Source organism: Barbatula barbatula (assembly GCF_947034865.1).
Source record: "Barbatula barbatula genome assembly, chromosome: 2".
NCBI classification, from domain to species: Eukaryota; Metazoa; Chordata; class Actinopteri; order Cypriniformes; family Nemacheilidae; genus Barbatula; species Barbatula barbatula.
This window is the reverse complement of record NC_136767.1, coordinates 2320613-2392182: the sequence shown is the minus strand read 5'-3', so window position 1 is coordinate 2392182 and position 71570 is coordinate 2320613. Positions and strand designations below refer to the sequence as shown.

The 71570-nt window shown below is 39.5% G+C and overlaps 4 protein-coding genes across 6 annotated transcripts; 3 read left to right on the top strand and 1 right to left on the bottom strand.

Annotated features, from left to right (window-relative positions):
* Positions 1-14327: 14327 nt before the first annotated feature.
* Positions 14328-24873, top strand: rgmb (repulsive guidance molecule BMP co-receptor b). The gene is made up of 3 exons (XM_079476696.1): positions 14328-14808; positions 19956-20470; positions 22444-24873. Exons 1-3 carry the CDS (start codon positions 14703-14705, stop codon positions 23101-23103), a joined length of 1281 nt encoding a protein of 426 aa, XP_079332822.1. The 5' UTR covers positions 14328-14702; the 3' UTR covers positions 23104-24873.
* A 3628-nt stretch (positions 24874-28501) lies between these two features.
* On the top strand, positions 28502-35731 carry erap2 (endoplasmic reticulum aminopeptidase 2). 2 transcript variants are annotated; one of them, XM_079476682.1, is made up of 19 exons: positions 28502-28560; positions 28909-29468; positions 29546-29684; positions 29777-29911; positions 30492-30612; positions 30703-30857; positions 31213-31326; positions 31428-31559; positions 31637-31768; positions 31856-31924; positions 32056-32231; positions 32320-32399; positions 32915-33098; positions 33248-33404; positions 33958-34142; positions 34354-34515; positions 34813-34953; positions 35063-35144; positions 35223-35731. In XM_079476682.1, the coding sequence occupies exons 2-19, from the start codon at positions 28978-28980 to the stop codon at positions 35367-35369; spliced, it is 2802 nt and encodes a 933-aa protein (XP_079332808.1). In that variant the 5' UTR covers positions 28502-28560; positions 28909-28977; the 3' UTR covers positions 35370-35731. The 2 variants fall into 2 exon arrangements, with proteins under 2 accessions (XP_079332808.1, XP_079332807.1); XM_079476681.1 differs by lacking the exon at positions 28502-28560 and adding an exon at positions 28597-28683.
* A 3993-nt stretch (positions 35732-39724) lies between these two features.
* lnpep (leucyl/cystinyl aminopeptidase) lies at positions 39725-52407 on the top strand. Of its 2 annotated transcripts, none has more exons than XM_079476656.1 (18): positions 39725-40093; positions 42120-42942; positions 43054-43192; positions 45035-45166; positions 45469-45589; positions 45717-45868; positions 46276-46389; positions 46478-46609; positions 46693-46824; positions 46911-47065; positions 47207-47295; positions 47400-47583; positions 48712-48868; positions 48947-49131; positions 49215-49376; positions 49461-49601; positions 49943-50024; positions 50109-52407. In XM_079476656.1, exons 1-18 carry the CDS (start codon positions 40075-40077, stop codon positions 50238-50240), a joined length of 3051 nt encoding a protein of 1016 aa, XP_079332782.1. In that variant the 5' UTR covers positions 39725-40074; the 3' UTR covers positions 50241-52407. The 2 variants fall into 2 exon arrangements, with proteins under 2 accessions (XP_079332782.1, XP_079332781.1); XM_079476655.1 differs by having other exon boundaries at positions 47204-47295.
* Positions 52408-60490: 8083 nt separating this feature from the next.
* slc14a2 (solute carrier family 14 member 2) lies at positions 60491-68108 on the bottom strand. Its single transcript, XM_079451117.1, has 9 exons — positions 68032-68108; positions 67724-67853; positions 66718-66907; positions 66512-66640; positions 65446-65638; positions 64998-65145; positions 64780-64914; positions 64641-64690; positions 60491-61289 (listed from the first exon to the last, which is right to left on the bottom strand). Exons 1-9 carry the CDS (start codon positions 68053-68055, stop codon positions 60957-60959), a joined length of 1332 nt encoding a protein of 443 aa, XP_079307243.1. The 5' UTR covers positions 68056-68108; the 3' UTR covers positions 60491-60956.
* Positions 68109-71570: the final 3462 nt, after the last annotated feature.

The window sequence follows — 71570 nt, the reverse complement described above, 5'->3', positions numbered from 1 at the left end:
ACCCAGGTGTGACCATTCACAGATGTAATTTGGGTAGCTTTGCATCACCGGAAAAGCATTAATATGGCACAAACAAGTGAGAGAAATTCCACTTCAAAGCTCCGAGGGGATGATGTGGATTTATCGTCCTGCTCCAGCGCTGATCCACAATTTAAGCTGTGCTTCTGGAAGAGATCTTCTGGCTTTAGGAAATGAATGCAGATGTATTCAGCTTATTAACTGCTGTGGTCATGTGGTAATGTTTGCACAACAAAAGACCCAGAGCCGAATAGACGGAATCTTAAAAGCGCTTATATACGGCTTATTCATGACAAGCTGTCTCTTTCACACGCTAAAATGTATGCTAATCTCAAAGTAAACAGCTTTAGCAGATAGCGTATGCTCTCAGGTCAGAAATTGAGTATCAACAAAGAAGTAGAGAGTCAAAAGCTTTAGCTTGAATCATTTTAAGAAATGCTTAGAAATGGATTTTGATAAGGCTGCAATCCACGTTTTTGGAAAAAAAGTGTAGAAAAATGGACCAAATGTAAAGATAAGTAGGTGAAGTAACCTGCAGTTCTATGTTTCAAACAGAGGTGGTGTTAGAGAGGCAAAAATAACAGACTTTAGTCGTTAATCGTGCAGATTGTCTATTAGCAGTTTCCAGTTAAAACTCCACTGCGTGTTAGTTTTGTATGTCATGTCAAAGTCCAAATCAAAGTTCTGGAAAAAAATATGTTTAACAAAGATAGAATAAATAAAGACATAGCCCTAAAAATAATATTAAATTGAGAATAGTAAAGTAATATCAGTAATATTTTTACATGTATTTAGAAAAAGTTCAATTTTTGTAATGTTGTCGTGCTGTCAGTCCGTCACATTGCTGTTGGATGGCTTTATGTCACTCCTGAGGTTTGATTCTGTTGAAATTGAACAGACACTGGACTGGAATGACCACAATACAGATATAATGATTTGAAAATAGTTTGTTCTACGGCTGTGTATCAATATACAGTACATAGATATACACACATGTATAGGCATTTTAATACTATATTATATTATAAAACACATGGTATTATTGCAAGTCTTTCAAAAGATTATATAAGAGATACAGCACGTTCGGATGCATTATCAACATTACCTGTATGAACATGTGTCAGTGGGTTTTGGAGTAATATCATGAATTTCACATTAGCATGTACTATTTGAATAAAGAATGCACTACTCAATTGTTAATGAAGTCCAACTATAGATATGCACTTCAATATGCAGTACAGTGTGTAACACTCTTTAAATACGAATTGTTGTAGTGTACAGGTATTCCTGAACTTAGCATTGTCCTATAACTGATTCTCCTAAGAAATACTTCTTTCTTTCCAATCTGATTGCTAGCTTAGCACTCGTGGGCTTATGGGATAGCAGATTGGGTTCACAGTTTAAAAATTGAGCATGTTCACTATATGCCATTTGGGATTTGTTCAGCTATCATACATTCTGAGATCCTCTCTTTAGCATACTGCGTAGAAAGGAAGAACTGCTGTCTGAGAAAAAAAGTATTTACTAAGCACATCCAAACGAATGGATGGAAAAGTCTTTCTAAAGGTTGGTCACTTTGAAGCACATTAAGTAAGGGTCTTTTGTGGAGGGAACATTGGAGTGGGATACCGTATGGTGAAGCACTTTAGACTGAGAAGCACTATAGTTTAACTGCTTCATCATCACAGAGCGGTGAATAATTCAGCCCTTTACCACAATACATAAAGTACACACACACACACACACAGAGACACACAGACAAACGGAGGGAGAGGTCCTGTAGAGTTCATTTGCTAGTGAATAATGAAGCAGTGCTCTTCAGCGTGGCCTGACGCTGTGCGCTTTTTCAGTGAAAAAAACCCCAATGTTTGTGACATGAATTAAATTTGGTCTGGGTGAATTCGAGGACAAAGGCCAGAGCGGACAAGCGAAGCGAAGTGCTTGATCTGTTTGCAAGGACGTTCACGTTTCTACATGGAAAATTTCTCTGATTTCATGTTACAAGCAGCATTTTCTTGTGCTGAAAAGATGTGCTGGGCTATAACCAAGACACAGTGTCAAATAATTTTAGGATTTATTGCCAGTTGTCAGAATGTCGACTAATGTCGGTAAACATTTTCAAGTTATGAATCTATCAATGTTTCCTGTAATTTAATCATTCGAGGACTACAGTTTTATATTCATTTGACTTTCTGTTTTGTTTTGTCTTTGCATTCTTTTAAATATCAGACCCCACCTGACATTTAGAAAAACAAATATATCATTGGAACTTAATCTGTCACATTTCATACAACTTTTAAATGACTGAAAAATAAGAAATTGTATGCACACAAATGACAGTTTATTTGATATCGAAGCCATGGTATTTCTTTTTTCCCCTCTTAGATATTAGGACTCACCTTGACCTTGAACCTCAGGCAGAAGGCACCTGTGTCTGTGCTGAGAAATTCTGCTGTCTGTGTTTATTGCCCTGACTTGATTTATGGTGCCCAGGGGGCCTCTGAGCCCGGGGGCCGCCACCGCCGACCTTCCACTGTAAACCTCAATCAAGCAGACATGGCTTCATTTGGACAGGGACACGAGAAACTTCACTTTTCCAGAAGGTACAACTTTTTTCTATGTTTTTTCTTTCTATCCTTAACTTGCATTGTTAAAACCTGCATATGAAATGCAATTGTTAAGCCCTGGAGACGCGAGTCTTTTACGAAGGGGCATACAAACACAATGTGTACAAATAGTCATCTAGGGAAGCGCACTTGAATATTCTTATAGCCTACCAACAAGGTCTTAATACTGAAGGAAGAAATGTAGTAATGTGTCCACGATACCTTTTCTCTGTATAAGAGTTCGTAAACAATGGTCACTAGTTTTACAGTGTATGAAATTTAGCAGCACCAAGTGGTGAGGTTGCGAATTGCAACCAACGGCTCTACCTCTCCCTTCAAAGCACGGTGGCTAAAATGTCATCACAGTTTCCCTTCTTTGCCGAAGAAGAAAACATATTTACGAAACACGCTCTGTAGGGCAGCTTGTTATTTAGGGCTACTGTAGAAACAACACGACGAATATATGTTTTGATTTCACTATTTGTACACATTGTGTTTGCATGCCCCTTCGTAAAAGACTCACAGCTCCATGGCTTAACAATTGCATTTCATATGCAGGTTTTCACAATGCAGGTTTGGTTCATGTGGGTGTGTGAGACAGTGTGTTGGAAACGACACTTTGTTCCACCCGCATTCAGGGCGGCCAGACGCCTAAAAGTGTCCCAGAACACAGGTGATGTTCAAACATCTGCGGTCACCCTGAAGTGACCATAAATATTGTCAACAGGGCTGCCGGTAGCATCAGCAGCGCCCAGGTGCACCGCCTCAGGACACGATCTAATATACAGCGGTGACAGGAGCCTGAGGAACATCAGCTTGAGTTTCACACGTCAGGGGGATGGGAGAGAACATCTAACTCATCTTCTCTTGCCTTCAGGTGTGTTGCAGTGTGATGCTGGCAGGCTCGTCACCCTGTTTTGTTTTTTTAATTATGGTTTTATGGTTTTAATCTCAACACTTTGAATGTTTTAATATATGAGTTGGAAATATCTACACCGCTTTTGTGTAACAACTGCAGGCAATATCTCAGAACTGTTTTACACTGCGCCTTAGAAATGAATGCTGTTGTGCAACAACCTCATATTATTGTTCCAGGGATATATTACTCGTTCAAAGTGATACAGCTCGCTGCTTTAAAAGTTCTGACCACAAGATATTGTTGTTTACAGCTGGAAAGAAATAAATCCAATTTCTTGTGGTCACATGCTTACTGGAATCTTATCCAGTCGATCCATTATTTGATTAATGCATGATTTATATAGACCGTAGAGATTTATTCATAGTCACGGATGGGTCGCGATGGCTGTCCGAGGAATTATAAAAAGAATGAGAGGGCCTAACCTTTTAAATGCAAGGGGCCTTCGCAGTGTTTGGCAAAGGAAGCAGGAAACACTGAGATGTTCAGCGTGGTCAAGGCAGAATAAATATTTAGAAAACTTCAACACTTCTAGAACGGGCTACGAAAACTAGTAGCACAGAAGAGCTATCCGTCAATGCTATCCCCATCATTCCTAACAAATAAACCGTTGTGAACATTAATAATCCTCACGTTTACGGTGCAGGTCTGAAAGTAATAAGAATTAATTTGTGCGCATTAGACCTTGTTTATTCTTTTACATAAGAAGCTATTAAAACTGTGTGAGAGAAGTTATCCAATAATGTTACAAAAATATATATTTTTAAACGATTCCAGGTTTACTCCGGCGTGTTCACCAAAAACTGGATGTTGTTCACTATTTTGAGGTCTCTGGAGACTAGAATGATGCTCTTTTCTGGACCGAATATTATTATCAGGTCGGTCTGGCAAATCACTGCTTTCATCCCAACCTTAATGACTCCTCTTCCAGCCAGACGAGTGAATCTTAAGCCAAATGCCAGCAATTATGGTTTTATCAGACACCCACCATCTCTCCATTTAGTGAGATGTGGAGGAAAGGGGTCTTCTGTAATTTTCAATTCACCAGGGAGCATACATGTAAATGGACCATCATTCACCGCGTGAAGTACAAGGAGCCATTATGTGCGCTTAAATTGTCAAATACGCATTAATGTGGTAAGCCGTAGCAGCAGAGATAGCAAATTTGGACAGAAACCGCAGTGATATCACGTAAATAATTATTTGACTAATAACAGAGATACAAAATTGGCTGAAATGTTCTTTGTGTTTTTTCTGGAGTCAAGCAATGTTCCAAATATCTAGATGACCTTATTATAGATACTTGTTTTTATTTTATTTTATTTTTGGATATCTGAAGAAATATGCAAAAAATACCTAAATCATTAAATTATCAAATGGTCGCATGCAACATACCAAAGTGACACATCATTAGCCTGTTTCTGACGTTCATGCATTTTTGTTCGGTTCCGTTGTCTCCACAAAAACTTACAGGAGTCCTATGGAAGACAAACAAACAACAAAGTCACTTCAGATCAGGTTGTGGAGTTCGTCGAGCGCACATTTCACACGGCTCACGTCAGAACAGAAGCATTATAAATCAACATGCCTTTATATTTCATAGTTCTGGCCTGATTTCCAACCACATTGTCTTTGCCAATTCGGATCTTCTACACCGCCGATCCAGCTTTTATATTGAACTCAAATTGAACTATAAGTGAGAATATTCATGTTCAATTCTCTTTGTGGATTCAAGCAGTAGCCAGAAACAATGTTTCACACATGTTCATGAATTCTTTTTTTATTTGAAGCGATTATTGTTGCACAAAATCGACTGGGAGAAAGAAATTGCAACTTGTGCATATCATCTGTATGGAGAAAACTGCTGTATGGCTGAATCAAAAGGCAATGTCTTCAGTTTCAGTTATTGTGCCAGAATAATTGATTTAAATTGACAGACTGATTAAAAATTTACATTTATGAATTATTTAGGATGTTATTTCAGCTATCAGATCCCGGGGGAAAGTCAAAAGATGATGTCAGCTTGTTTCAAGCTGCAAGTCAAGATAATAACGCCATCAAACAAATAACTCTGCAGTGTTTATTTTCTCGTGTCTGTGAAAATTAGAGTTTCAATAGAACATTTGATTTTCGCTGCAGTATAAATAAAACAGTTGTTATATGAAATCATGGGATTCTCTGAATCTAATATAGCACACACACTTATCCATCCATCGGATGAGACGTTAAACCGGGTTCCATAACCCGGTTTTATGGGAATGAGATGCTGCATCATGAAGCTGGCACTATGTTCATTGTCTCCGGCGTGTCGGTGTCCATCTTAAGAAACTGGGTTGCGTACTGTACGTAACCAAGATATTCCCTTTCGAAGGAACTTAATGCTGCGTCATGAACCTAACACTATGGGGAACTGCACCACTAAACCATAGCTGACATATGTGAATATACATAAGGGGTCATGTTCTGTGAATATACATAAGGGGTCATGTTCAATAACTGTTTCATCATTTTGTTGTCTGGTGACAGAAAATAAGTAAATAAAAAACAGCTTTTTGCACTTTTGGCTGTGTTAAATAATACAGTATGTGTGAAAGATTAAGAGGGAGGCAAAACTGATCTGAAGTGCCAACCCTTAACACTATTGACATGATGATGCCATAGACATGACATCATATAGCGACATTTAGCGACTGTCCAAGATGGCTTTACCTGCGTTCTGTTCACAATGTTCACTGCTCGAAGGGGAATTGTGGGATTCGTATAGTCAAACTTACATTTAAAATGGGAGCGGGGTAAACCGGTGCAGACTGGTTGTTTTCTTCGGAGTGCAAACTATTCCCAAAGGGTCCGAGGAATTTTGACATCTGCCCCGACACACATGGGAGCACAGATGTGCGGAGAACTCCTGAACAACAAATCCCACGTTTCCTGTCTTTTACTGTAACGGGGGTATTTGCGATTGGCGTTCTGGAAAAGACGTTGTAAACCCGGCACGCATACATAAAAATGTGAACGAGTCTCAGGCTGTTGTCACTTTTTACTCCCGAGTATTGAAAATGAGCCGGTTTTGTGACTTACGATGTTAGTCCTGTGATGCAATAATGTCGGTAATTGAATTACTTTCCCTTGAAAAAGTCAAATAAGGAATTACTCTTATTTTTTCCTGTAATTTAATTACAGATAATTCTGATATGTGTTATATATATGTGTGTGTGTGCAAGAGTATACTTGACGTCAAAATTCAAAGTCTATAGACTTTGTAGATAGTTACAACTTTTTTGTGTTTAATGTATCGTTCTTACATTTGTAATACTTTGGTCAGTTAATAATACTACTTTATGTAGTTTTATATAATTTATTTGAATGAATTAAAATAGCTGTTTCACGTCTTTCCTTAAATCACATTTGATATGGATATAGAAAGCAATAAGTGATAAGTAATTCAATACTTTTCGGAGAGAGTAATTTGTTAACCTATTGAATATGTAACTAGTAACTAATATTTCATTACTTTTTCAGAGTAACTTTCCCAACACCGTTGAATGTATCAACAATACTTGAACAAATCAGGGATATGAATCGGCAACCGGTGAATTGTGATTCACAAAGTAGCATTCTAATCTCAGTCTATTGAATTGTGTTAACACAATATCAGCAGTTATCAGAGTGGGTAGTCGTTGAGCTGAGCGTGCGAGTAATGGAAGTGATAAAAATGTTTCATGAACGGTCTTGGCTGTCTGCCACATGCTGATGAGAGTATGAGAGGCATTATCGCCGGGGGCCTGAGGGTGTGGTGATCTTACGGTAGCGTATCATTTCATGCACCTCTGCAAAAACTGAATCTACATATGTTACTCTTGAAATATCCTTATTGAGATGTCATGCATTCATTTGAATCCCAAGTAAGATTTTGTTCACAGTCTACAGAGAATCTGCATCGTCTCAAATGTTATGCTCCATTAATGAAATAACATCGAGCGCGGTCCTGTCCGCATAAGGCAAAACAGCTGTCTTTATGCCAGTGTCATTTCCCGGGCGATGGACGGCTATAATGCCTGCAGATTCGACCGTCTGCACTCCAAATGAAAGCAATCCAATGTTGCCTCTAAAAGATGCATTTAATCTTATAATTACTACAGAGACTCTCCTTTCGCAGCCCAAACCTCCACGCAGTGCTTCAGGAATAGACGTTTGGCTCATACTACCCATCTTATGCATTAAACATGAAACCCATATGTTGGGTTGTGGAGACGGTTTTCCCAGGAGGCGGCGCGGATGATGCGCAGCTGATGGGGGTGCGTGAGGGACTGAGGCGCTTTCTATTGATGCGCTGGAGAAAAGAACAGGAATTGAAGTTGTCAGTCGTGATGTATTTGCATATCTACGGAGTCAGGGGTTTGTTTTGTATTCAGACTGTGATGCTACACATATATAAGCACCAACATACATAATACCGATGTGTTTATATTCAGGCCTGTGGTGTGAAATCACTGTTTTCATGTTATACGTGTATACGGAGTGTTTGGATTGCATAGACTTCTACATAGCACGTAGTAGAAACAAACAGAAAAAGATGAGTACCCTTGGGACAAAAAACAGCTGAATCCAGCCTAAGGCCATGCTGGTTAGACTGGTGTGTTTCAGTGGTTTGGGTGCGTGTCATATGGTCGGGCTGGGAGCCAAGTTGGACAGCCAGCCATCCCACACCAGCCTGGCCAGACTGGAAGACCAGCTGAAACCAAGCGAGCCGGCGAACCGGCTCAAGCCACTGGTTCTTGGTGTTTTTTGTCAAAATGTCTTGAACCAGGTGTTTGAATGTTCTAAGATATTTCTTTGAGATATCTTCAGTAAGTCATAATTATGTTACGAGATGAATTGTACAAAAACATACAATTACTAGGAAAAAAGCAGTACTGAAGCCCCACACTTAACCCTGCCGCTAAAGCTAACATCACTAGCGTGAATGCAAATTCTACCAAAATGTGCAAATGAGATCCTTTGAATTCATGTGAATGAAATTAGCCACATCTAAAAAGTTAAAATATTTAAGTGAGATTGTGTCGGTTAGTCCAGTTTATTTATTTATTTAAATTTACCACAAAATGTAGCTTTTATTTTTATAATTTTCGCTTACATGATAATTTTACTTTAATTTTAAGCGATTCCGTTTTTTTTTTTTGTGTGATTTTGTTGATAACTTTAGCTCCTCAAGATAAACCTAATTGCTAAGGCAATTGTATTTTTAAGTAATATCTGTTCTTTAATTTATCATAGGTATTGTTTTATAGCTTTTTTTTATTTATAGTAGTGTTTTAATGGTTCTCGCTGAAGATTTGATCGACAGCCAGTCATGACGTGTGTTTTGTTGTCAGCATCATTGCCATGGATGTTAATTCTCTAGACCCAAATGTGTTGCCAGTTTCTGCATAATATTTTTGTTCAGATCATCCAGACTCATTTGGAAAAGCAAATGCCCTCACCGAATGTAATATTGCATATTTTAGTAATTGCTTGAATTTCGCTAGTGTGTACAGTACCACACCGACTGGAACAGTTTGGCGTCTAGCTTGAATTTTTTCCATTTTCGCCAAGCGCCGTTTCTAGCCAACACCTGTAAAGTCATGTAAAGCACGCTTGTGTGACTGCGGTAAAAACCCTGCTGCCAAAAACCTGAACAGAACTGCAAGAGATGTGCCTCATTACACTTTTCTCCCTGCTGAATTTTCTGCCGACGTTCTGTGTGTCAGGAGAGCAGCTGTGTGGCCAAAACCTCCAGGAGGAGGCGTGCTAGCGAATGCGCGGCATGCGCCCTCCTGCGTGACTGCCACCGGCCCTTTGGCTACCTTCTGGAGAGACTCCTCAGCCGCACAAAGAGACCCTTGTCTGAAGGTGTCACAGAGCAGTATGTATCAGACACCATATTAAATGTCCCCTAAGCATAGAGGAAGTCTGACGAGGGGTGAGGCCGTGCCAGGGAGCCACCAAAGAGGCTTTTGACAGCGGCCAAAACAGATGGCTGGGAATGGGGAAACAAGGTCAGAGGACGTCCAATGCACTCTCTCCGCTCCTTTCTCCTCGCTGCATTCGATACGATTGAGCATCATCTGATGTTTGCCTCTCTTTTTAATTAAAATGGATGCTTCGGAATAGGAGCTTCGTTGTTTTCCTCTAAAGGTGCTTAAGGGGGGAGGTATAGATAACAGAGTGGCTTTGTGTCTGGCTGCCGAATGAAAGGAACCACTGTCTTGACCGTTCAGAACAAGACCAATCGAAGATAACCTGTGTTGCAATGATAAGACGTACACCCGTGTTTCAATGCCATGTATCTACATGGAGCTGTGATAACTTGTGGTAACATGACCTGCGGGTGGTCCCGCTGCGATTATGTCATTCGGGTTGTCACAGTACACGCGGAGGGTCTCGCCGCATTTCCCTATCTGCCGTAATCAAATGCTGTCTTATTGGGTGATTTGTGGGGCGTGATACTGCTTCAATTCACGTCGGTCGGGATAATGGAAACTCATTAGAACGGTTAATTTAGTGTGATTCATTTAGCGTGCTTGCTTTCAAAGCTTTACATTAGACGCAGCGAGACACTTTACTAAATTGAACATAATGGTACAACGGACGCCCATTGACGGATTTGTTCAATCTACACCACGATACTAGCATATAGAGTACAAAGAAAAGCAAGGTTGTTGTTTGTTAAGGTCGGCCTCAAGGTTTCGACATGATGACGTATTATGCATTAAACATGTACAGCTGGAGAACAAAGGTGACGGGAAGGGATGTGGAAAGGCTGTAAGCCTATCCTGTTGTCCTCTTAAGGTGGAGGGCACAGCTCAAGGTTCGCTTTTTCTCCGACTGACATGAAAGTCTGAGGCAAGTTCAGCCACGTTGCTTTGATGTTGTGACTGAGCTGCAATGTTAAGGTCAGCTCTTTGTGGAAGTCAGGTTCGGGTCTCGGCCCTTCCTGCCGCAGCTGTGCAAAGGGCCGCCGTTGTCTGGAGATGGTATGAACAAGCTGGTCTATAGGATCTGGGAGAAGTGTGGGTGTGGGCCAGCTGGAGATACAAAGAACAGTATATAAGACTGACACAAAGTCCTATGTTTAAGCAGAAATTGAGTATACTGTGCATTGCATTAATCACTGTTTTCACATCCTCTATTGTTCTCTTTCCCGGTTATAAAATTAAGGGGACAGTTCACCCAAAAATGAAAATTCTGTTATGAATTATTCACTCTCTAGTTGTTCCAAACCTGTGTGCATTTCTTTGTTCTTGGTTAAACACGCAGAAAGGTGTTATGACGAATGCTTTTTACCAAACAGTTATTGGTCACCATTGACTAGTAGGAAAAATTACAACAGTAGTCAAAAGTTCCCCAGAACTACATACTCCAAAATGGTTATAAGCATTTTTCATTACAAAGAAATTTACACAGATATGAAACGACTCGAAAGTGAGTAAATGTTGACAGAATTGTATTTTTTGCTGAACTGTCCCTTTAAGGATGTAAACATTTTGTATGAATGTTGTGTAGTTGTTTTTTGTGTAAACTGAAGCAAACATTATACAAATGTGCAAACCCCAGGAGCAGCCTTATAGTTTTATTAATATTTTAAATTAACTTTTTAATTTTATATTTATAGTTTCCATGCTCATTTTAGTTGAATGGTTTGCCCATATTTTCTTATGTGCTTTTGTCATTTGTTTATTTTTTTATATTGCTCAATACAAGTGTAATTTATTACATTTTTAGTTTAGGTAATCATTTTAGTGCCTGTACTTAAACAATGTTTTCATATTTATTTAAGTTTCCCTTTTTCAAATAATATTAAGGTTGACATGGTTTTTTATTACTTTTGGTAGCCTATAATAACAATGGCCAGGAGAGTGACTATAGTCAAAAACAAGAAAGCATAAAAGATGCTAATAGCAGATTCTGCCGATTTTTGTTTTTGTAAGCATTTTTGGGCACATTTTGGGGAATATTTTCCCTGATTCGCTATAGTTTGCCCTTTTGCTGAATCATTTTCTTAAATCAATACCTTAACCAAGTTTAGTGTTGTTTTCCATTTTGTTCCACCAATCGGATCGTATAAAACAAATATTGTACAAATATCACTTTTGGTCACTTCTTTATATCTCCCCTTGATTTACTCCCTCGTAAATTCAAAATTAGAATTTGTGACTAGATTTACGCATTTGGCAGACGTTTTAATCCAAAGCCATTTGCCTTGCATTATGCTACACATTTGTTTCTGAGTAATCCCTTGTTTCCAAGCAATCCCTGGAATTGAACCCATGATCTTGGTTTTGCTAGTGCCATGATCTAACTGAGCAACAGGAATATGATTTTGAGAGATGAGAAATTCTGTGAATTTTCCTCTAATATTCCTATAATCTTCATTCTGGGAATTTGTGCGCTTGATGTTATTACTATCACATTATTATTTTGTGCTTGATATAGACACTTAGCGGTCATAATAGTTAATGTTCATTGACTTTTATTCTGGTGTGGCAAAGGGGTCCACGCAGAGGGTTATCCATTATTAACCATTATCAATCCACTTTAAGACAATACACATTCTGTTTATCCTTTGGGCTTCGGAGAACATGCCACGCTCATGATTTTGGTTTCTGTCAACTTGGATGTTTTCCTATCCCAAAATGAATGAAACAATACTTTGTGGCTTTGAGATAATTCTTTAATCTTGTTCCCGAGCAGTGTCACGCTAAAGTGAGAACGGGGTCACTGTTATGAAGAAAACCCAAATCCTTCTAATCCTTGAAGTCGTTCTTACACGTCGCTTGATTTTCACAGGCCATTTAAACAGCAAAAAAGAAAGAATTGGGTTAAAGGCAATAAAAAGAGGTGGAGAGTAACAAAGTAAATTTACCTGAGTACATTTTTTGAGTATCTGTACTTTACTTAAGTATATTTTTTCCTGAGTACTTGTGACTTTAACTTCACATTTATAAAAAAGTGCAAAGGTAGAAAGTCGTTTCTATGTAGCAGGTATTTCCTGTGTGCACAATTTTCTGCCACGACCTTTCACTGTTGCCAAGTATTTCCTAGCTTTGAATGGCCGTTTTTACACAAATCTGGCAACCGCTAAACGAATGTAAACTTCGGCGCTACTACACAGCTGAAAGCGCTCTAAAAAGGCAAAAGGAAAGGTCAAAAGAAAGGTAGAAAGAAAGACGAAAAAGGCACATGTTGAATGTGTGATCATCTGTGGGTTCAACTATACTAAGAACGAGCGCTAGTCAAAGATCATAGAAACATTGTCGTGAAAATGATCGGCATATCGGCTAATAAACATCACATACACCTTAAGCAACATGCAGAGTAAATGGACAATGAAAAGTTTTCATTCGTAATTTCATGATATAATAATCATTCCGGATTATATCTAAACTAAACAAATACATGCTAAACATATAGGGGCGGTTTCCCAAGCAAGGATTAGATTAAACAAGGACTAGGCTTTAGTAAAATTAGGATATTTAAGTTGTGTTTAAAAACATACTTTACACAAAAACATCACTGGTGTGCATCTTGAGACAAACAAACAGCACTGATCTATTTTAAGATATGCCAGTGTAGATTATTTTCGTTAAAGACACCTCTAACATTTCAGTTAGTCTGGGACTAGCCTTAAACCCTGTCCGGGAAACCGCCCCATAAAGCTTATTTCAAAATCCGCCCCCTTTCCATATGGCAAATTTGAAAGTGACCTACTCCTTTGATGCTGTGAGCTACTCAGTGTTTTCAGTAGGTTGCTTCAGAGGCATAAGGTATACGACAATAAAACAATGCGCCTATTGACATAAAGGAAATTTACATTTAATACTTGCTTACTTTTTAAAGCACGGCTGTTGTCCTATTAAACCTCTGTTCCTATAGCTCGAATCAACTCGCAGATGGTCTGCTTCGCCCTCTAAACCCAAACCGAACACAAAACACAGAAGCATTTCCAGAATTACAATCCTTTCCAACGAATCCCTGCGAGACATGCGGTGCGGCGTAACCCAATTGCGTGTATTCATAGGAAAATCGGTTTATATTCGGATTTGCAGCATTCTCTCCGAATTGATTTTGTGTTGTATTGACTGTGGATTCCACTGGATTCTTTGAACACATCTCCTCCCCTGCTGGACAGGGAGAGAGCCGCCGCTTTCTCTCCTGCCAGAGGGCCCTATAAATACCACTTTCATTCTAGCTGTCCGGCACAGGAAGTAGGAGCGGATTAATGTCTTGTAAAGTCTTGTGGTCCTAGTATGTTATTGCTATAAAGGAGCTGATGATATCACTCTAATTGGCTCGGGTTTCATCGGGTTATTCCGAATATGAATTTTCCGATAAACGAATAAGGTGTAGATTACACCTCCGTGACTGTTTATACACACCGCCCTGCATTCTAGCCAATAAAGCAGAGTATATTTTCCAAGAGACCTGCTTTCAGAATGCTTTCCCGTATTGTGATTTTTAAATGATAGTAGGCCTATTGTAATCAATGTATCGCACGAGTTTCAATCGTATGGAAAAACATGTACAGTTTCAAATCAATTTGCATAAGATGTGCATACAAATAAGATAAAACGGTGGTCCTGCTCACATCACGACCACCTCACCTCACCCAACAAAACAACACACCCCTGAGCCATTGCATTTGTTCTCTCTGAAAGTGAGAGCGCAAGAGCCCTGTGCTGTCAATCTGGGATGTATGGTTCGGGGGCGGGGTTTATAGCTCAGCGTGGGCGGAGTTTCCGCTAAACTCCGGGTTAGGTTGATTCACAATCGATCATTGGGAAAAGACTGGGCTAGATTTCCTTGTGCCGGAGAAATGCGATGTGCAGGCGACATGAGTCGGACGAGTGCGGAGCGCGGATTAGTTTTAGCACGTTAACAGATTTCCTTCGCAGTTTTAAACAAACCGAGTAGTGTTTCTCCCCCGGTGCTTCGGGGAAGTGTTGCGGATCGCACTTGGCGAAATCGCTACTTTGTTTCTCTTATGCGTAATAGGCGCGTACGGTGCGCGTTACCCAAAAGCGGCCACGTCTTAGTAAAGTTACGCGTCCCAGAAAGGAGTGAAGTTGGAGGGCCCGTGGATCACTTAAGCCGTGGAGTACTCTTGAGTCTCACTGGATGGATGGATGGGTATGGGGAGAGCAGGATTTTACTACCCCGGGGCTGAGCGCCTCATCTCTCCTGTACTCTATCTACTAGTGCTGTGCACCATCTCTTGTGTCACTCATATAGGTAAAAGCCTTTACATCACACTTATATGACATAACGCGTGGTTGTGTACGCTTAAAGCATACAGAAGAACGCACTTTAAATGGCATATATTGAAATGGTGTATGCGCCTTGGTCCGTGTCACCTCCATGCACAGTAGTCTCTTTATTTCCAACAGATGTTGTTCACAGATCTATGGATCGCTCGTATTGTTCAGTCTTTCAAAGGAGGTGCATACAAATAAGAACCGGAGCAAGGGACCGTAGTATATATTAGTTCTTAAAGTTATTAAACAACACAAGTCTTATTGATCTTATCGGCATGCCTTTGGGTTTAGGTTGTTTGGTTCGGTTCATTTTGTGTTAGACATCTTCCTTTCATTTTCTTGTACAATGTCTGTTCTTGTTTAATGCATCTATGATATATGTTTATATTCGAAGTGCACATACGTATATATCATCATACATGTTTTTTATTCATTTTTGTTTAAGTTTGGATATGGCTTAGTCCAGTTCAGACAGGTTTGAAGTGATTCGGTTGAAATCGGGATGGCTTGGCAGACCCGTTTGGTGCCCTGTTTTCACTTGGCACCTTGTCAAGCGCTCCACTTTGGGTGTCCTGACCAGACTGTGTTAATGCCATTGTGGATTAACAGGATAAAGAACGCTGCTGTGCGTCCATTGAGCAGTCACACCTTTTTAATTTATTTAACATGGATCCTGGGCAGCATTGCAATACACATCACTATTCTTTTTGTGACACTTATGAAAATGGATACCGTCAAGCACTGTTGTCAAACAAATTTTGAACGAACAAAAATATCCATAAATCTGCTATTTGTTTTTATCATTTAAATTAAATGACCTCATTTGGACAATCCCAAAAGTGATTTTCCCTTTTATTGTACATGTATACTTGGTTTTGCATTTCCTGCGAATTGGCAAAAAAAGGGACGGCCATTTATTTTGTACACCTTTTAATGGTTTTTCATTAGAAAATAATACAACGTGTTGTTTTTCATAATAAAAATGATGCTTTGATTTCAACAGGACATGATACATTTGGTAACATCGTCTCTCAGTTGATTTCGTCTTAAATATGTACCGTACATCTGCCCTGTACATCTGTGATGTTTGATCGTGTTAGAATCACAGTAAAAGAGAGAAAGAGAGAAAAGTGCTGCTGTGCCTTGTTTTTTATTTTTACTGTTGTGTTCTTCGTCCTTTCACTTTCATTGTTTCTGAGAGACACATTTTGTGGTACTTAACCGCACAATGTTCGGTCATTCAGTTTGCTGGAATTCTCCAAAAATAAGGTTTCTCGGATTTTAAAGTTGAGTGTGTAAGCTTAGAATCTAGGACTGGAGATGTCATTTAGAAACAGAGACTTGTAAACCCCCCTGCTTTCTCCACATCTTACCGTCGACTGCTGGAGAAGGCGTAGGCCCATTGACCCCTCTGCCCTGGCCAAATTCCACATCTTGAAATTTCACTCCACACACACTTTGCGAGGCCCCTCTACAGCTGAGAATGTCTGCTTCGGCCGGCTGGCCACCCTGAGAAAATATTTCCAGCGACTTTATAGCAACAAGGGTGCGCTGTGTGCTCTCCACCAGACCCTTCGCCCCAACAGCAGGAACGTAGAAATGAGCTGCTGAAACAAACATTGCTCCCACTGTTTTTCTCCGCCATGTGTTACTGCAAGTGTGGTTTTGTGATCTCGACAGGAGAACATTTACCAAAGTCTGATAAATTATGGATTAAATGTTTTTATCAGGATTATTCCTGTGTTGTGAATTTTGTGTATTTGTGCATTTAGCCACATCGCATCCTCAGAACCAATCTGTGATCCTAAACTTCAAAACCAGTGAGCCAATCGTGTTTCAGCCTTTTCTTTTGTTATTTGTCAAAAGACTGTGACATTCTAACCTAAAGTGTTGATGGTTTGATTTTTCACTCCTCTGAAAGCATTACGTTGGGATCTGCTGCCCCCAACTGGGGGTCCCCAAAGACGTTCATGTTCTGCACAAAGATCATTGTCAATCAAATTAAAGAATGCCCAGCCCACATTTCATCTTTATTTGCTCTGTTTAAGCATGTTGATGTTGGAATGATTGTCCATTCACTTGCGTTGGGTCACTCTCAAACAAGATCTGTCAGATGACCGGCTAATTGAGTTTCCGCCTCCAACCAGCATAAACAACTTGTGTCCAGGACTGCTGTGAATTAGATTATGGTAGGGTGGCAGATTTGTCTCATTTGAACATGGATGGACGGTGTCTTTTATAAAAATCTACAAACACTATAAAACTCGAAATGACCAATTACCAGGTATGAAATTACCAGACACCTGGTTGTGCAGTTTTCGTTATATATGTTTAGTATATAGTAATATTCACCTTTTTATTCGCATTGTACTGCGATAGTTCGCTCAAAAAATGTAAGTTCTGTCTGTAGGATTACATTTTTTTGCTGAACACAAGATACTTTGTAGAATTTTGTAACCATACAGTTCTGGGGCACTATTGACTACCATAGAAGTCAACGGTAGTCAATGGAGCCCCAGAACTGTTCGGATTTCCACGTTCTTCAAAATGATCTCCTTTTGTGGTCAGCAAAACAAATACATTTATACAGGTCTGGAACACCTTAAATTAAAGTAAATTTCGACAGAATATCTCATTTTGGCTGAACTATCCCTTTAAGTTCCTAAGGTGTAATATTTATCAACCATATGTTTTGTTCATTCTAAAATTACAGTAACCGAGGGTGCCTAATGTTACAGTATGTTTGACTTTAACCGAGGGTCGGTCTACTTTCCTAAACATTTGACAAATATAAAAAATATATAGATTACTCCCATGAGAATATTGATGCTTTAAGGTAAGGTAAGATGAGGTAAGGTAAGGCTTTACCCTCACCCCTAAAGAACATCATGACACGCATCACAAGCTCACACCTCACGCCCCGGTGCAAGGAACAACAGAGGCGCATGATTTTGATGGGTGATCAGGTCACACATGGCCAGCGGGCCTTCATGAAAAGCCTTTCTGTTTCTCGGCGATATGTGGGACATACCTGCCTAATGTGGTTACATTTACAGCATGCCCTTTGTCAGTTTATACCCCCTATTCGGGTCACGAATGCGGTGTTGTTTTCGATTAAAGCACTAAGTTTCTTCATTATTGCTTCGTGTGGATCTGCTCGAGCGTCGGCTCAGACTATAAATGGGAATTTGCTGGAGATGGCTTCGTCTTACACGCCTTGCCAACTATTTGAGTTTTTTTGCTCCGGTACAGATGTCACTGGAGCTCTGCCTGATAAAACACGACGGGAGGTGGATGCGAACGGGTGCTGCCTTCTTCCTTCCCCTTCCAGCCAGAGTCTGTACAGCGCAACACCAACGCTTACCGTATTGTCTTACAGCATGTTACTGTAACTCTATCTCACCCGTGCTTTGTCATCCCTCCATACACGGCAACTGCAGTGCAACTCGGACCGCCTGACCCGCTGCGGCTCTCCGTCATCTGATAATCGAATCAGATGCATTTGGATCCGTAGTGGTCTGAGTGATTGGTGTGGCAGGCAGAAATGGGCGGCCCTGACGGTGTGAGATAGAGTCATTGCGAGCGTGTTAATGGAGAGGCTGCATCTAATATCGTATTAGCAGGGCCCCTCTCCGAGCTAATGCAATTGGGCCGCACTCAAATGTGAGGCATTAGGACTCTGATTGAAGCGGCGTGGTGGATGTTGTCCTTTTCTTGGAGATGTTATTCTGGTTTGTGCTTTGTCATTGATGGGTAATTGAAGGCGAGTGTCGTGGTTTGGGCCACCAATGTGATGACGTAGAAGTGTATATAAAACAGAAAATATAATAAATAGTATTTAAAGAATAGTAGTTACATTTGATCGCACCGTTATTACACCGTGGCAGTGTTAGGAGATAAATACTTGGGCAATGAAGTTTGCTGTGAGTTTTTAGTGCTCAAAAGCACACGTGTTGGCTTTGCACAAATAGTTCTGGTTCCAGATCAGCCGACTGTGTTTTTCTCATCTGAAGTTGCGTTTTATTAGATTTTATGGCGGCCATAAGCTTTCTGCTTTGTAGATAACCGAGGTTTGACATGCTTGTTGAGCCTGACTGTAAATGTAATAAGACCATAATGCGAAAAACACGTGGTGTCCAAAACATGGTTCACGACCTTATTACGCTTTAAAAGTATGGAAACTTTAACATTTTATTGGATCTTTTACTACATTTTAGCAGGGTACGGTTATGCTTAATTCATTCAGCTGGTGTAAAAATATACTTGGTTTTAACACTAGGGTGAATTAAGGTAAAGTAGGACACCCCTGCTGAAAAATACAATAGAACCCTGCCCAAAACACAAGAGAAAATGTTATGGATTTAATGGTTATAATGGGAATTGTAATTCTAAAGCACGTGTGCACCCATTGCCAACAAAACACAGACATGACTTCTCTCGGTCTTTTAGTGCTGGGTCTGCTTCATCTATCAGTTTCAAACGATCTTGAGGGTTATATCCACCATTTATGTAACATCCATCACTAAAATGCAGTGAACAAACAAACACACCTCAACTTCTCTCACTATCGCAAGGGTAACCCGCTGCAGGCCCACAGCGCAGCCAATCTTGATGGTAAGCTGGAATTCCTATCACTCGTCGGTTGACGCATGTACGGGCTATTTCTTTCGCATTGCCGTGGGCGTGCTTTTCCGAGAGAATTGCCCTATAAGGGACTAAGAAAAGTACGAAACTGATTTTCATGTTTGAAAAAAACTTTCCGAAACCTATATAAACGCTGGGGGAGTGTATCGAGCACAGAAGTACTACATCATAGGTCCGAGTTGTTTTTTGACAAGTTGACCATGTCAAGCATGAGAAGACAGCACTTTTAACAATGTAAAGAAGTCAGAAAGCATGAGACAGCATTAAATCACCCCTTTAAATTCCAACACTTTGATATAATGGGCCCTAACCTAACAGAGTTTGAAAACCTCTGCCATTCTCAAAAAACCTGCAAATAGGATACATTCTTAAGTTCTTTTACAATCCTTTTATGAAGCTGTACTGAGTTTTGTAAGGCCATAAATGAGAAAGTTCTCTGAAATTAAGACCGTTAAAAACATCTTCTCTGTCTTACATCAGGTGAGGGCCAGGTGCAAACTCCACAGTGCCGGATTCAGAAGTGCACCACCGACTTTGTCTCGCTCACCTCCCACCTCAACCCTTCACTGGATGGCTTTGACACCGAATTCTGCAAGGCCCTGCGAGCCTATTCTGCCTGCACTCAGCGGACCTCCAAAAGCTGCAGGGGCAACCTGGTGTTCCATTCGGCCATGCTGGGCATCAGTGACCTCATGAGCCAGAGGAACTGCTCTAAGGATGGACCCACATCATCCACTTATCCCGTCATCCCAATCGAACCGTGCAACTTCCACAGCCGGCATCACCAAGCGTCTCGGCCCGGGGTTCCGGAACACCCGCGACCCACCTATCTGTTCTGTGGCCTGTTTGGGGACCCCCACCTTAGGACTTTCAAAGACCATTTTCAGACCTGTAAGGTTGAAGGGGCGTGGCCTCTCATTGATAACAATTACCTGTCAGTGCAGGTGACCAATGTTCCGGTTATTTATGGATCCAGTGCCACGGCAACCAATAAGGTGAGTGAGAGCATATGTTTATGTTTTATATTGAAACACTTTTTTTTTTAAATACTTGAACACAGGATTGTTAGATGTGACATGTTGCATATTTTGGAACTATTTGTAGTTCTTTGTAGTTTGTGATGTGTAGTTGTGTTTCTCAACCAGCGGGCCGGGGTCCACTAGGGGGCATCAACAAATGTCTCAAAATAGCTTGGATAATGGGGCGGACTTGACTGAGATCCACAAATGTTGTGCGTTGCTTGAACCTATATGTATACAATTGCAATATATTGTGTTTTCTTATATACTGTAGGGAGAACGTTCTCATTTAATGATGATTTAAAAGGAACCTTTGTATTGATCAATATACTGAAACGCCACAGTTTCTTTAATGTCAGCTTTGGATTTCCATATTACATTTTTCCAGCCTTTTTTAATTCACAACATTACAATATGACTTTATCTTCATTGTGTGCTCTCACTGTTTAATGCGATAGCTCTATGACTGTATGGAAAAGATTATCAGAAGGAGCCGCAGACAGAAGATAAGACTGATAAAGACCAATAACTTTCAACTTTGACCAAGTATTCACAGGTGCAAGTTAAACAAAGCAAACATCTCCGGTCTCATGACTAACATTTGTGACCGACATGTCTGTAAAGTTCTATCATTAATGACTAGATGTTGTGACCTGAAAAAGTTTAAATGTCTTTAGTTTTCCAAGTGTGAGGTGGTAAAACCTCACGGATACTCGGTCACACAGGCTGTTGCAGGATAGTGTCCGCTAGTACAGATGTTTTTATGGGAAATATTGAAGTTCAATGGAAGCTTGCAAATGCTACAATCCTAGAAGTCCTAAGTCAATCATGTTGTTTTATCAAGTTAAGACCGTTTAGCTTAACACGGGTATGATCTCTACTTTGACCTCGTGACCTTGAAGGTGGAGTGCCGTTATTAAACATTGGCGAGTAATTATTAGCACACGCTGCTTAACTGAAGCCTTTCAGTCACCTCACCTCATGGCCATCAGCCGTCGTTTTTTATCCTTTTTTGCGTACAAAGCTGCTATTCATACGGCGCTAATGTAACGGCGCAATTCTTCTTCTGCTTCCCACAAGTCTTAGAGTTTCACTGCGCAGGGACTGTGTGCCTGCTGGATTTTATGGTTTAAACATACCAGGCAAAGGTTTATGGTTCTGTACGAGTAATATTCACGAGATCGGATCTGGGATGCTAATAGTCCATTTCTGTTCTTGATGGTTTGCTTCAGCGATAAAGCTTATTCCTGGTCTAATAGATTTGATCAGTTGTTTTATAAGAGTTCGATTTTATATAAGAAGATATAAGCATTAAACACTTTTATTTCATTCTTCTTCTTATCAAGTTGCATGCCGTAAGGTAACTAAATGCTATCAGCTATGTTAAAAGGGGAAGGAGCCAACTCAATATATCCGGCCCTAACATCCTGTTTCAGTTGAAGTTTTTAATGTTTTGACCAAAGCTGAACATTTCAAGGCACTTTAGTGGGTTTTTAATATTCAGGGAAAACGTTAGGAAGTAAACAGTGGATCAAACATACATGAAAGTGCCGCGGAAATAGCTTTTAATGCACAACAAACCCTGACATGCAAGGGGAACCGCGGTGTATGTAGATAGAAATAGCTTATTCTAAGGTAATGAAACTTAACGCTTCATTGTGTACGCTCTTTATACTGTATCTCTTTACTGTATATTATATTGCATTTCTGTCAAAAGATCATCCCAAACATTACACACCGGACCTTTAATTCACGTTTGGTGTGAACGCAGCATAAAGTCATTGAGCACTACATACGTAGGTACATTTAGTAAGCAGTATGAAATGTAATACTGCTTGAGTACTAAATAACTGCTGAAATGTGAAGGTAATGTAATAGTAAAATGTTAATTTGATGTGAATTACTAAAATGTTTTGAAAGATAACTCTTCACTCTATTCTTCTGTTCAGGTCACAATAATCTTCAAACCATACCAAGAATGCACAGACCAGAAGGTCTACCAGGCCATAACAGACGACCTTCCGGCCGCCTTCGTGGACGGCACCATCAGCGGGGGCGACAGCGAGACCCGCAGCATCTGGATCCTGGAGAAGACGTCGGGTCGACACGTCGAGATCCACGCAGCCTACATCGGTGTCACCATTATCATACGGCAACAAGGCCGATACCTGACGCTGGCTGTGCGGATGCCAGAGGAGCTGGCCATGGCCTTCGACGAAACGCAGGACCTGCAGCTGTGCATGAACGGATGCCCGACATCAGAGCGCATCGACCAAGAGGGACACCTCCATCTGCCCATGCAGGGCCTCCAGCAGGCCGGCATGCAGCAGCAGGCGAGGGCCGAAGCCCAGAGGGGGGTCTTCACCCTTGAAAGCGCCTCCAGGAAGTGCAGAGAACAGCTGGAGGTGAAAGACATCTATTTCCACTCCTGCGTGTTTGATCTGCTCACCACAGGAGATGCGAACTTCACCACGGCCGCCTACAACGCCCTGAAGGACATGGAGATTCTGCACCCCAAGAGGGAGCGCTGGCATATCTTTCCGAACTCGGCCGCCGGGCTGAGGCCTTTTTCATTGCTGGTCGTCTTTCTGCTTGTTGCGCTTTTGTAATGCGGACATCGCTCCACTGACTGTTTCGTAAAAAAATGAAAACACACAAAAATAACTTTTTTGGGTTGAGACTGTTGGGTTGAGACTGTAAAAAATCATAAGGGTATTCTGTATATACTGTCTGTCCTGAGAATGAATGTTAGAATCTTTTGCTAGACTGTAAATTGAGTGTAAATTACGTTTTCATGAGAGCTGAATATTGTACATTTTTGGAAATTTTATGTTTCGGTCCTCGGAAGAGGAAATCTTAATGGAAGCACTTTATTATTTTTTCAACTAGAAAACAGTGTTCCGTGAAACCCGCGCTCAATATTCTCTCTTAGTGAACTTCCTCGGTACACGCTGTGCTTTTCTCTCGATACATATCCGTAGGTTTCTGTACGAATCGGACCACAACATTGTCCTCTGTAAAACTACGTCACGATGTGGTTGGCATAGCGATTGTGAGGTTTAAGTAATGTGTGGATTAGACATTCAATTCATTTGTTAAGGTTGTGTATAAGTTGTACTCAGAACTGTAGAGTAACGTTTGTCGGCAAAAACAAAAGGACATTCAGTACAGCAGACAGCTCGAAGTGCACTTAATTCGACAAATGTTCATTTTTAAGTTGTCAGTAGCATGTAAATCACTCACAAGTTTTACAAATGACAATCACAATTTTCTTTGCATGGTACGAAATCTGCCTAATCATCCATCAATCAGTCCTGACACAACCAGTAATATATTTTTTTATAATATATTTTAACTCTTATCTCAGAATGAACTGGAAAAAGCACATAAGTGCAAAGATCGGCCAAACTGACTCCTTGCTAGGTTTCTTTTATTAGCTCAGTTCATTTTCCAAGCAAATATTGGCCATTTGTTAAAAGTCTTATGTTGTCCTTGTTTTATCCATGGCCAAAGATATGACGCAGCGTCACGCTTTTGAAATGTTTTGCCAGATGTAGGGCTCACCTATAGATTTTGTTTCGCCAAAAAGACGGAAGGGAGTCAGACAGACCATGAAATATTGTGTCATTATTTCTAGGATGACTGCATCAATGGGAGATGACATTTTTGTCATTTTCCAAAAGCTTGCTGAATGTATTCTGCAGGTACATCAGTCGGAGGTGTGGAAGTGGCCTGGCGGACATTCATTCATACGATTGTTGAAATTAAATCAGATGCCTTCTGGGCCTTTACGGCGAGTGCTTTGCTGTCCAGCTACTATGAAAGTCCATACCGACGCACGTTTTAATACACAACTCGCTACTGTAGATATGTAATTGTTTATTTGTTTATTTGCAACTACTGCCAGTGCTGAAGAGCTGCTACAATACTGTGACGAGTGTAATAGATTGTATTTGGAACACTGGGAGTTTCACAGGCAGTGATTGGCCTAAAACGGGATCATTTGATTGGTCGAATGGCCCATAACCATGTACAGTGGGACTTTTACAGAGTGCAATTTACTGCAAAGGAACGCCTTCATCCTGTGTTTGTCCCGTTTGATCTCGTGATCTCTTACTTTTGTTGTGAACATTGTTTTCGTGAAGAGTGACTGCTCGATGTTTATACTTAAATTATTTATGAAATATAGTGTCTTGTTAGAGAAGTTAAGCTCCATACTCTTGCTGTTGAAAAAACGTTTGAGATGTGATTGTACTGCCACCTAGTGGGTTGCCATTGTTACATCAGTGTTTTAGTATTGTACGGATGCTGTTTGGAAAAAATGTGTTATTTAAAACAATAAATGAAAAATACATAATGACTGATTTCATATTTGCTATAGCCCTTGCCATGTACCTTTATTATTTCGTAAACTCGGTTTACAGGCATTTGACCCAAAGGAGGACACAATCAAAGTACCAGTACAGTACCATAGTAAATTCCCACAACACTGCATCACATGTTCAGAGAGAGTTGTATGAGATGATTGTAAAATGATAACAATTTGTGATCACTTATTACAAAAATAACGTCAAGCACTCGTCACATTCAAGACTACATTCTTACATTAACGGCCAATGCCTGAATCGTTGTATGAGTGTTATGCACAACAGTACAATTGGGATGAACATTAAACGGTACTTTACAAGGCAAGTGACTTTACAAAGCCATTTGAACTCTTTTTGGCCTAGAAAAGTAGTGCAGTTCTTTTGTTGTGTTTGGTATGTGGTTTTGAGCTGATAATACATTGATCTCCCCAGATATCGCAGCACCTGTGTCTACACGTGTGGCATAAAGTCTCCAGCTCTGCTCACCGAGACGCCAACATTCTTCTTTCTCTTTGACTCCCACTGGTCAGTCGTTCCCTGATGCTGTAAATCCAATTCATTCTGATGTTTTTCCCCAAATCTTCATTGTTGACACTCTAGTAGAAAAGTACGACACGAATCAGTTGTGACACGTTAAATCGCATGGTACAAATCATTTGTATTATTATTGTTTACGCCTACCACTTTATGACAACTTGAACTGTCAACAAAACGTTGAAAATTGTGATTTTAAGAAGGAGAACTCTGAGGGCTTGTACAAGCATTAGATCCTTGTTTCCTCTGACTTCTGCAGAAAATAAATCATATAGTTTTTAATTGACATATTTTAATAAGTAATGGGATAAACAAATTGCACATTACCTTCCAAAAAACTGCTATGATGGTCTGAACACATTTCAGACGATTCTTCATCATCAAACATTTCAAGGTCATACATTTCTGAAACGAATTCAATTTAGGAAATACAATTACTAAATATTGTACATATACAGCCAAATGCCGAAAAGATAACAGACCACTCCAAAATTATTTTCAGATTTTCCGAATGTACTATTCATAGCTATGCATTTATTAAATTATCATTTTTGTTTCATTCTGATCATGTTGGAATTCAACAGACCCTGTTGCCGACTGCAATAGCCGCATTAAAAATAGAAATGCTGATTCAAGTTAGAACCGGAGTGGTCTTGTATATAAGACTATATATACTGTTAACATGTAAAGATTACCTGTAGTCTCCTTCGGTAACCCAGCATAGTGTCTGTGTGTGAGCCGATCGGACCCTCTGTGACTCACAAAGCAAGTATAAGACGTCCATTCACTTGATGCTACAGATATAAGTGACATTGCACTCTGAATGCCATCGACACTCTGGAATAAGTTATAGGCGGCTGGACTTGTTCCTCGGGGTCCACTGGAAATCCAGGCGAACTCCATCTCTCCTTGATGAATGTCATGGACCACACACATCAGGATGGTCAAGCCGCTGTGATGGGTGGTCAAATGAACTGGAGACAAACTGGGGTAAGGGGCAGTCCCTGTTTCCACTTTTAAAGATGAGACCATTTACATTGGTTAAATGCATGTTTATCCATGTTAAAGTATGGTAAAAACAACCCGGATATTTTAGAAATACAATACTTTAAATGAGTTCCCATTTCTGGAAAAGTGTGAGAGATGTTAGGAATTGCGCTAGCTTCCCTATAAAATTCTCAACTTACTTGCAAAAAGCAGGATGAAGAGGAGGATGGGGATCATGTTGATGTGCTGTTTAGCTCTGCGAGTTCAGTCAAGCATTCAAAGAGATTATCAAGTTTCAGTCATGTGATTTCACACCCGCCGTGGAATCTTTCCATCACTGTGTTAGTCTCAGGAGAGCCGAGCTAAAATATGAGATTAAAAAAGAGCAGAGAGACGTGTGCCCTCATACACACTGATACACATACAGTAATTAAACGTCAGATTTCGTGCAAATTTAAAAAAACTCCTTGGTTGTACTACAGCATAAAGGGAAAGGCTGGAGAACTGCTACAGTAAAGTATGCCACCATCATTTCAATTTCCAAATATTTATTAGACGTATGAACAGTGTGTATTTCAATTAAAAGACACACATTAAAAGTAAATGGAGTTATGTACAGTAGTACACATTTCTAGGCGTATATGTGAGAATATGTTTCATTGTCACACCTGTTCAGTGTTGGTTTACTCTGCGGTGAGGGACTGATAATATCAACACCAACGGCTGTACCTGCACCTTCGTACATCTGGATGGAATAAAGAAAGATGCACTTTCAAAGAATATTTTTACTTATATAATCATTTGTACAACGCTCTGTAGAGCAGCTTGTCCGTTTAGAGCTACTGTAGAAACAACACAGGGAATTCCATGCAAAGGGACCTGCGGTGTACTGAATGTAGATAGAAACATCTCATTCTAAGATAACGCTTCAAAGTGTAAAGTCTTTATACACCTCTGAAGATGGGCCCTATCGTACACCGGGTGAAATACGGCGCAAGTGCTTTTGCTAGTTTCAGCCCGACGCAGATCTAATTTTCCTGTCCTGAGCCGCGTTGTTTAAATAGCAAATGCATCTTACGCTCGTTTGTGCGCCTATGTGCGTGATAGTCTAAAAAAGAGGTGTGCTCAGGCGCATTGTTATTTTGAGGAACTGAAAATGGACTGCGCCATAGACCGACTCAAACCTGGTCTAAAGTCAATGGACTTGATATTTTGGACGCAATATTTTTTTGTTATTTAAAGAGCGCTCGTACATTCTGCTTATACACACAGAGGGGTGCGCAGAAGCACACAATAATGACAAATATTTATATTACAATGTAAAAGATTATTATTGTGGACATAAAGATAAAAATCCGACTTGTGTTAAACTCTCGCTCGCGTTTCCTTTCTGGAGAAGTGTCTGCTCTTCCGAATTCAACCGTGTAAAAAGCGAATCCGCCATGGTGCGAGCGCAACTGGCTCTTAAAGAGAATGAAAGATGACACTCTGGTTGGTTTATTGCACTTTACGCCCCAAAAAACACCCATTACTCATTAAGAGAATCGGGACAACCCGTTTAGATCGTTTTCCTGCCTTTAAACTAGCAAAAGTGGATTCGGACACGCGCTTTAAAACATGCGTTAGATCGTGAAAATAGGGCCCATAGACATGTATATTATATTGCATTTCTGTCAATAGATCATCCATAAAATGACACACTGTCCCTTTAAATAACGATGGACCAAACATATTGTGTAGCAAACGGGTCTATGAGGCATTCTCCATCATTTCAAATCATTGAAATTAATTATTTGTATTCTGTTTTATTCATACAAACATGGTGCTACTGTAAATCAAATGTGAATATTACTTCTATGTATAGAAGTATATAATGATTAGTAGGCTATAGTATATGATTGTACCAATAAACAAACAGTCTACAGATTACTAGCAAAAGCAAACAAGTCATAGATATTTTTCCCGTTACAATTTTGTTTACTTGTCATCTGTCTGCTCGTGGTGTCACTAGGTCATTCTTTTGTCCTTTGGCTTAAGCCCCACTGTTGTCATTTGAGTTGAGATCCACAGTCAGGCAGAACAGAGTCAGCAGCTGCTGCCGTGAAGCAGGAAACTGTGGGCAGGACAAATGAAATAGAAAATGAAAGCAGCACCCGCAGTGATACAGCTGAAATCCAGGTAAAGACAACATTGGGTGTAATACTTCATTTGCAATGTCTGTTTTGCCGTTTGTTTGGACGGATGCCCCCTTCCTACTTTACACAGATCGTGTACAGTTTGAAGAGAAGGAGTGTTTGTACTGTAAGAACGTAAACAGGGTGCCGTATCACATTGCAGTGTGTTGTGATAGTGAGGTCAATGGAGAACCGTCAGCACGGCTCTGTTGGCATGCTTGTTATTTTAAGAACGCTTGCTCTTGTGCATTTTATTTTTCAAGGCACGTTGGCAATTTTTCTGCGTGACATAAAATGAGATACTTTTTCGTCTTTTTTAACAAAACAAATGAATTTCCATGTCTATCTACAGGATGCAGTGAGTGCAGATGTCCAACCATTCCACTGTCAAAATCAAACCAAACCCAAGTCAATTTCCAACATGCATCTTTTAGTTTTCATCACGTTCTTTCTAAAATTGAAGTTTTGTGTCCCGTCTGATATCAGTAATTCTGTGGTTGACAATCTGGCAACAAACGGTCTACCTTTTCCATGGAGTAAAGTCCGCCTGCCAAGCTACATAGTGCCAGTCCATTACCATTTACTAATCCATCCCAATCTTACCACTTTAACGTTCAATGGTTCTGTGAAGATTGAAATCGATGTCAAGAACAACACAAATTGGGTCGTGCTGCACAGCAAGAACCTTAAGATCTTCACAGCCACGGTTTTGGATGAAGGTGAAGCTCACCTATCAGATAAAGTGCTCCCTGTGTTGGAATATCCTCCGCATGAACAGATCGCCATCTTCTCTCCAAAAATCCTGACCTCGGGCGAAAAGTACTTCCTTTATTTGGAGTTTGGTGCTGCGTTGAGTGAGGGGTTCTATGGGTTTTATAAAAGTACCTATAGGACAAAAGGAGGAGAAACAAGGTATTTCTAAAATGACTAATACGTATATTGCATAAATCATATGAAATTATATATAAATCATACCTGTTTTTTCACAGGGTCCTGGCATCCACTCACTTTGAGCCTACATCTGCCCGAATGGCATTGCCATGTTTTGATGAGCCCATTTTTAAAGCCAATTACAGTGTCCGAATAAGAAGAGGACCATCACACATATCTCTGTCCAACATGCCACTAGTAAGCTTATCACATACAGTAAATCTGTATGTTTCGATACAGACTAATTTGCATGATAAAAAAGGCATGAAAACAATCGTATTATTTTGCAGGAAAAAACTGTTGAAATTGAGAATGGCTTATTTGAAGATCATTTCGAAGCCAGTGTGAGGATGAGCTCCTACCTGTTGGCCTTCGTCGTTTGCGACTTTAAATCTGTTAGTGGAATAACTGGAACTGGAATAACCGTGAGTAAACCGAGTAACATGATGGGCAATTGAAGCTAAATGCAAGGTGGGAGGAGTCTGATCAAATACTCCTATCAATCATCTTGTGCACTGCCGTTGAAAAGTCCATTCTCTAAAACTTAAATTGTGAATGAATATTTTTAAAACAAATGTTGTACACCAAAGTATAACTGTCACAACTTATCGATTTATATTATAATGTTATGACAAAATACAATTCATTTGAATTAATTTAATTAATGAACATTTTTAACGATTTTCAAATTATTTAGAATTCTTGTCACTTCATAGCTCCTAAAGCATTTTTCATTCAATGAATTGACTAAAATTTACATTGACTACTCTTAAATGTAAAAGAAATATTAATAATCCAATTTGATGTGATATAAAGTAAATCATTTGATGTATTGACATAATATATCAATATATAGAAAAGAACATTCTATCGCTGTTACAACTTCACAAGTCCTCCTTAATTCTAATGTAAACTGAGCATCCGATTTAAAGTTAGCGTACTTTTATTGTGAAATAGACCATCACTTTAGAATTCTTAACAAAGCCGTTTTGTCTTCTCCCAAAGGTTTCTATCTACTCCGTTCCAGAGAAATGGCATCAGACACACTATGCTCTTGAGGCCGCCCTCAGACTTTTGGAGTTTTATGAACAATATTTCAACATACTTTATCCGCTGCCAAAACTGGGTGAGTACGTCTGGCATCTTTCTTTTCTTTAATCCATAATTTATAGGTAGTTTCTTTTATTCACGCCGTTGATTTTATGATCTCTGCCAGATCTGATAGCTATTCCAGATTTCCAGTCAGGCGCTATGGAGAACTGGGGTTTGACTACATACAGGGAAACCTCGCTCCTGTACAACCCTGACATCTCGTCGGCCTCTGATAAGCTCTGGGTTACCATGGTGATAGGACACGAGCTGGCTCATCAAGTATAGCGAAACTGCACTTTCTGTGAAAGATAAATAAAGAATTACTATTCTTAAAGGAACAGTTCATCCAAAATCCATTCACTCACCCTCAAGCCGTTTCAAATTTGTATACATTTCTTTGTTCTGATGGACACGGAGAAAGATATGTGGAAGAAAGTCAGTAACCAAACAGTTCTTGGCCACCATTGGAAAAACATTCTGTGTTCATCAGAACAAATACATTTATACAGATTTGGAACAACTCGAGGGTGTATAAACGATGAGAGAATTTTTATTTTTTGGTGAACTTTCCTTAATAATTATGATATGTCAAGTAAGCAATAAAATCCACTTTGCTCCTGTTTTTTCTCTCCAGTGGTTTGGAAACCTGGTCACCATGGAATGGTGGAATGACATTTGGCTAAACGAAGGCTTTGCACGATATATGGAATTTGTCTCTGTTGAGGCGGTATATCCAGAGCTTAAAGTTGTAGGTGCAAACTTAAAAAATCTCCACTTTCAGTTGCAAAAAAACATGCTTCAAAATAAATGTATATGTCAATACTTCTCTACTTTTCTAATGCATGTTAGGAGGACAATTTCCTAGACACGTGTTTTGGAGCTATCGGACGTGATTCTCTTAATTCTTCTAGGCCAATTTCCAGTGTAGCCGAGAATCCAACCCAGATCAAAGAAATGTTTGATACCGTGTCCTATGACAAGGTAATAAAATAAATCGTCTTGGCTTTATTCAGCATAATACCAGCTTTATTGATCTGTTTTGTCAATGAATGTTTAAGGGAGCGTGTATTCTTCATATGCTGAGGAACTTTCTGACGGATGAGGGCTTTCAGAGTGGCATCATTCGGTACCTCAGGAGGTTCAGATACAGCAATGCCCGAAATGAAGACCTGTGGGACAGTCTGATAAACGTACACCACTACATCATTCGTTGCCTTTTTCTGTTTAACGTATAATTCAGCCTCGTGTCAAAAACTCAAACCATCTTCTCTGTACAGACGTGTTCTGAGGAGGATTTTACTTCAGGAAAACACTGTTACAGCAGCGCACAAGCCACCAAGAATGCGGTAAATATGTCACTCACATCGTGAATAAAATATCTGATGATAGCTGCTTTAAATTCACAGCACTTCACAAATACTGAATAAAAGACGTTATGAGTGAATTCCCATTCTGAACGTCTTTGTTTGGTATCTAGTATTCTTTTGCAGGGGAACACATAGACCTGAAGCAAATGATGTACACATGGACTCTACAGAAAGGCATACCGCTGGTGACTGTGAAGCGTCAGGGAAGGAAACTTTATATCGGGCAAGAGCGCTTCTTAAAGATAGTCCAACCCAATGACCCCTTATGGGATTCTCTGCAAAGCGGGTAGCGGCATTTTTGCATTCCTCCTATGTTTATTATTTATAGGCATGTAAAAGTGCTGTCATGACGGTATAAATATTCTTCTCAAAAGCTTTCTGTGGCACATCCCTTTGACATATAAAACAAGCCACTCTGATCATGAGATCAAACACATCTTGGAGACAAAATCAGGTATGACTTGAGGACAATACACATTCTTTTTTTTCACAAATACGGTTGTCTCTTCGTATAATCCCAAACTGATGCGATGGCGGTCTCCTGTACGACTTCTTGTTCATACAAAAATTTCACTCACCCAAAAATGAAAATTATGTCATCATTTACCCACCTTCAAGGTGTTCCAAACCCGTGAAAAAAAGAAAGATATGTGGAAGAACGTTTGTAAGCAAACTGTTTTGGGGCACTATTGAATTTTATTGTAGGGAAGAAAACTATCAATGCAGGTCAATGGTGCCCCAGAACTGGTGTCCTACATTCTTCAAAGTATCTTATTTTATGTTCAACAGAACCAATAATTCTTTACAGTGATGGAACACTGGGTGAGGGTGAGTAAATGATGACAGGATGTTAATTTTTGGGTGTACTATCCCTTTAACTATTACAGTCGTTCATTTAATCTTTTGTGAAGCATCTGAAGAACATCTTTTGCATTGTACATTTAACACATGTCAATATGTTTAACCCAGATGTGTTGACAATGGAAGAAGATGTACTGTGGGTCAAACTCAACATTGATATGAATGGATACTACATTGTCCATTATGAGGACGACGGCTGGAACGTCCTGACGGAGCTCCTGCGAGTAAACCACACGGCTTTGAGCTTCAAGGACAGAGCCAACCTCATTCACAATGCATTTCAGCTAGTCACGTAAGTGACCTTGTGATTCACCGTCCCCATGGAACTGGCTGTGATTATAAGCACACTTATTTTCTCCGTTTAATACGGAAATTCCGTATTAAACTGCATCTCTATATTCCATGAGCTCAGTTGGCAAGTGATCTTTTTGTCATATTAAGTGCAGGGCGTCTGTCACTTGACAAGGCGTTGGATCTGATCGGATACCTCAAATCAGAAACCCACAACGTGCCTCTCCTTCAAGGGCTCGGATATCTACAGGCATTCTATAAACTGATTGAGAAGAGAAACATAGTTGATGTTACTCGAAATCTCAAGGTATGACAAGAGCGCGTCTAATCTAATTCACTGTCCTTAATTCCTCCACACAAGAGTCATTCATTTGGTTTCAATTGAAGTACCCAGAATAGGATCTTTTATAGATCACTATTTCATATCTCGGGAGATTTTTATTGAATTCTCTCTTGCTCAGTCTCAGCTGTTTCTCCTAAAATTGCTTAGGAGAAATAAAAATAGAAACAAATGTGACACTCTTTAAAATACATGAATAGTATCATTTGGATGTGGATCAAATATATGAAGAATATTTCAATTCCTATTGAGGTTTTCAATAATATTGACTTTGGACAAATCTGAGTTCAGTTTTTGACAATGTGAGATCTCTTCTGAAACTTTGAAAGAGACCTTTGTGAGATTTCTTCTCAGGAGAAATATATGAGACACACGCGACTTTTTTTCAGTTTAATCTCATTGATGTCTGTGAGAAATAAATTAAAGAGATCTCATCTCAAATTTTCTTGCTTAGGTAATTTCCTGATCAAACGTCATCCTCCAAAATGTTCTTATCTTGCGGTCTTGTTTTTTCCTGTAGACCTACATCTTGCAGTATTTCAGAGATGTGATCGACAGGCAGTCATGGAGCGATGATGGGATGGTTTCAGACCGTAGGCTGCGCGAAGAGGTTCTCTCACTCGCATGTGATTTGGGATTTCAGCCCTGCTTGGAAAAGGCTAAACAACTGTATGATGGCTGGGTGGAATCAAACGCTACAATCAGGTAACTTGTGTGTCTGCAATATTATAATAGGAATACATGGAAATCATGCCCTGTGTGTGTATTAAGGCTATTATATGACATGAATAATACATCATCATTTCAGCAGGGTGCATGATAAAATGGGTATTGGACACTTGTCCACTGTAATAAAATAAAATAATGATGGCAGTATGTTTCTAAATTTGTGAAATTTGGTTTCCAAATGATACAGCTTACCCACCGATGTGTCGGAGACAGTCTACATGATTGGAGCTCAGGATGACAGTGGCTGGGCTTACCTCCAAGAAAAGTACTCCATCTCCATGTGTGAAACAGAGAAAAGGAAATTTCTTTCCGCTTTAGCAAACAGCAAGGATTCTGAAAAACTGTCAAGGTACACGGTTGTCAACACACGCTTTACATTTCTTCGTTTCCATTCATCGACAAACATTTCCCAGAAAACCAAACAACATATGTTCTAAAAATATGTTTTTCTAACATCAGATGATCAGCTATGAAATCACATTTATAAAAGGCTGTGTAAAATGTTACTGTGTTGTGATAACTTTGAGAAAGCTTCAAGAGAACGGTAACCGTGGTTTTTAGAAAATATCCCGGATGGTTGCATATTTAAAGATAGTTACAGTATAAGGTTTAATATCATGCCATGCCTTTGTATGTTTTTCCGTAGATTGTTGGAGCTGGGATTGGATGGAACCGTAATAAAAACACAAGATTTACCCTCACTTATATACATGGTAGCCAGAAATCCAGTCGGTCATTTTCTAGCATGGGACTTTGTGAAGAAACACTGGAATGAACTGGTTGATAAGTAGGTGCAGTCCATTTATTTTGATCTTTTCATTTACACTATTTGCTTGTTATTTTTTCTCTGTTATGAATATAAGATTTAGAAAGTTCTTATCATCTGATTATCACAGGTTTCCGCTGGGATCTTTCGGAATCAGAAGCATCATTGCTGGCACTGTGACTCAGTTCTCTTCCACGGAGGAGTTGAACGAGGTGGGTATATTTTTGATCATTCTGATTAAATGTTTGAATAGTTACTTACAGTGTCAGTATTTCTTTGTGTGCGTTAAGGTCGAGGATTTCTTCAGGTCTATCGCAGAGCAGGTATCTCAGCTGCGTATCACTCAAGTGGCTACAGAGAACGTGGAAAAAAATATTCTCTGGCTCACAAGAAACTTAGAGACCATGAGGTCTTGGTTACAGAAAAGCCTCAATTAAAAACAGAAACACAGACCAAAATCTCTAAAATCTTATGATGTATGATGGAACAATGTTTTGCTGTTCAGTTGCATAAGCAAATCAAAAAATCGACTTTACTTATTGACACAAGTTTTCTATTATTATGTTAGGGGTTTTTATCTTGAGTTTGTTTTGGCAAATAGCATTGAGTGTGAGTTTTGAATTCTTTGGTAAGATAAATGCAATTTTACAGTTTTGCATTTGCGTTCTCTGATTGTTTTCTTTTCAGCTTTTGAACTAATGTGAATAGTAGATTGTCTATAAGTCTGTGGCACACATACAAATACTTGAACATGAAAATGAACTGAAAATGAGTTTTGGGTAATAAAAACGGTCTCTGGAAACAATGTTTCAATTTTTGTTTATTCACATCCACGTAGGGGACACTGGGACCTAAGGTGTATGTCATTCCAGTTCATCCAAAGTATGTTTCAATATTTGATCACACATCCAAGACAAATTCAAATGTTTTTATAATATGTTAGTGTAACTAACGCGTAAAGGATTTAGGATTGCTGTCACTGTCGCTAGTGGGCAGTATTGCCGCACCTCCCCGTGTTAATTCTATCAGTCAAAACACGTGTATAAACAAACATTCATTCATTTTTCTTTTTCACTCGATAGTGGGCCTTTTTGCTGTTATATCTCAAACACTCTTCATACAATGTCATTATTGTATTATTTCAATACATTTTTCATTCTTTCCTGGTAGTTGACGTTTTCACCAGAGCTACTTCAGTGCAAAATGGCGCAATATAATGTATGACTGTTCCATTGATTCCCAAATGTGCTGCACACTGCAGGCCCTTAAAAATGCACCAGTCTATTGTAGTGTGCATTCACAGAGCAACAGTCACTGCCAGTAAAATGATGTGCATGTGATTGTAAGAATTGCTTGACTGTGATACTAACGCAGTTTTTCTTGAGCATGGCACCAATCTCATCGCATGGAGCCTGCAAACCAATTAAATCAAGCAGAATATGGAGCCATTGGTATGAATTGTAAACGACTTGTGTTTTTATTTGATATCCTACTTGTGTTTATTTAAAGTTGTTCATTTTCATTCATTGACCTTTTGAGATGTCAGGGACCCGTTTCAATAAGGAGGTTCAAGCAACACTGAGTTAAAATATGAACTCTGAGTTGATTTACTCAGATAACCGCTACTCTGAGTTTTCTGTTTCAGAACAGCTGGTTTCAATCAGTTCAATCCACTCTGAGTAAGTTCACCCGAGGTTACTCGTGTTCACCGCGGCTTTAAAAAGCCATCATCAATTGAGCGAAGATAACACGATTCACCATGGCAACGCCACGTGACAAAAAGCGCTCCGTTTATTATATATATATTATGTATATCGTATCGTATATGTATAAACATATATACCTACGATTTTTTGTCATGTAGGTGCAATCCTTCTGCAATAAAAAGAACATGGCAGCAGCTGGAAAGGAAATATAAAAACATCATTCAGTCCGGTGAGTTTAAATGCTCTTGCTAGTAGGATGCCTGACTGGGAAATGTTTGATATATTTAATAAACTGGCCTTAAAAGTTATGAGGATATGAGAACCGAGCACTGTGGCTATAGAAGACAAAAAACTGGCCATGCTTGCCCCTGCTCCAGCTATGTCTAATGGAGGCCAGCTAGAGATCCTCTAGCGACAGATGCAATAGGGACTGTGGTCGTTAGGCTCGTGGTTAGAGCGCCCGTCTCTCGTTCAGACCGACGGCAGTTCGAAGCCCGCGCAGAGCGGGGCGAGTGAGACCTTTTAAATGTGCACCCAATCACATTGGGAAATCCTAAAGGGTATTTGAATTATTAGAGGTGGCAGCAAGAGCACATTTATTTGATCAGCTTATTCAGAAAGACGTTCACCATTCACCTGCAATCCTATGAAACTCCTCTTTGATGGCTCTCACAGGAAACTTAACACAAATGTATATAAAGTGCTTGAGAGCGATGCACACTTTTCTTACTGCTCTGCATACACAGTGGCGCAAAAAGTGGGTATGCGCTATATGCGGCGCATAGGGGCGCAGCACCATTGGGGGGCGCCAACGCGATGGTTTAAAAAATGTGAAATAATAAGTTATATACATTTTTATAAAATTTATATAAGTTATTGTATATATAAAAAGTTATATACATTTAAGAGGACTAACAGGCTAGGCGGCACCGGTGCCCTCATAAGATTCCATCATATAATTTATTTAGACATAGAAGGGTAATATCGCGAGTCGGCGGGGCGCCGTGAGTTACGTTAAGTACGGAGTAACGTCAGTGAGTTGTCGTTGAAATTTGAATTTGAAAAAGATGGATAAACCAAAAAAGCCTTCGGGGCTAAAAATAGAAAAAGAAAGATGGAAAAAGGATATGGCCTGTCAAGGGATGCGACAGCAGCTAAATACGTGGATGGTGAAAGGCAACAGGTTAGAATTAGAATGTGACGTCTATTCTTGTAAATACAATATTCATGTTAACAGACTAACGTTAGCTAGCGAGCTTGCTGAGCACCCGACCGTGGAATCATGAATAGATTTGCTACCAAACTTGGAGGCTTGCAAATATAAAAATTGACTGGCAAGTCTATGCTAGCTTAATGCAAAATAATGTTGCTGCTGATATCTACATTTATATTTTGGTTAAACCCTATTGTACCAATGCCATGTATGACATATCTCAATTTTATGAAAGTAAAATAAGAACCAGTAAATATAAGGTAGCATGCACAATAAATGACTAGAAGCTGGAAAACATTCCTAATGCAATAAGGCTGGTTTATCATGGTTTTTATTTACCATTAGCTTCATGTTAGCTCAGCTGTGCTGTCAGACATACAGGCTGCTTTACATCTGCTGGGTGACATGGAAGCTGTTATTAGGGCCACATTTCTCCTTCTTTAAAGATCTGTGCTATATGTGTATGCATGTATGTATGTATATATATATCAGCACAGACCTTTAAACAGAGAGAGATGTGACCCTGTAATTACTTTTCTATATGTATGTGTGTGTGTCATATTTGTACTTTTTAAAATCCCAAATGTTAATGTAATTTCAACATTAGCACAACCTTACTGCATAATAGTTGTCTTATCTGATGCCATCCCTAGGCTGATTTGAAAATTTTAATTAAGGCTGCTATATTTAACAGCAAAGTTCATTTTATTCAGGTGTGAGGATGGTGGATCAGGAAAGACAGGGGAAAGCAACAGGTAGGTCTAACATTAGGTGGAAGTGTAGAGGGAGCTTGATACCAACTTGATACTTGATACCAACAGATTAATTTCTTAATATTATTAATATGGAAAAGGTAGGGGTGTAATGGTTCACAAAATTCAGGTTTCGGTTCGATACGATACACTTGTGTCACGTTTCGGTACGGATCGGTACTATTTAGATACGGCAAAAAGAAAGAAATGGCAGAGAAATTTCCATGAATACATTTTTATATATTTGTGTCCATATACCATATAATTATGGTAGGCTTACAGTAGCTGTCTGATATACTTTTAAAATAAACCTTTATTATTTCAAGCCCATACATGATGATGTCCGGCACACTTTTTTATTTGGGGGGGGCGCCAAAACAGTTTCTGCATACCCCCCTAACACTGAGTAGTTGCGCCCCTGTGCATACAGTTGCCTTGCTTACGTGTTCTGCATCCCCGGTGTTATATAGAAAGCTTCCATTAGCAAAGACACATAAGGCCATACAGAGAATCTGCTCAGATGTAAGAGCGCATTCACGAGAGAGGTTTGTGATGTAAGGATGAAGCAGAGTGTGAATATATTTAATGGACTGTAAAGAAAAACTGTGCCGCTCAAATAAAGAATCCTCCGGATATGATAAAACATCCAAACGTGGCTTCACCATATATTCTCTCCCGACGTAAATGTAACTCTCTCTGAATGAATGCAGCTTCCTCATCTACGGGTTCCTGAATAAACGGACATTTAATGTCTGTGATACGAACTTGTGCGCGATTAAGGAAAACGAATGAAAAAACGAACGGCGAAGGCAATTTCAACACCGCTCGCGCTTCTAAAAGGGGCGGAGATTGTAACAAACCTCGGGTTAGTGGAATAAAACCTGCTCCAGACCAGGTTAGGTTCACAGAGTAGGTTACTATGGTTACTCACTCTAAGTATAAGATACCTTGATTTCTGAAACAGGCTTGACTTACCCCGCGGTCACGGGTTTGATATACCTCGCGTTCTGAAACTGAAAACCCAGAGTATCCCGTTTTCTGGGGTTAACTTACTCTGAGTTTGCACTTACCCTGCTTTCTGAAACGGGTCCCAGTATGTGTCGGTTTCTGTTTGACAACACGATCATATCTAGGCTGCATCGAGTCAGTGCATTGTGGCGTCACAGCAGTCAGTAACTTTAAAGGGACAGTGAAGGGGAAGTCGTGGAAGTAAAGCTTGTCAGACAGCAGTGATTGACTCTTGTAACTGTGTGCACTGTTTTAGCAATGCCAATGCCTCTGTGATACTCTTTCTTACGCAGACGGATGATTTGAGTGCGCAGATGTGAACGCTGTGCATCATGCTAGCGATGCTAATGTAGCACCAGTTGATCCGATGCGCTCTTGCCTGATTTTTTCGGAATTGAACCTGGATTGATCTTCCAAGAGGACTTTGGTTTTCACCGCAGACGTCCTCTTCTGACACCCAAGCATGGATCCGTTTGACAGCGGTAAGACCGCCGCTCGTGTCCGGCGGCTGCTCCGTGCGCTAGCAAAAGTTATCGGCTAACATGCTAGCGCTAGCCGCGTCGCTTCTTATCGCATAAGTCACACACGTAACGTTTGCGTGCATGTTAAAGAAACAGTTCTGTCTTTGTGTAAACTGTTTATTTGGTGTTGTTCGTGTTTCTGGCCATCGAGTCGATTTGGTTAAATACACGAAAGATAACACGCACGCGAACTTCCGACATGCTAACAGACAGATCTGAGTAAATGTTCTAGTAAATAAACAAACACGTTTGTTTTGAAGTGCGCTTTAAGTTTGAAGGTTTGAATGGTCATTTCATTGTTTTTGAATACGTGAAAACGGAATAAAATATGAACTATAGCATTTCTTTTCGACTTTATAGTCAACAGATCTTCTCTGTTGATACCAGCAATGTCAGTCTGTATGCATGACTTCAAACATGAAGATGATCTCAGACATTATTCTCATCATAATCTTGGCAAGGTGACATTTTGTTGTCTGTTTGTGCTTTAATGGCCTTGGACAGGTGGTTCACTGTCCAGCTGGTGGTACTGGTTCACATTGTTTGTCTCATAGTTTAGTTTATTAAAAGAGACTCGAGGTATTTCATGGCCACTAAATAGTCGTCTTTGTTTCCTGTCAGTAACACTGAATAAGATCACGTTCTTCTGTTCTAGTTCACTTCCTGAATGAAAGTTACACTGATAAGGGAAACTTGACAAAAACAGGTCACATGGAAGGAAAGGAAATGTCTGTGTTTAAAGAATAGATTCGGCCTGTTTTATTGACCTATTTTACGTTTGTTTGTTTATTTCTACATTAATTCTAACAATGTTTTACCCCGTTGCAAAAACCTAAAAAACTGGGCTATTATAAATATATACTGTATATATATATTAATCCGTGTTTAGGCCTATTGTTTGAGTTATAGATTTACAATGATACGTTTCGTCTGATGATTTAATGCAGGACACATTGATGGCTTAAGGATACAAAGTTTGTAATATTTGCAAAATAAAAAAAATGAAACTGAAATTCAAATAGTAGATTTATGTCCAAAGCTTGAATCCTTTTCAATGACATTTCAACTTGTGAAACTGGCAGCATGCAAAGTTAAGTTAAACTTTATGTATCTTCATTGCTTGAATGAAATAGTTCTGTCACACAAAATTAAAACTTAAAAGAATTTAACCTAAAACGGTACAATTCGGTAATATGCGATCTCCTTCGGCAAAGAAGCAAAAACGTGAAGACATCTTTGTCCTGTGTCATCCGCTGTTGTGCTTCAAAAGGGAGGGGAGGAGTGAGCCGCTGGTGCAATTCGCAACCGTATGGATGCCACGAAATTTCATACACTGAACCTTTAATTGTTTAATTAGTTTTTTTTTAATTTAGCAAATAGTTTGCCCAAAAAAATGATTATTCGCTCTCATGTTGGTCAGAATCTGTAGATTACATTTTCCTCTGTGGCACACAAAAGAACACGTTTTGAGAAATGACTCTGTGGTTTTGTGTCCATACCATGGGAGTCAACGGGGGCCGTTCTCGATTGGTTAGTTACCAACGTTTTTCAAAATATTTCTTTCGTGTTCTTAAGAATAGAGAAAATCACACAGGTGTAAAATGACTATCGCTCAAACAAAGCTGGTATAAAACGGCTTGTGCTGTGTCGTACTGTCTGGCTGCGGTAATGTGGGGTAGATTTACTGGAACTTCTCAAAGGCGCATCTTCAACACTTCTCTAAAAGACACATGAAAAACTTTTCATCTCAAGTTTCATTTTCGTATGATTTTTCTACACGCTGACTCGGAAAACGCAATAAAATCATGCCACATTTTGGGATCTTTCACGGTCACCTTACTCACACTGCCTTCACAAACCAATAGTTCAAACAGCAGCAGTTTGACGAAGCCTTTGACGACAGCTTGATTCTTAACAGGAAGTCTTTTTTCATTTGTCTTTTTTAGTCACTCACATTTTGGTTTTGTGTTTCTGTTGTAACCTACAGAGAGAGCTGTACTGCCCAGGAACATGATCGAGAACAGCATGTTTGAGGAAGAGCCAGATGTGGTGGATTTGGCAAACGAGTCGCCATCCTATCCCATCGACTCCGACGACGTGGTCTACGAACCCCGCAGCTCGCGCCTGTTGGTCCGGGGCCTGAGAGAAAATGACCTGGACGAAGACGAGGAGGACTATGAGTCTTCTGCTCGGCTGCTTGGAATGTCCTTCATGAACCGCAGTTCCAACCAGCGTAGCGCATCCTCATCCTACACCCGCCAGCAGCCCTTCGGATTGTGCTCGATGTTCTCAGCTAAGACTTTAGTGGTGTGCGTTCTTATTTTGGTGCTGGTGGCCTCCGTGGCCACGGTCATCTACTTCCTGCCAGGCTGCACTTTCACCAGAAATGGCTGTAAGAAAAGCAACTCTACCATGGACGACATCTATCCCAATTCCACAAGTGGAGAGCCTTTCCCGTGGACGGACTTGAGGTTACCGGGTGGCATACTCCCCGTGCATTACGATATTTCGCTCCATCCCAACCTGACCACGATGAACTTTCGAGGCAACGTTTCCATCACGGTGCAGGTCACGGATGAGACTAAAAAGATGGTCCTGCACAGTTCGGATATGAATATAGTCAAGGCCACGTTTCAAGGTAAAGAGGTCAAGATCCTGGAATACAAACCCTGGCAGCAGATCGCCATTAAATTTCCAGAAGATCTTCAGAAGGGATTATACGTTCTGAATATTATCTACACCGCCAATTTCTCCACCAGCTTTGACGGCTTCTACAACAGTTCATACGTAGACACAACTGGTACAAAAAGGTAACCGTTGTGTGAGCTCATTTTAAATTGACTTCGTTCCTTTAATAAAGTAAATTCATTAGTTAAGTTTCTTCTCAAAGGTTTTCACACTCTGCTCAAATTTTCTTCTAGAGTTTTGGCTGCGACTCAGTTTGAACCCCTGGCAGCCCGCAAGGCTTTCCCTTGTTTTGATGAGCCAGCTTTAAAATCCACTTTTCTTATTAAGATGATAAGAGAACCCAAATACATCAGTCTTTCAAACATGCCTAAGGTAATTTTGTATATTTTTGTTTTGTGTCACAATTTAAAGCTGCAATCTGTAACGTTTGACTCTCTGTCGCCATCTGTGTTTGAAACATAAAACTTAAGGTTACTTAACATACTCTTTACGTTAAAGTCAAATACGTATAACATTTCTCATGAAATCGTGATTTACCTCTAAATTATAAATCTGTGTGAATGGTGTTAAATAATTGTAATAAATTTAAACAAAAAACATTATAGTTTGCGATTAGAAGCAAATACATATTAATCAACAAATTTACAAATATTCAGTCTAGGGCTGTTTTCTTTTCACAATTTTTTGTGGATGCCGAATCCTGTTATTTAAACATGCCATCTCGCTGTTCTGTGTGTCTGAGTGAATACACGTGCTACACGTGTGATTCTCATGGATTTGTCTGCGTCAGCGCTGTATGAGGACATGGACACCTTAACTTTATCTTCAGAGTTGCTCGAGAGTTAATTTAAGAAACATTTTCTGAGTGAAGCTATATGAAGGGAATCTATCAAGCACACACTCAAAAATAAGCGTCTTCCAACGACCTGTCAAAATAAAAGTCCTTATAAAGGCCCAGTTTGTAAGATCCTCCTCACATTCAGAACAGATATGTTCTATACGGCGTAGCTTGATGACGCTGTGAAAGAGCGTGGAGTAATGGGAACCGTCGTCTTCAACTCCACAACTCAAAATCAATCAGAAGATAATAAATAATATGTAAACACTGCAAAATGTTTTGTCACAAACTCAACTGACAGGGAGTAATTGCACAAATTATGCTTCGTTTTCTTAACAGCTTTCAGTAAAGAGCTGTGGTTGTTTTCTCTATGTGCTTTTGCTTAGTGCTCGTGTTAGCAGAGTTATCACACTGTCAATCCTCCTTCCTCCACTGACTGAAGCCTCATAGCCTTCAGAGAAGCAGTTAAAACTACATAAACACATCATGCATTATGCTAACATTGCACATATCTATAGAAATATGGTCCGTTTTTGGAGAAGTTTGCCTGTGAATGTATTTAAAATAATGTAATGTACAGTCCGCTTCTGTTCAGCTGCGCGCACCCAAAGCGCTGCTGGCTGTCCGAGGCACTGCGGACGCGTGAATGTTGAAACCGTCTGTCTAGCGCATTTACATAGAGAAACGGTGGAAAAGTTGCGCTACGGGATGGAAAATCACGTTGTCTTTATAAATGGTACAGTCACTGTTGCTCACAGCACGCACTCTGTGCAGTTATTAGTGTGTTTTGTACAGTAATGAAAACAGGTCGCATCACAACAAAATGCGTACTCGCACAAATGCTCCTTAATAGACTTAAATATATGGAGCATTTGCGACTAAAATGTTCGCAATTTCAAGCCCAGCACTCCATCATGCCAATTGCGTCTGTTATCGCAAAACACATTGGATCTCGCGAGTTCTTGTTCCACAAGATCTCGTCACACCCCTAGTTAATTATTAACATAACATAAACAATATAAGATTTATCTTTTTTTATTTTTGCTATGTCACACAATAGGACACATTCTTTATATTTGTCAACTAACTACATATTACTGCTGTGCTTCTGAAACCTTGAATCTCCATATAAATTATTATATTTATTATGTTTGTCACATGGTTTTGCCAATATCTAACAAATAAAAAGTATTACAAAGCCTTGTCAACTTTGACAACACAGTATTTCATCATTTAAAAAGTACAGCGTTTTTATAACATTTTCTGAAAAGCAGATTCGAACATCCGAGGTTTCAGAAGAACAATGAAAATATACTTTTTCCTGTGTGGTTAAACGTTGTACGTCAGCCTTGCTTAACTGGTTTGGTATTTTATAGGCCAAAACCACTGATTTAAAGAATGGTCTTCTAGAAGATGAATTTGAGAAGAGTGTTATTATGAGCACTTACCTGGTCGCATTTGTAGTGGCTGAATTCGACAGCGTCAGCAAGAACATCTCCAAAACTAAAGTAAGTGTCCTCCTAAAAAACTTCAGTGTTTTTGTGTCGAAAAAAGTTGCACCGATACATTTATCCGTCAGTAATCGGTATCGGGGCCGATATATCCTGTAAATCAAAGGAGGACAGGAAAATGCAATGAATTGCTGCTCTGTATATTGAAAATATTCAGAAAGTTACAATTATTTATATAATCTTCAGAATCGGCAGATATCTCCGGAAATAATCGGATATCGGTGGAGAAATTTAGTATCGATGCATCTCTCAAAACAGTAGCGTGTTACTGTATCTTCTTTTTTTCTTCTGTCTCACAGGTGTCTGTGTATGCAGTGCCAGACAAGAAGGACCAAATTTATTACGCTCTGGACACGGCTGGCAAATTGTTAGCGTTCTACAATACGTTCTTTGACATTGACTACCCATTAAGCAAGCTGGGTGAGAAAGCCTTTCCTGAATCTTCATCCAGGGTTATAAGATTTGCAAAACAGCTTGATCAATAATAAAATTAAGGGTTTATGTCTGTCTGCTGTTGTGATTGAGTTCTCTTGAATACTGTAAATAGATTTAGTGGCCATTCCTGATTTCCTCGCTGGAGCCATGGAGAACTGGGGACTAATCACATTCCGTGAGGCCACACTGCTCGTAGGGAATCATTCCTCCCCTATAGACAAGCAACTTGTGGCCTCTGTCATTGCTCATGAACTTGCCCACCAGGTAGTAAAGTATCTAAAGATCAACATTCACATGACATGGTAAAAATAGTCACATTCAAATTGTTTTCAACACAGACGATAGGACATGAACGAGACTCTGTGGCCGTACAGTATGTTTATGACCACTGTGGGTTGTCTACACTAACCACTGATTACATGAACCTGCTTTAGGTGGTAGTTATATAACAAGATATGTTAAAAAGAATCAACAAACTTGGTGATTTGTAAACTTTCCAACAACGCAACTTTGCAATGCTGCTTGCGACTGATCGTTAAAACGATTGACACCTGAATCATTGAACTATGCTGAAACGACGGAACTTGCGACCATAGTTGGCTAACTATGCTTTTAGGAAACGCACCCCGGACAGTACTAAATAATATTAGCATGCATTCTGTTTCATATAGTGGTTTGGAAATCTAGTGACGATGAAATGGTGGAACGATCTTTGGCTAAATGAGGGATTTGCAACATACATGCAGTATACGTCGATTGAAACAGTCTTCCCATATCTGGACATGGTAAGTTATAGTTTACGACGAATTATCGTCACGGAAACCGTTTTCCACCCGAGAAGCTCAAAGTTGGCTGGTCTCTTTGCATTTCCAGGACACTGTATTCTTAAGCGTTCGTTTCAAAGCCCTGGCCAAAGACGCGCTGAACTCATCCCATCCGGTGTCCTCTATAGTGAAAACACCACAGCAGGTTGAGGAGATGTTCGACTCAGTCTCTTATGAGAAGGTACGTCATAAATTACCCGTGAACTGAGATACGGCACAGCAGAAGTAGAAGCTCCAGTTTCATTCTGTTTTGTTCCACACCAGGGGGCGTCAATTCTGCTCATGCTCAATTCGACGCTGACAGAGGAGGAGTTTCGAAAAGGAGTGATCGAATATTTGCAAGCGCATGAATTCCAGAACACAAAAAGTGAAGACTTATGGAACAGTCTTACCAATGTCAGTCCTTTTCTCAACCCTTTTTTCTCCACTGAGATGACTTTGTTCTTATTCATGTGTATTGACATGCCTCGTGCTGTACGCAGGTGAGTAAACAGCCCTTCAGTGTGGCCCAGATGATGAACACGTGGACCATTCAGAAGGGCTTTCCTCTGGTCACGGTGACGAGGAACGGAACTCAAGTCACACTTACTCAGGAACACTTCCTTCTGAATGCTGAAGATGCCACCTCCCATCACAGGTTACAGTACTTTTAAGTGTAGACATTTTTCATATTATGGGCGAGATCTGTTAACATTTTTAACCGTAGCTACTTGAATTTACCATTTGAAGGATGAGACTATCGCAAATCAATCTAATGTTTTTATTTGACTCGTAGCAGCTTGTGGCACATCCCCTTGACGTATGTGAATGACAGCTGTAGCGCTTCGAGTCTCTGCAAGCAAGTTTTCCATCTCAAGGACAAAACAGGTTTATGTCTCTCATGTTAAAAATTGCTTCATATTTCAGTTATGCATACAGTTGAGCAATAAAACTGGGGAGCAGATTTTTTTTAATGTTTGAATCTTTCGCAGCGACATTGAAACTTCCAGATAAGGTGAAATGGTTGAAGTTCAACTACAGGAGCGATGGCTTCTACATAGTGCACTATGACAATGAGGGCTGGAAGGCGTTAATCGAGGCGTTGAGAAACGATGTCAAGGTCCTGACCCATAAAGACAGAGCGTCTCTCATCAATAACGTCTTTGCTCTCTCAAGGTAGATCAACTTTTTAAAGCATCCTTCAAATGTCCGCAGAGTCTTTAGTTTCCGGAAAAAAACTTCCCGAAACCTATTCGAACGCCTGGGGAGTGTATCGAGCGCAGAAATACTACGTCATACGTCCAACTCGTTTTTTTGTCGAGCATGAGAAGACAGCATGTTTAACATCGTAAATAAGTCAGAATGCACGAAACACTGTTGCATCCCCCCGTTAAAGGAGCAATAGTGGGTTTTTAGTAGGATCTATTGACAGAAATGCAATATAATGTACAAAGATCGTTTTCATAGGTGTATAAAGACCTTGCGTAATGAACAGTTATGTTTGTATTACCTTAGAATACGCTATTTCTATCCGCATACAACATATCTTGGCTCTAACAAACAGAAAAACCAATGTTACTCACATACTGATCCGAAATCAAAGCAATTTCCTTGGGGGGATGTTTAGATGATCTTTCAGTCCCACGTCTCTGCTGGAAAGTTTCTCCATAGATATCTATGAGTCTCTCCGCTAGACTTTGTTTGGCGGTTGGGTCGAGTGACGAAATCCACCGATCACGTTAATAATAATAAATTGAATTTTTTAATTGAATTAAACGTTAGCTCTACCATCTTCGTTATGTCTGTCGCATTTGCATGAAGTTGAAGATTTCTGAACTTTGCCGCATTGCTAGACACGCCCCATCCGGTCGCCAACGGTTGCTACTGCTCCTGTCTCGTGAAGTCGCCAGCTCTCCATTGAAATGAATGCGATCATGCCGCTTGTAATGTGAATGAGGGGTTAGTACAGCGGGTCCTAACGCATCTTTATAATATTATCGCAGATCCTCGCTCCTGTCTGACTTTTATCCTTATTTTTATCCTTAAAATCCACAGACCCTTTTTTTATGTAATAAATAAGAAAATCGCACTTTCGACAGTCTTTCTAATGCCCGCATGATCTCTTCCCTGGGTCAACATGAGAAGAAATGCTGTCTCGGCCGATAACATCTTTTTGTACTGTGGTGGCCACCGTCATGTTTGGACTGCGAGATTGGTTGCAGTTCTCAAACTCGCCACTAGAGATCCCACTGTTGACCTTTAAAGCTACGATGTAATATGTTTGTGTTTCTGGATTGTCTCCAGGTTGGGGAAGGTGCCCTTTAGGCAGGTCTTTAATCTGATGGAGTACATCAAAAATGAGACCGAAACCGCTCCACTAACTGAAGCTCTCATCCAGCTCGGTCAGATCTTCAGATTGCTGGACAAAAGATCAGAGCTCAACTTGGTCTCCAGAATGAAGGTCAGTATGACATCCAGTGCGTAAAATGGTTTTCTGAATGCACAGCCGGTTTTCTCTTAAAACATTTCACTGTTGCAGAGTTACATTTTGGACCATTTCGGAATTCTGATGCAGAATCAGTCATGGGAACCGTTAAACTCTGTGTCAAAGATGACCCTTAGGTCCACCTTACTTGAGATGGCATGTTCCCTCGACATTGCCAACTGCAAACAACAGGCCAAACATCTCTATGAACAGTGGACGGCTCCTAACACAACCTATCAGTAAGTTTGCGCAGCGATTGACCCTTGAAGAGCAGTAATAATGTCTTCACTGTCTAACGTCCTCCACTTTCTATCGTGTTCAGGATTCCCAGTGATCTCACGAGAACGGTCTTTAAAGTTGCTGCCCAAACGGAAGAAGGATGGGGTGAGATATTAAAAACATATAAATACTCCCTCTCTGACCCAGAGAAGCATAAGGCGCTGGAAGCGTTGGCCAGTACGCAGGACGTGCGGAAAATTCTCTGGTAAGTCTGGACCACGTATGTTTTCATAGGGACAATTCTGTTGCATTATGTGTCAGTGCAACTACATTTCATTTTGACATTTAGGATGCTACAGAAAAGTCTTGATGGAAGCGTGATTCCGACTCAAGAATTTCCTTTGGTGGTGAATGCAATTTGCAAGAACTTCGCTGGCTACCTGTACGCTTGGGATTTCTTAAAAGAAAACTGGGAGAAGATCACTCACAAGTGAGTTTTCTTTTCATCGTACAGGGGTCTTTTGAAGCATTAAAATTAAGTCAAGTCTTTTTTTGGGGGGCCACAAAGCGATACTCCCTACACAAAGGGGGCCTTACAATGGAAAGGTTTGAGAACCACTGGCTTAATACTTTAGACATAAGATACAATTTGCAAGGAAAGGTGTTTATTTGGCTGTTTTTGTAATTATTGTATGTTTTTATATGATTAACATCAGGTTTATGCAAAAGAACCACTTTGTAAAAAAAGATGTGAATTTTTGTAACATTTATTTACATTAAAATTGGATAATATAAAATGTAATATGCATTTTTCTTATTTTTTTATGTCAGGTTCCCTGTTGGATCCTTTGCCATTCAAAGCCTCATCACGTCCACAACTAGTCAATTATCAACAAAAACCCACCTCGTGGAGGTCTGGTTTCCAAAAAACAAACTTGATAACTTCCATTTTAGGTTAAGACTTTTTTTAAATGAACATCTTTTCTTTCTCATCCAGGTCCAAAACTTCTTCGGCTCTCTGGGGGACAAAGAATCTCAGTTGAGGACCATGCAGGAGGCCATAGAGACCATCAAGCTGAACAAGAGGTGGATGGAGACGAATCTGGAGACACTCCAGGAGTGGCTGTAGTGTGAGGAGTCTCTCCTCACATGTGCCTCTCTCCCCCTCAGGTGATGTCATCTCACACTGGCAGATGTAAGTGATGTTACCGTGACAACAGCCAGAGACATTTATGTCATGTGAAGGATGGTACAGATATGTTTTAGGGCATCGTGTGGGGAATATTCCCCTAGTGAGGAGTGAACGTTGGACCTTTAATTGTATGTAAATAAACAGGTTTGTGTATCAGGTATAAAGATGATCTTTAGGTAGAGGCAGCATATGATTTTCAGTATCGTAACTTGAACATAAACTGCTGGGTACATGATCTTGTCTCACATCACATATGTGTGTGCATGAATATGTTTATGGCTCTGGTCTCAAGCACTATTTGCACTATTCATAGTTACAGCTTGCTCAGGGTGAATCTGGTTGTTTTTGAAATATTATGATGCATTTGAACCCTTAATGTTGGTGGCTACAGACCAAAACCTGTCATCGGTATCTCTTAAATATGACCTTTTGCTCGCATTGCCAAAAATGATAGTTTCCTAGTGAAGGTTGAATAAAATGCTTAATTCTGACACAAAAAAACCCTGCAGCAACAGAAACCCCTACTGGGTGTAAAATCTGGCTTCCCGGAATGTAATATTTTAGCGAAATGTGCAGACAATCGATTGTCAGTGTATTTGTGTTTTTATTTATGTGTTTGAATGAGTTTTATTGTTTGCATAGTCTGTGTAATGTTTTTGCCTTAGGAGTTTTTCCGTAAAACTTTCGTCCTTTGCACAAAATGTATTTTGGAGAGTTTATTTTCGAGGCGAGTGTGTACGATATGTATTAAAGTTCACGCAGGCTTCGTTACAGGTAAAAACATTTTTGTTTATGAACTTTCAAGTTGCCGTTTAAAAACGTGTGGATTTATTTACTTTCTTGCAATGCACATCCTGAAATGATTTCACAGTTATAGTGTTATGTAGGAGGTAAGAACTTGTGTGAGTGGATCTGAAGTGTGTGGGCTTTAGGATTTGACCGGTTTAAATTCTATACATTTTAAAAAGTTTAAAGAATGTGTAAAGCTTTAGTGAACTGTACAAACGGACTATAAAGTCACATCACTCCTCTGTTTTTACTCTTTAGTCCTCAAGCAGTTCCTGCGGACTGTTACTCTTCAGTAGATTTCTGTGTGTGGATGGCGTTATACAAACCCATAGATGTGTTCTTATTGTTTGGAAATTGTTTGTCGGAGTCCCAAACAATATCAAACCTCCCACAAATGTACAGAAATCCACGGAACCGTTGTTTAGTTACATTTCTGTAATTAATTTAATACACAATACTACTGAACTTTGTGCGCTATCATGTTATGAGTTTATATATTTAGGAGTTTGTAGGAGGTTTTATTTCGTTTTAACTCCAGACATTGATGGTTTGGAATCTGTGGTCACTAGATATCACAATTGATGACGAATATGCTTTCAGGTTTTTTATTTCTTAATCTGACCTCATAAAATTTCACGTATGACTGGTACATTGTAGTACAACGGGTACATTGTAATTATTTTGTAGGTAACAATTGCCATTTGCTTTTAAACCATGCGCTTTATGTATTAATGTTTTTTAAGACAGCAGCAACGTTGCTTACACTCTAAATATGGCCTTTAATGTAGATTTGGAAGTTGGAAGGTTACAGTGCATCAATGAATGTATTCATGTTTGGTCAAACTTGAGCATTATGATTGTAATTCCCTTCCGTCTGAATTGATCTAGATTAACAAAATGGATAAGAAATTGATAAGAAGTGTTGAAAGTACGGTATAGACTTCCATTATTACGTTATTGAGCTACTCATTTTTGTAGTTTTCATCTGCAGGTGCAAACTAAGACTTTTTTCTTCCCCTGAAATTATCTCTTGTTTCGGAGAGGCCTAGAAACCCTTTTTTTGGGTCAAACTGTTAACTTGTTGAATAAGTTGGACAGTTATAAATAAATATATATATGCTTATATTTTCAAGGTTGCTTAGTTTAATTGCTTAATGGGCTTGAAGTGGATTATGGGGGGAAAATATTGTTTGGTGGTGGAAACTGCTGTGTATTTTATTTTGTTAAACAGATTTACACTAGAGTAAAATATTCTTACAACATTGCTTCATGGGTAACCAGTGGCAAATAAAAACATTTGTAAACAAATTTCCCTGAATTGTGTGTATTCGTGTTTTCTCAAATGATGATTCAGTAGGTGGCACTGTTCTCTCTCTCTCGCTCTCGCTCTCGCTCGCTCTCTCGCTCTCTCTCTCATGCCTCTCTCTCTCTCTCTCATGCCTCTCTCTCGCTCTCTCGCTCTCTCTCTCTCTCTCTCTCTCGCTCTCGCTCTCGCTCTCGCTCGCTCTCTCGCATGCCTCTCTCTCTCTCTCTCATGCCTCTCTCTCGCTCTCTCTCTCTCTCTCTCTCTCATGCCTCTCTCTCTCTCATGCCTCTCTCTCGCTCTCTCTTTCTCTCTCATGCCTCTCTCTCGCTCTCTCTCTCTCTCTCATGCCTCTCTCTCGCTCTCTCTCTCTCTCTCTCATGCCTCTCTCTCTCTCTCTCTCATGCCTCTCTCTCGCTCTCTCTCTCTCTCTCTCTCTCTCATGCCTCTCTCTCTCATGCCTCTCTCTCGCTCTCTCTCTCTCTCTCTCATGCCTCTCTCGCTCTCTCTCTCTCTCATGCCTCTCTCTCGCTCTCTCGCTCTCTCTCTCATGCCTCTCTCTCTCTCATGCCTCTCTCTCTCTCTCTCATGCCTCTCTCGCTCTCTCTCGCTCTCTCTCTCTCTCTCTCTCATGCCTCTCTCTCTCTCTCTCTCTCTCTCTCTCTCTCTCATGCCTCTCTCGCTCTCTCTCTCTCGCTCTCTCTCTCTCTCTCTCTCTCTCTCTCTCTCTCTCTCTCTCTCATGCCTCTCTCTCTCTCTCTCTCTCTCTCTCTCTCTCTCTCTCTCATGCCTCTCTCGCTCTCTCTCTCTCTCTCTCTCTCATGCCTCTCTCGCTCTCTCTCTCTCTCTCTCTCTCTCTCTCTCTCTCTCTCTCATGCCTCTCTCTCTCTCTCTCTCTCTCTCTCTCTCTCTCTCTCTCATGCCTCTCTCTCTCTCTCTCTCTCTCTCTCTCTCTCATGCCTCTCTTGTCTCATTATGCTCAAGGATGAAAGAAAACATCTATAACCTTATGATTAGAAAAACACTGACTGTGAATAAAAATAAGGAGAAAAGCATTTTTGTAATTTAGTTTAAAGGCGGAGTTCTCACAAAAATGAGAACTTTTCATCATTTAGGCTACTCACCCGAACCTGTACACATTTCCTTGTTCTGTTCTGAAGAATGTTCGCTATGTGCAATTCCGTAACATAATTCACCGTAACATAACACTAATTGCATATTTTTTGGTTCTGTTTAGCACAAAATTTGATATTTTGAAGATTTTAGGAAAGCAAACAGTTCCGGCCGATGTTTGACAATCATTTTATTTTTGAATTCTATAGAAGTCAATGATGGACTAGGGGTGGAAAATAGCTAACATACTTTAGAAATATCTTTCTATGTGTTCATCAGAAAAACTATATTTATACAGGTCTGGAACAATTTGAGGGTGAGAGTGACAGAATTTTCATTTTTGGGTGAAATATCTCTCTGATACTCAACATGCTTTTAATAACAGTGTGAATGATAGACCATTCTAACAGATTTTTTTATTTTGGTCTTTGCACGATGAGTTTTTCCAGTAAATTATTTGTAAACCAAAACTGGAAGTTATTTTGAAGCATAAAATGTGAAATCAAGTTGGCGCCATGTAGTCCAGCGGCCTGTGCACCAACATGTGCTCATGATCTTTTCCCGGCTTCCGATTCCCTCTGTCTCATCCCATAATTTCCTATCTCACTCTCCACTGTCTTCACTCTCACCATTTCAACCTGGTTGCTTTTCTACTAGGGTACATGCTGTGAAAAGTCGTATGCTTTTGTAAATTAGAGATAGAGATAGAGATAGATCATGTAAAATGTGTGATTGTGACATTTTTTTGTAGGTTTTGTAAAGAGTGATTTGGCCCAACTCTCTCTCAGGCAGTGGCGGATGCAGAACGTGACAGATGGGTGGGGAACAAGCCTAGAAATGGTATACCTTTAGTTATACGTTAGGAGTCTTTGTAGCCCGCTAAGAGACAACGTTATCGAGAAACGCAGCCCTGAAATGATACTAGAGCAGCATAGTCTTGGGCTAAAGGTGTTCCCCGAACAATACCTTTCGTATTGCACCAGGTGCTGTAGCCATTAATTAAATATATGTTCAATATTATAATATAGTTTTTTATTTATTTTATCTATTTTGGTTATGAAAAGTGAACACTGAACAGCAGAGGCGCAATATGACATGCCAGACATGATTATGATCACTTCATAGGTTTGTTTAGAAAGACGTTTGTATAAATTATTTCTTCATTTTAATCAATGTTTAATCAAACCATTGACTCGATTGAATAAATAAGAAGCAAACCAAGAACGTCGGGTGTGGATTGAAGTGCGTTCAAGCGAACCCACTATAGGACCTGTTTCCACAGCCTATGTCTTTCTGTCTCAATTATACAGTAGGCTTATAGAAAGTTATGATAGGCTATTTGACAATTTCTTTTGTGGCTTAAAAGCAATATGCTATATTAAAAACAATAAACGTGACATGACATATAGAGCTGAATTACAGAGCTGGTATAAACATATCAAACAACATCACTGTGATCAGACCAGACGCTTTCTTTCTTTTGCTTTTGTTATTATTGTTGTGTGTTATTGTTATTGAGAGGAAAGCGCTCAACACATATTGAGGTTATAACGTGGTGTTGTTTGGCCATACTAAAGAAAAATCAAGATACCGTGTACACTTCTAGCGAACGTTAGCCGTTGGTTGTTCGTGCCAGATTGCAATAGTGCTGCTACGTTGATGTTGCATTGACCAATGAAAACACATCACCAACACACTTACATTTGACATAGTTATCAGAATCACTTATAATTGTACTTTTTTTAACATAACATGTTCTAGATAAAATACACCACATGTTTAACTATGCAGAGTAGTATTTTATCTTTTATTTCTGATCGGGCGCCCACAGCTCCGCGCCTCCTCCCACGCATGTCATGTCATCCAGTTGATCAAGATAATTTTGTCTTATGACTTTTTATCTGTTAAATGTGTGATTGTGACACAGGTTTTGTAAAAAATGATTTGGCCACCTCTCTGCCAGGCAAGTCAGGTCAGCCAGTCAATCAAATTTTATAATATATCTATTAAGTCGAGTGTATATATAATAATAGAACAAGTATATATTAACTTTATATAAAATATAATCTTTTGAGTTGGGTCAACTAAATCCATAGTCAAATTACTAAAAGCACATGTCATTTGTAAATATTCACAAAACAGTGACAAACAAATCAACTTCTAATAAATGTAAGTGTAAAGACCGACGACTTTGTATTAACTAAACGCAAATGTTAAAACTACAAAAGGTTTACAAAAGAAGAACAACTTAAGATATGTAAAATAATATCTTTTGAAATACACTTGGTGAGGATACAAAGTCGTGTAGTAAACAGGTTTGTTTGTATGTCCAAAATTATGAGCAAAGCTGTTGATATATAGTGAGAGATCCACATCGAGTGCATGTTGTGTATTTGAGGGTATAGTATTAGGATTAAATCGCATATCTATTTAATGGGGCAACATGGTAACACAAACTGTATATTCATCTTTCAAGTAATAAGATAAAACTAGGCTAAAAACAAATCTTTTCAATGAAGATCTTTCTAAAAGCTGAAACCAGAGCAAGTCTATCTTGGGAGCTCTATATGTTGATAAACATTTAAACCCCCATTTACATAAGTGGCCCATGCTATAGACATTTTTAGATTATTTGTACGTTTGTTTTCATTTAAGTCTAGATGTTTACATGTAAAAGATGTCTGGTTAGCGCCCCTTTTGAACCTATGGAGTCAGCACCTATCAGGCTTCTGACCTTTAAGATGTTTTTTCTAATGGCAATCACCTCTCTTAAGAGAATTGGAGATTTGCAGGCGCTCTCGACCTCACCGTCCTGTTTAATTTTTGCCCCTGGGATGGTCAAAGCTATTCTGCATCCTCACCCGAGTTATCTGCCTAAAGTTCCGTTCTCCACCGTGCATCCAGTTGTTCTTGAGGCCTTCTGTCCTCCGCCGTTCACGACGTCGGAGCAGGAACGATAACACCTACTGTGTCCAGTACGTGCTCTTCAGAATTACATCCACCGCACTAGCCAGTGACGTAAATCAGAGCAGCTTTTCATATGTTATGGGAGCCGCAACAAAGGGGCGGCTGCCACCAGGCAAACAATGTCACATTGGGTATGGGATGCTATTGCTCTGGCCTATGAGGTGCGCGCGGTCAAGCTTCACCTCTGGGTATCAGAGCTCAAACAACAAGGGGGGTTTTATCTTCTATGGCCTTAGCAAGAGGTGTCCCCTTGCAGCAAGTGTGTGATGCGGCGGGCTGGTCCTCTCCGCACACATTTGTCAGATTTTATAGTCTGGATGTCCACGCTATTCCAGGCTCACATGTCCTGGAGTCTACATCCCAGAGTCACGTTTAATGCCTCCTCTTGGCTTGTGCACACATACCACACAACCTTGGGGGGTCCAGACACCTCCAGTGCGGCGGGGTTGGTATTCTCGTTCCCATAGCATTTGAAACGCAGCATCGAGAGTAGCTTTTGATAGGGAACGTCTCGGGTTACTTGGCTGTAACCCTGTTCCCTGAAAAAGTGGGAACGAGATGCTGCCCCTCAATGCCGCACTGTAGGCGTGCCGGACGTCCTTTCAGACAAAATTGGAACCTGAAGACGCGTTCGCGCCACACTTATTTATAACCTGCAGGTGTTGGTTTAATTAACCAAATTACCTGCCGAGGTTATTTAAAGCCAAAAGAATTTTTGACGTGTTTGACACACGTGCTTCACAACCGTTCTCCCATAGCGTTTGAAACGCAGCATCTCGTTCCCGCTTTTTCAGGGAACAGGGTCGTAAGTCGTAAAACATAAATGTCAACAAGATTGACAGGCCATAAAAACAAAACCTAATTTGATTGACTGGCTGACCTGACTTGCCTGGCAGAGAGGTGGCCAAATCTCTCTTTACAAAACCTGTTTCACAATCACACATTTAACAGATAAAAAGTCATAAGACAAAATTATCTTGATCAACTGGATGACATGACATGCGTGGGAGGAGGCGCGGAGCTGTGGGCGCCCGATCAGAAATAAAAGATAAAATACTACTCTGCATAGTTAAACATGGATACTACTTTATGTGGTGTATTTTATCTAGAACATGTTATGTTAAAAACAGTACAATTATAAGTGATTCTGATAACTATGTCAAATGTAAGTGTGTTGGTGATGTGTTTTCATTGGTCAATGCAACATCAACGTAGCAGCACTATTGCAATCTGGCACGAACAACCGACGGCTAACGTTCGCTAGAAGTGTACACGGTATCTTGATTTTTCTTTAGTATGGCCAAACAAGTTACTCTCACTCATTTTTTTAAAACACCTCGTATTGAGATGAATCATTATTTGTATGGTTCTAATGAGAAAATATTCCCGAGCAGCTTTCAGCTATGATCACTTTGAGAACTTTTCCTGCAAGCACCCTGAACTTGACGGAAAACCTATTTTGAACAACACCACGTTATAACCTCAATATGTGTCGAGCGCTTTCCTCTCAATAACAATAACACACAACAATAATAACAAAAGCAAAAGAAAGAAAGCGTCTGGGGCCTGTACCATGAAGCTGGTTTAGGTGGCTAGCCAGCTATGTTTCAGTTTAGTTTGTGCCAATCTTGGGTTTTAGGTACCATGAGAGTAGCTCGGCTTTCTTCGGTGTTCGTCGCCATGGTATCTTACTCTGCATGGCTAACCTGCTCCGGGGCAGGCTATGTTCTGGATTCGAGATCTCAGACTGAAGTTTGACCAATCAGCTGTGAGCACAGAAACATATAGGTGACGTAACTGACTCACAGTGCGTGTTAGAATGGCTAGTTATTTTTTATACGGTTTAATCAAATAAAAATACTAATATAAAAATATATATTACAAATATAAAATCAAATATAGTTTACTATATAGGTAAAATCTGATTTTACAGATTTGCTGGCTTTCCCTTACACTCACATGAAATTCAATTTACTTGCTTATATTCCACTTTTATTGTATCACGTGTATTTGCATTGCATTTTTTACATTCTTGTCTGTGGTGCAGAACATCTAGGAACACTTTCAGTTTCACTGTATTAGGACATTTTTCTTTGTCCTGAACCGTAGTTTTTATTAAGGCTTCAATGAAATGACTGACCCTGGTTAATGGCGCAAAGACTATTAAAGGTAGAGGCTTATGCATTCTGTTGTAAAAGCAGGCCGTGTTATTAAGTGTAATTCTTATATTTTCTTCCGCTTCTCTGTGTTGCAGAACACACCGCTATTTTATAATTCTGAGCTCTGTATAATTCTGAACTAGTTTTTATCATATCAGACTAAAAGGAGACCAACATGCAACCAGTCCGCGTTATTTTTTGGGCAACTTGTTTGACATGAACCATCGGTACACAGTGCATTTATTGATTTTAAACACGTAAGATGTCAGAGTTTACCATGCAGAAGCGGTGCGTGTCATTTGCCTGTGAACTTAGCCGTTTGCAGCTTTAACAAATTTGTACAGAAGTTCAGAAATATATGAGAATGAACTTTATTTGCACGCGACTCCTCTCATGTGTACTCGGAAGGGAAATGATGAAGCAGATGTAAGGTTAACTTTCTTGCTTCTGATGCCTGAATGGATGTTTTTTGTCCGCGCGCAGGTTAAAGTTGCAATAGAACATTCAATGAACATTTGTTGTAATATTTCTGTACCCATGCCTTACATAAAAAAGTTGCCCGCAAGGGTACGGACCCCTTGTAGTTCCACCGAGGACCCGGCGGATCCTGTTTGCCCTACAGCACTACAGTAAATATGTGTACTATATAGTCTTTTAACTTGCGCATTAACACAATCAGCAGTGTTCCTGAAACACTTCTCTCTTGCGTAGACAGCAGAAACATATCAGTCCATGGCTGAAATTCATGTTTGTGTTCATATTGTGGAAATCGCTTAATCCATTTATAATGCGATTGGTTTAGCCATGCTGACGTTACTCGTTCATCAAGCTTGAGTTGACAAAGAAACTCCATGAGCTGCTTCATGGTACCAACAAAGCTTGATCACGTTGGTTTGGTTTTGTCAACCCAAAACTAATCCAACTACCCTGAGTTTGTTCAGCTACATTCATGGTACAGGCCCCTGGTCTGATCACAGTGATGTTGTTTGATATGTTTATGCCAGCTCTGTAATTCAGCTCTATATGTCAATCCACACCCGACGTTCTTGGTTTGCTTCTTATTTATTCAATCGAGTCAATGGTTTGATTAAACATTGATTAAAATGAAGAAACAATTTATACAAACGTCTTTCTAAACAAACCTATGAAGTGATCATAATCATGTCTGGCATGTCATATTGCGCCTCTGCTGTTCAGTGTTCACTTTTCATAACCAAAATGGATAAAATAAATAAAAAACAATATTATAATATTGAACATATATTTTGACACATAGTATATGATTATACTACTAATGTTGCGTAGAAACCATCCTAAACTTATTATACGACCATTTCTCAAAGTACAAAGCACAGAAAACGCATGTACGCCTTCTATCAGATGTGAAATCTATGAATCGCACATGAACCGTTTCATTAAACTCCGCCTTTTAAAGATGTCTAATTATTGTCCTTGATATATGTAAGATCACCTGTCAACGTTCAAATCCTATACGAGTGGCAGGAATGACTTAAATTTCCAAAAACCTGCAGCACTCCGAGAAGTAAAAGTGCATACGTCTGCTCAGACCCTAACGTGTCGCTAACCACTTTTCCACGTCAAACGCTGAATTTATATATTTTTGTGCAAAACCAGAATAAATGAGCTATTGTGACCTCATTCAGCCGCGGGATGAAGGCGCTAATGTCTTTAATGTCTGCATTCATCTTGACTGCTCTTCATGAAATGTATGCAAAGCAAATATTACATAATGATCTTTAAGCATGATGCGGTCCATTGCGTATTCTGGGAGCCGAAGTATTTAAAAAAAACTGTTATTAATCTTTATATAAGTTTCAATTTAAACGACACTCTTTAAATAAAAAAATAGTACGTTTATTAAATAGCTATTAGAAAGACTTAAAAAGTGTATTCGTATGAATAAAAATAGACATGTAAAATGTACAATTTGCCTTTATTGAAAAAATATATATTTAAGGGAGTTAAATACAAATACAAGAAACAAATAATTTATTTTAGTTCCCAGTTTAAGGTAAAATACACTACAAGACGTTCGTCTGGACTTGTTGCAGAAAGTCTGTGCCAGTCGCACATGTGTGTGTTTCTATCTGAACCTTTCAGAAAGTCTGCAAGTGTATGATGTCTAGTTTAAAGATATCCGTTCAGATTTTATAGTCTTTTTGTGTATTCCAGCCATAACATGCGTTCTTTTTATTTGGATGTTTGAATGCTGCTGCATTAAAAAAGATTCATGCGTTATACATGCGAGAAACTCTAACACAGTAACAAAATGTATACTTCAGTCTAGTCCAGGTTTGTTCTCTATGTTACATTCTCTCTGTTGGTGTCGTCCTCTTCCTGTACGGCCACGGGGCCGATCTTCTGATGCTCCTCTTCACACTTTTCTATCGTGACTGATATTTCATCATCTTTCTTTAGCTGTGATTCTTCAGTGTCTTTCAGTTGCATCTCTTGTGTTTTCTTCTCCTCACCAGCCCTCTCCTCTTTCTTCATCTTCCAGAAATATATCAGGTTTTTCTCAGGGTAGTTGACCTTAGCGAGAGGCAATTTATAAATGGCGTTGGTCTCCGTAGTGATCAAGAGGAATGTGAGGGCAGACAGGCAGAAGGGCCAGGTGCATGCTGGGAGTCCAAACTGTTCAAACAGATATACTTGAAATTTTTTCTGAAACATTGTGCATTATTGTACATTGTGTTCCCGAATAAGTATACTTCATCAAGTAAAGTTTGAGTACATTTTTAGGAATAGTAGTCTATAGTATTCAAGTCGCCTATACCAATATCATGTACTAGTAGTGTGAGTTGTACATGCTTTGTTTCAATAATTGAGTTTTAAGCTTTGAGCACACGACTACACTACAAGTGAAGTTATGTACTGTATAATAATAGTTTACTAGTTTAATAGTTGTAGCACGTTTTTTTAGTTTCTGAAAGTATACTTTCAATTACACACTGAAAAAAAATCTTTCCTTAGCAGATTTTACGAAAAGAAATGATTAAAGTATACTTCATATTATTATGTTCCTGTTTTTAACCAAATACATTTGTTAAAATATCGTAAAATCTTGGGAATAAAATCTACTAATCTTGGCCGTTTAGATTTTTATTATTTTGTTTGAGTAATTTTAATTGAACAAATTATTGAGTAAATCCAACTCGATATTTATTATGATAAACCCATTTAGAACGGTCATATTAAGTTTACTTATTTATTTTGTGTTGAGACTACATGAAAAAAAAGCAGATATAACTACTTTGGCAGTATATTTCAATACGAAAGTAAGTGATCCGTGAAGTTCGCCACGTGATTTTGGTGATCAGCGTAATTTTTTTGTTTACTTTAAGTAACATTTAAAGCATCGTGCCAGCCTCCGGTCAGATGAGAGAAAATGTAAAGTCAAAAGGCCATACTGACCTCTCTCTCTACCAGTCTCTCCTTTCTCCGTTGACGTCACCTCTGCAAAAACGGATTATTACCACTCGAAGATCAGCAACTCTCCTGACTCTTGCACGCTCTTCAAAACCTTCTCTGCTCTCCTCTGTCCGCCTGCTCCCACACCTTCATCGGAATCAACGGCTGATGATTTTGCGTCGTTCTTCCTGAAGAAAACTACCGCCATCAACAGCCAGTTTTCTACACCACCACCTGTTAAACCAGCCCACATCCCTGACACGTGTGTGCTCCCTGCCTTTTCTCCTCTGTCTGAAGCTGATGTTTCCAAGGTCATTGGTTCCAACCACCCTACCACCTGCCCACTGGATCTCCCACCCTTCTCTCCAGCAGTTGTGCCTGTTCTGACCCACATCATCAACTCTTCGCTCACCACTGGGACATTTCCCACAGCGTTCAAAGAGGCCCGCATCACACCGCTACTGAAGAAACCCACCCTCAACCCTACACTGCTAGAACACTACAGTCCGGTTTCCCTTCATTGCCAAAGCTCTAGAGCGAGTTGTGTTGAACCAGCTCTCCTCCTTTCTCATGCGGAACAACCTCCTGGACAGTAATCAGTCTGGTTTCAAGAGCGGTCATTCCACAGAGACTGCACTGCTCTCAGTCATCGAAGCCCTGAGACTGGCAAAAGCATCATCCAAGTCATCCGTACTCATCCTACTTTTGACACTGTCAATCATCACATCCTCATGTCTTCTCTCAGTGCTATGGGTGTCTCTGGAATGGCGTTGCAATGGCTCAAGTCTTGCCTCTCGTGTAGGTCATTCAGAGTATCCTGGAGAGATGAGGTCTCCGCGTCCCAACAGCTCAACACGGGGGTGCCACAGGGCTCAGTGCTTGGACCGCTACTCTTCTCCATTTACATGACATCCCTCGGCTCGGCCATTCAGAAGCATGGCTTCTCCTATCACTGCTATGCGGATGACACACAACTCTACCTGTCAATTCAACCGAACGATCCGACGGTCGCTGCTCGCATCACGGCATTTCTGAGTGACATCTCACTTTGGATGAAGGATCATCACCTGCTGCTAAACCTTGCAAAAACGGAACTGCTTGTGATCCCAGCCAACCCAAAGATTCACCACAACCTCTCCATTTAACTATGCACATCGGCTATTACACCGTCCACACAGCCAGAAACCTGAGGGTGGTAATTGATGATCAGCTTAACCTCTCAAATCATGTTGCCAGCACCACCCGGTCCTGTAGATTCATCCTCTACAGCATTAGGAAAATTAGACTTTTTCTATCAGAGCACTCTACGCAAGTCCTAGTCCAGGCTCTTGTCTTGTCCAAACTGGATTATTGCAATGCGCTTCTGGCTGGACTTCCTGCTTGCACAGCAACCTCTCCAGATGATCCAGAATGCGGCGGCAAGAGTGGTCTTCAATGAACCGAAGAGAGCGCATGTAACTCCGCCCTGCATCAGGTTATACTGGCTCACTGTTGCCGTCCTCATAAAGTTCAAAGCTATGCTCCTGGCCTACAAGACCACCACCGGGTCTGCACCATCATGTCTTCAATGCAGACCTATGTTCCTGCCAGATCCCTGCGGTCTGCAAATGAACAACGATTAGTGGTACCATCCCAAAAAGGAAAAAAGTCACTCTCGCGTACTGTAGTAACTTCAGTAATATAAAGACTGAATCACACACTATAACGGTACTGAGTGTTTTTATTGCTTTCTAGCCTAACAGAGCATCCATACAACAAGGTATCACTTCTTCCCCGGCCCCACATGAACCTCGAGGTCAACTGCACCTCTTGTGGTGTGGAGTGGAACTGCCGATAAGTATAACATAAATATCAGGATACTACATGTACCTTCTCTGGCTCTGTTCCACATTGGTGGAATGATCTGCCTGCTGCTACAAGATCAGCAGACTCTGTTGCCATCTTTAAAAAACACCTGAATAAGCATCTCTTCCGTCAAGATGTAGCTGATTGATTTTAACCTCTAATTATTTTCTGTCTACTTATTTTTTTTTTTGTGTTTTGTATACTGTGCTAGGCTTTAATGGACTAGTTTTGATACACTTATGTATTTTGTTGCCTATGTTGTTATAATTGCTTCCAATGTTTCCTCATCTGTAAGTCGCTTTGGATAAAAGCGTCTGCTAAATGATTAAATGTAAATGTAGTTAGTCAAACTTGAATTATATAATTTACTTTTAAAAAGTTTGTGCAAATTGTTACAAGGATTTTATTAAGTCAATTCTACAAGTAATTTTTTTTAAGTGCAGTATACTCTCAGTAAACTACGAGTTTAGTAGTTTTTATTCTACAAGTATACTTTTAAAGGTTTTTAAGTTGACCATGCTATCAATTACTTAGGTATTTAAGTACTGAGCACTTTATGTATTCAACTATGTTCCTATTTTTATATATATTTGAGAAATGCCTTTAGCTGTAGTCTACTTTAAGCAAAAACAATGGGGATGAAACTATACAAAGGGAAAAAGTATACGTAGTCTTAATTTAAAAAGAAGTATACTAATAACACCAAAGGATTGTGTGTGTGATACGTACTGTAGACATCACATGTGCTATTGCCGAGCCCAGGTATGCGCAGAAGAAAGCTAAAAAAAGAATAAGAGTCATTCGTGTGCTATGTTTGCGAGGAAATTGCTGTTACAAAATCATGAAGCACAGAAAATAGCTCATGTACCGCAGGCAACGGCCAGAAGATGTGTCTGCCAAGTAAGAGCGTAGAACATCCCTCCGATCGCGATGCATGCCAGAACACAATTATAACCCCACAAACCAAAGTAGATGTTCTCAAACGGTGCGGCCAGAGCAAGACCTGACGTTCATGGAACATGAATCGGCTTAAAAAATGCTTTTATTTCAAATAGACCATTTTTAAATAGACTTCAGATTTCTTACCTGAAACCATACCAACGGCTGATCCGATAGTAGCGTGCGCACATGTTATGGGAGAGGAGATAAACAAGGCAATCATGAATATCCCCCCTGTCCAGGGATTGTCACATCCGTACACCTGTCCGATTCCCACAGGGATCGAGCGGAAAAGCTGTTTCAAAACGTATTATTATTATTATTATTCTTTTTATGTGTGTGTGACAGTTTTATGTGCTGCTTTAAACTAGGTGGTACGGAATGTAATGCATAAAAATCTGGCATTTCCTGCTAGATTCAATTCCATAGTGACATTTACATCTTCTTAGCATGCCCTTTTCACTGTCACGTGACCTCTTCTGCCATCAAGATTTAGGACCTGTTGCGTAATCGCTCGCTCTCTGTTCCGAAGAACAGCCAAATTCAAAAACAGCTTCCGCTTTGGAAATGCCGATAGTTTTTTTTCACGTCTTACCTTTGCGTAATCCATCTGGGACCAGGTGATATTGGGCAGGGACGTGCGTGGCTGGATGAGGACCTGTGGGAAGTGGTGGTTGTAGTGTCCCGTGGCCACCATGTGTAGACACACAAGGATGTTAAACGGGAGGGTGAAAACAGGCAGGTCCCACCGACTGTTAATGGAGGCCAAGGCACTCGACACTATGGGGCTACGGAAACAAAACACGGTTAGTTGCTCATAATGCGCCCTTCAACATGCTGTACACTGGAAGGCCAGTCGTTCTTCTTCAAAATGACAGGCAGCACATGTGAAAACGTCCTGGACAGCAGATATAATTACAGTGTACTTATTTCAAAAATGAAAAGGCGGGGAAGAGAAGAGGAAAGGTATTAGTAGACAAATGACGCACTGAACAAAACTATGCGAAAGGAAGAATGAAAATAATTGCCTGTGGTCAAATCTGGGCGATGACACAAAACCACCTCAAAGCCACAGGTCTACACTAGCAGTAAGAATTATAAAAGTAATAATAAAAGACTTATATCATATTAGGGATTATATGATATTATATATATTATATTGTCAACCAATTACTCGCATGCAGAATAAAAGTTTATGTTTACATAACATATGTCTGTGCACTGCGCATATTCATTTTGTATTTATAAAAACATACACGTACATACGCATATATTTAAGAAATATGAAAATGAACAAACATTTATAAATGATTTATATTATTGGTAAGCATAAATAAAGACATGTAAATATATCCTAAATATGAATACACGTATGTGTTTATAAATACAAAATGAATATGCACAGTAGGTAAACACAAACCTTTATTACGCGTTTGATAGCCCTATATAATATATATATTGTTATAAAATATAACTGTAAAATGTGCAGTGTGTTAAACACCAACCACCAAATAAAAATAACATTTGAATTGTACTTATACTTTAGCTATTTTGATCAAATATCACCGTGAAATGTGCCCCACGCTAAATAAAATAAATAATTAACGTAAAATATTTTATACAAACGAATTGAACAACCAAAACAGGTTCTTTAGACTTACCATGCCATTGACATGAAGATGTTTGGAAGAAGAAGCCACCAGTACCAGTCTCCTGCATTCGAGAATACTGCCATCAGAAGGCCAACCAAGATTCCATTATATCCATAAAGACCCGCTGCGACAGCACCTCTGAGGACGACGCAATAAACCCAAATCAGTCATTCACAACACCAGAATGCATCATTAACCATGTCGCATAAAAATACCTGTTCTGACAGAGGATGAGAGCGGAGATTGTTGCAAACAATGTCCCGACAAAACCGTTCAGTGCCCACCATCTGTTCTGAAGTATGAGTCCAGCAAAGATGATAAGTCCACTGAGAGGGTTATTCACAAACATCACCTGAGCCGCCCCACGTAACACCGCATCCAAAATCTGCAGCATGATAAACTGACCTGCATGGAGCAAAAATGTCATGATTTTTAAAAATGGTACATATTTTTATACATTTTTCAAGGTAAAAATATCAAATTACTGAGAAAAACAACACATTACCAAGAAAAACTTGTGAAAATATGTCATTTGATGTATTATGTCGTAACATGCATTTTACGGCTTATTTCTGGCGCAAGACCTGCCAGAAAAAACATTCTTTCCAATTATATTTATCGTGTCTAAAACCAGAAATTCTACATGCAAACCATGCTTTCAGGTGTAACAAGCAACAAATTAAAAAACCTTTTCGATTTTTTTAAATGTAACACTTCCCATTAAGATAATATCGTCTATCTCTTTGATACCTTCATCATGTCTTCTAAACAGACTTGAGATTAAATGGAGAGGAAAGGGAAACTTTATCTTAAATCTCAGACATTTCCTCTGTAAGGAAACGGACCCGAACAACGTCACAAACTAAGCTTAGATTCCACAGTCTGAAGTCAACATTATCGAAGATTTTATGATGAACTCAAACGCAGATTCAGCACTAGGTGCAAACATCAAAGACACTGAAGAATGAATACATGTGCCTCTTTCCAAGCATGTATTGTTTTTTCAGTTGGGTGAGCACTCTTCATATAATGTTTGTAGAAGGAAATGTCAGGACGTGGACTAAAATTATACACGCAAATGCTTCGTGCTCAGTGTGGACTGTTCTGGACCATATGAAGGGCCAAATTTCATTCTAGCACTCACTTACATTCTCCTTTCGCGCACATACATTTTACTCTCACGCACTCACATTCTCCTTTCGCACACATAAGACCGTGTACCTTTCATCCATTCACCAAGCGCTGCCATATCACCGGCAATGTAAGAAATCCAACGGATGAGCTTTGCTTTTTTCTTCTCCTTCTGCTCCGTGCTCTCAGGGACTGGATTTGCCATGAGGGGTTGTAGCTCCTGTAAATGTTACCAAACATTTTAGGCTTAAATTATTTTAAACTTAAATATGAACTAGGCAAAATGGGCCACAATGTTCTAATCGTTTAATATTTGGTTAATGAATGCAATAAAATGTATTAAATGTTAATTCAATGAAACTGAGTAGGTGTGGTGGATAAAAGAGAAAGACATCTACCTTGGCGAGCTGTGTTCCAGGCATACATCAGAGGAATATTAGGAGCAATATCTTCTATTCGCCAGCAACCCTAAAGCAACATACAGAGCATCTCTGAAGCTTTTATAGTACTGTACAGACCTGCTCCTCCCCTATTCATCCGGCGCTGAAGGAATGAAGGAAGCCTCATCTCATTCTCTCTTCCGCAGTGGATCTCAACCTTTTTGACCTTAAAGGGGAAGTTCACCCAAACAACTTTGTGTGATTTGTTTACTCACCCACATGATGTCAAACGAACTGTTTGATGTTTAGAGAACTTCCGGCATCTTTGGAGCACCAATGAAGATATTTAGGGGACATCCGAGAGATTTCCAGGCCTCCTCATACACATCATGGTGTCAGTATTTGCCAAGGTCCAGAAAACTACTAAAGACATCGTTAAATTGGTCCATCTACGTATAGTGGCTCAGTTAAAATTGTTTTTGAAGCTATGAGAATGCATTATGTGCGAAAAACACACCAAAATACAGTCTTTATCGATTGATTCTTCTCTGTCTTGTCAGTGTGTGGAGCGCATAATACGCAAACCTAATACGCATGCGTCAAAGTGAGTAGCATAATCATATACTGTGTGTCAAAATGTTGATTGATTTATGACCCTCCTGTCAAATTGTCACTCAAATGGTTCTTTTATGGGCTGTCAATCTTACTGACATTTATGTGTTATGGCTGTTGGGGATCCTATATACTTTCCTACAGTGGTAGCCCCCCTCACCATTTCAACCTGGTTGCTTTTCTACTAGGGTACATGCTGTGAAAAGTCGTATGCTTTTGTAAATTAGAGATAGAGATAGAGATAGAGATAGAGATAGAGATAGATCATGTAAAATGTGTCATTGTGACATACGTTTTGTATAAAAGGATTTGGCCAACTCTCTCCCAGGCATGTCATCCAGTTAATCAAGATTTTTAATCAGTTAATCAAGAATGTATTTATCTGTTAAATGTGTGATTGTGATACAGGTTTTGTAAAGGAGATTTGGCCACCTCTCTGCCAGTCAATCAAATTAGGTTTAGTTTTTATGGCCTGTGAAACTTTGTCGACAATATTTGACACAAAATGTGCATCCAGTCCCTATGAGCTAAACATAAGGTTGCTAAACTCTAAAGTTTTTTATTTTACCGAACAAAGCATCCATTCACAGCTTGATGTACTGTAAAAAATGTCAACTTAAAGGGCCGGTTTCCCGAACAAGGATTAGTTTAAACCAGGACTAGGCCTTTTAAAAACATACGTTACAATAAACATTGTGGTGGAAATTATCTAGTCTAGCTTCTTGATGTGTCTGTCTATATGTTTACGAAGTGTTTATCTTTGTTTTCTTTTCTAATGTTATCATGTTTTTCTCTATACACGTCATACCACTCTGCCTTTGCCCTCGAGCAGAAGCCAAGATGTTCTGTTTGGAATAACGGGCATCACTTCTCATAAACCAGCTCGGGATTCTTGCTGGGGGCAAAGGAAGGGGGTGTCACGTTTTAATATATACTCGGGGTGCAGGAGGAAAGAGCGCCTTCTCTCTGCACCATGTTTGTGATGCAGCCTGAATGTCAATAAAATATAAAATACCTTGAAATACCTATTCCACAAAAACATCACTTGTGTGCATCTTGAGACAAAACAATCGCACTGATCTATTTTAAGATATGCCAGTGTAGATTATTTTCGTTAAAGACACCTCTAACATTTCAGTTAGTCTGGGACTAGCCTTAAACCCTGTCCGGGAAACTGCCCCAAAATGTCAAATCGCTGCACAGCTTTTTTTCTCACTCCACTTTTGTCAAGCATTTCACCTAACTCAACTCACTGAGTAATGTCACATGACTGTCAATTGAAAAAAACTTGAAATAAATATGCAACAATAAAATGCCAAAGTTTCACTCAACTATGAACTTAGTAACTATGGACTTAGTTGACCCAACTCAAAAGATTATATTTTATATAAAGTTGATATACACTTGTTATATTATTTTATATACACTCTACTTAACAGATATATTATATACTTACTCTACTTAAGTAAATGCTTAAGCTGTTTGTGTTTTTAATATCTTAGTAGTGTCCTCACTAGGTCATTTAGACGTCAGACACACACAGCCTCAATCGTGGTAACAATCATCAAACATCATTTAACATCATACAGTTAAAAAAGGGGACTCTAAATACTAAAGGTAACTTACAATCACAACAAAAACTAAAAATATAGCCATCGGACTATAAAATAGCAATCATTCTAATAATTTTAAACTGCGAATTGAAGATTCTGCAATGCATGCTGGGAAGAGATTACACACTTTGGCAAGTTGGTCAAACTTCTTGACGCGCTTTGGACAATCACTTAGATATCTAAATTCAGTCAACAAAATAATCTTAGTTGGTACCACATTTAAGCCTATTTTGTTCAGTACATTCAAAACAATGCATTCTTCTTCTTCTAGATTTAAAAGAGGTAAATGAATTCCTGAAACAGACCTAAATATACCATAAAATTGCTGTTTCATTAACCAAGCAAAAACGAGTTTTTGATTTTTACAGACACATTGACCCCACCTATCCAAAATCATCCATATTAAAAAAAAAGTCTAATAATAAATTGTAGTGTACCTTTGAACAATCACCTACATATTGAACAGCGATGCTGATTTGTGAAGGGTTACTGAGTTGATGACAAGCATTGGTGACATAAAAGATTTTAAAGCTTGATGTTTTGCTCTTCGATGGCATTGCTAGTTCTGGTTTTGTGTCAGTTTATCAATTTGTTGAGGTCCCATTCTTTAGTTGTTTTGAAGTGATATTTTGCATTGTTACTGACCTTATATTACCTCACGTTCTGCACTTTGCTTTCAAGTAGTACATCTAAGCAGTTAGTAAATGTAGATCAATTGTCACTCTTTTGTTAATCTTTTGCAGTTGTAACAATAGGTCTGTTTTCAGGTTTATAATTTGGCACTATTTTCACAAACATTTCATTTTCAATTTTTTACTAATATCACAACGGATGATAAAACAAGCATTTTATTCATGTTTTAATTTTAGTTTATGATGAATTCTTGAGTCTTACTCTACTAAATGTACATCTATATCTATGTATATGTATATCTATGTTTTCTTCTATTGCCATGAACAATTTCTCACGTTTGGGCATTGCAAGGCAACATCGCACATTTCATGCACAAAGGTTATTCAAAGTGCTTTATATAGAAATGATTCACAAAGAAAAACGATACTTAATGAATGAGGTCTTTAAAAGTAAATGAGTTAAAATCGCAAAAAGAAGCCAGATCATTTCAAACTAATACCATTTTTCTGATTTACTTTTAAAGAACTCGTTCATTAAGTACACGTTCTTGTAACGCACAATCCTGAACAAAATCAGTCAGATCAGTCTGAAAAAAAGGATTTTACACATATAGAAAAATACGGTGGTACTTGCAGAGGGGTCTTCTCTAGCTATTCTTTTTAATAGTTCTGTTGGTGTGTGTCAGAAAATAAAAGTATA

What these genes read in the sequence shown, in the direction of transcription:
- lnpep (XM_079476655.1), top strand. An exon ending in GACACAACTGGTACAAAAAG is followed by an intron (nt 42,943 to 43,053) that starts GTAACCGTTGTG and finishes ATTTTCTTCTAG; the next exon opens with AGTTTTGGCTGCGACTCAGT. An exon ending in TATGGAACAGTCTTACCAAT is followed by an intron (nt 46,825 to 46,910) that starts GTCAGTCCTTTT and finishes TGCTGTACGCAG; the next exon opens with GTGAGTAAACAGCCCTTCAG.
- rgmb (XM_079476696.1), top strand. Translation starts at nt 14,703, where the DNA reads ATGGGTATGGGGAGAGCAGGATTTTACTACCCCGGGGCTGAGCGCCTC. An exon ending in CTCTTGTGTCACTCATATAG is followed by an intron (nt 14,809 to 19,955) that starts GTAAAAGCCTTT and finishes GTCTTACATCAG; the next exon opens with GTGAGGGCCAGGTGCAAACT. An exon ending in GTGCCACGGCAACCAATAAG is followed by an intron (nt 20,471 to 22,443) that starts GTGAGTGAGAGC and finishes TCTTCTGTTCAG; the next exon opens with GTCACAATAATCTTCAAACC.
- erap2 (XM_079476681.1), top strand. Translation starts at nt 28,624, where the DNA reads ATGCCCCCTTCCTACTTTACACAGATCGTGTACAGTTTGAAGAGAAGG. An exon ending in CTCTGTCCAACATGCCACTA is followed by an intron (nt 29,685 to 29,776) that starts GTAAGCTTATCA and finishes ATTATTTTGCAG; the next exon opens with GAAAAAACTGTTGAAATTGA. An exon ending in GAATCAAACGCTACAATCAG is followed by an intron (nt 34,143 to 34,353) that starts GTAACTTGTGTG and finishes CAAATGATACAG; the next exon opens with CTTACCCACCGATGTGTCGG.
- slc14a2 (XM_079451117.1), bottom strand. Translation starts at nt 68,055, where the DNA reads ATGCCTGGAACACAGCTCGCCAAG. An exon ending in CTGGAACACAGCTCGCCAAG is followed by an intron (nt 67,854 to 68,031) that starts GTAGATGTCTTT and finishes TAACATTTACAG; the next exon opens with GAGCTACAACCCCTCATGGC. An exon ending in CTCATCCTCTGTCAGAACAG is followed by an intron (nt 66,641 to 66,717) that starts GTATTTTTATGC and finishes CGTCGTCCTCAG; the next exon opens with AGGTGCTGTCGCAGCGGGTC.